General features: G+C 30.8%; 5 protein-coding genes across 8 annotated transcripts; 1 reads left to right on the top strand and 4 right to left on the bottom strand.

Moving 5' to 3' along the window:
- Window positions 1–3,661: 3,661 nt before the first annotated feature.
- On the bottom strand, window positions 3,662–20,563 carry LOC137828984 (CLIP-associated protein). Of its 2 annotated transcripts, none has more exons than XM_068635773.2 (21): window positions 19,926–20,563; window positions 18,391–18,546; window positions 18,226–18,288; window positions 17,655–17,723; window positions 17,336–17,501; window positions 16,094–16,255; window positions 15,156–15,253; window positions 13,974–14,048; window positions 13,831–13,899; window positions 13,667–13,752; window positions 13,477–13,594; window positions 12,819–12,917; window positions 12,383–12,737; window positions 10,451–12,231; window positions 9,691–9,792; window positions 9,205–9,309; window positions 8,949–9,023; window positions 8,804–8,872; window positions 8,609–8,677; window positions 7,888–7,989; window positions 3,662–4,067 (listed from the first exon to the last, which is right to left on the bottom strand). In XM_068635773.2, exons 1-21 carry the CDS (start codon window positions 20,256–20,258, stop codon window positions 3,906–3,908), a joined length of 4,314 nt encoding a protein of 1,437 aa, XP_068491874.2. In that variant the 5' UTR covers window positions 20,259–20,563; the 3' UTR covers window positions 3,662–3,905. The 2 variants fall into 2 exon arrangements, with proteins under 2 accessions (XP_068491874.2, XP_068491876.2); XM_068635775.2 differs by lacking the exon at window positions 19,926–20,563 and adding an exon at window positions 19,564–19,691.
- An 8,916-nt stretch (window positions 20,564–29,479) lies between these two features.
- Window positions 29,480–33,379, bottom strand: LOC137828982 (GDSL esterase/lipase At4g28780). The gene is made up of 5 exons (XM_068635771.2): window positions 33,104–33,379; window positions 32,883–33,010; window positions 32,488–32,730; window positions 31,344–31,596; window positions 29,480–29,949 (listed from the first exon to the last, which is right to left on the bottom strand). Exons 1-5 carry the CDS (start codon window positions 33,339–33,341, stop codon window positions 29,711–29,713), a joined length of 1,101 nt encoding a protein of 366 aa, XP_068491872.2. The 5' UTR covers window positions 33,342–33,379; the 3' UTR covers window positions 29,480–29,710.
- Window positions 33,380–53,495: 20,116 nt separating this feature from the next.
- On the top strand, window positions 53,496–58,103 carry LOC137828981 (Tetraspanin family protein). Its single transcript, XM_068635770.2, has 6 exons — window positions 53,496–53,997; window positions 54,289–54,388; window positions 54,703–54,783; window positions 54,886–54,990; window positions 56,869–57,072; window positions 57,864–58,103. The coding sequence occupies exons 1-6, from the start codon at window positions 53,798–53,800 to the stop codon at window positions 57,903–57,905; spliced, it is 732 nt and encodes a 243-aa protein (XP_068491871.2). The 5' UTR covers window positions 53,496–53,797; the 3' UTR covers window positions 57,906–58,103.
- Window positions 58,104–60,109: 2,006 nt separating this feature from the next.
- Window positions 60,110–65,312, bottom strand: LOC137828979 (uncharacterized). Of its 3 annotated transcripts, none has more exons than XM_090304457.1 (4): window positions 65,067–65,312; window positions 62,054–63,925; window positions 61,229–61,385; window positions 60,110–60,977 (listed from the first exon to the last, which is right to left on the bottom strand). In XM_090304457.1, the coding sequence occupies exons 2-4, from the start codon at window positions 63,836–63,838 to the stop codon at window positions 60,256–60,258; spliced, it is 2,664 nt and encodes an 887-aa protein (XP_090160583.1). In that variant the 5' UTR covers window positions 63,839–63,925; window positions 65,067–65,312; the 3' UTR covers window positions 60,110–60,255. The 3 variants fall into 3 exon arrangements, with proteins under 3 accessions (XP_090160583.1, XP_068491868.2, XP_068491869.2); XM_068635767.2 differs by lacking the exon at window positions 65,067–65,312 and adding an exon at window positions 64,161–64,807; XM_068635768.2 differs by lacking the exon at window positions 65,067–65,312 and adding an exon at window positions 64,047–64,170.
- Window positions 65,313–65,606: 294 nt separating this feature from the next.
- On the bottom strand, window positions 65,607–69,878 carry LOC137828980 (uncharacterized). The gene is made up of 7 exons (XM_090304458.1): window positions 69,740–69,878; window positions 69,339–69,476; window positions 68,218–68,337; window positions 67,775–67,858; window positions 67,397–67,499; window positions 67,268–67,325; window positions 65,607–67,185 (listed from the first exon to the last, which is right to left on the bottom strand). The coding sequence occupies exons 1-7, from the start codon at window positions 69,768–69,770 to the stop codon at window positions 65,725–65,727; spliced, it is 1,995 nt and encodes a 664-aa protein (XP_090160584.1). The 5' UTR covers window positions 69,771–69,878; the 3' UTR covers window positions 65,607–65,724.
- Window positions 69,879–71,501: the final 1,623 nt, after the last annotated feature.

Genomic DNA, 71,501 nt, shown 5'->3' with positions numbered 1-71,501 from the left:
AGTGAGAAGGTGGAAAAAGTAAGAGCGTGCAATGTTGGGAGTAGAGGGACAATAAGGGCTTAAGTTCCATGCTGATAAAGTCATATCAGATTCCATTCTATCTTCTTCCATTCTCATACCACCCAACTTCTCCTTTCTTTAATACTCTCACCTAAGCTACCCAATCCTTTCATTTATTGCTTCCTACTTCTAAGGGCATGCTTTTGGAAGAGTTTTCTCCTCAAAACATTTTGAGAACAAATTTGAAATTATGCTATCATCCTTATTATCTTACATAGTACTTTCCCTTAGACTGTTTTTTGCCTTTATATGTCTTTCATGCTTTCTTGTAATTTCAAACTTTATAAAAAAAATGAAAGTTTATGCTAAGCTATAGTCCATACAAGATACAACAACTTCATTTTTATAAATAACATTTTACTTTTAGGTTGAATAGTTTATTTCAAAAAATTGTACTAAGGTATGATCCTGCAAATAGTATTTCAAGATCTTGTCCCTTTCATGTTCTTTCATATGGTTGAAAACCTGTATAATTGTTCACAGCTCATCAAATTGAATAAAACTTGGGCTGAGGATCAAATAATCACATGTGAAAAAAAAAACAAAAACTTAACTAATGCTAATATTTTAACATTGTATGCATAGTGACTACAGGACTCTGAATTTTGATATGGATTTTGAAATTTAAAAGTAATAGAGCCCAATGCATGATACATATCATATGTCTTTGCTGAATTTTTTTTTAATAACCTATGGTTTAAAGTAATGTCCAATGATTAATCTCTATAAAATAATTTAATGGATTATTTGAGTACAATATCTCCAACTCATTTAAGGAAATTCAGATGAATGATTTGATAACTCTATTATAGCATTTTTGTCATGTGCATAGATAAAATGTAACTCTTTTCTATTATAAGATAAAAAAAACTAAAATATATCACTTTTAAATACAATGCTCTATTAACTTACATTTTTTTAATATATTAAATAAAATTTAATGGTCAGTGTTGGAGATCCCACATCGACTAGAGATTAGAGCCTTTCATTGTATATAAGTGGGTGCAAACCTCAACCCTATGAGCTGGTTTTATGGGGTTGAGTTAGGCTTAAAGTCCACTTTTGTAATATTGGAGAAGAATATGGTCCGTGAGTTCCTTTTATTGGAACTTTGTTTCTATCTATTTTTGTTTTGTAATTGGTCAGGGGCTCTTTTTCCTTGGAAAATCTACTCATCAGTAAATATGCTTTCAATTGGTTTTCAGTAAGAGAGGGAAGTCCACCTGAAAAAGACTCTATGATGCTTAAGCAGCCCTCAAAGAGGGTGATAAGTGCATAATAGTATGAGACCTAAGAGTATAGAATATGATATATTGTACTTCATAGATAGATATTACTTATAAATCTTTTCTGTGACAGCATCAAGATTAACCATTAATGATCATTTATTGCTTTATAAATAGTCGCTTATCAGTAAAAAGTTCATCGAATACGTCATTTTATTCATATTATCATTGATGACAATGTGAGTTTAATTATGAGATGTATGTCCGAACTATTTGTCATTCTTACCTTTATCACGGGTAGCCACATTATTGGTAAGAGTTTCAAGATAACAATAGTTTTATATGGTTAATGTGTAGTTTTTTCTAATATATATTTTTTGTCTATGTACACATGCCAATGATAGTTAAATTTTGTGTAAGATGTAATGCATAGTTGTTTAAAAAAAAATTATCATCTAAATCATATATTGCTTCAAACCCTGTGAAATGCTACCCATGTCACGGTTTGATATAATGATATTCTACAAGAATTGCAGCTTGTTGTGAAAACTTTGGAAGACAGCCATCGTTATTAATCTCAGGGGAGACTTGTCCACGACTCTACCAACATACTTAAACATGGACTCGTGGACTTGTAGTGAATGTGGATGACAAACATTTTCACACTTTGGACAAACATGCAATTTGAGGGAAGATTACGAAGAGCAACACTACGTAATAGGGGTACCAACTACTAAAGGCACAAATATTGGATTACATAGGTCCAGCATATTTTTGTCTTCTTTTCTGGAAAAAGAGTGTACAACATTTTTTGTTTTGGTCCACAGTTCAACACTTCGAATGTGTCTTTTCGTTCCTTTTGTGTTTTAGTTATTTAATATCAATTAAGATGAAAACAGTTTCATTATTCCAGTGCACCTTGGTTGTCTCTGAGTTTTATTCATGATTTTTAAGTTGGCATGGTGCAGTGGGCATTAGAAATTCGATGAATCGCTGCATTACTAGACTCGTTTAGAAAGGAATTTAGATCGGATCTAGTAACAAACCTGCGAATCTGGCTTCCAAAATTTGAATACATTTATCAACTAAATTAATATATCACGCTACAGGGTGGCATGTATTAAAAAGGGATATCTATATTCATTCTTATATGGTTTTATAACATGATTTCCATTAATATAATTTGAATTATATATAATATTAAACTTTAACACCGTTTCCTTTTGAAAATTACAGCATGTTTATTAAATGTTTACAGAAGGAAAAAAAAAAGCAAAAAGAAACTAGGTAAAATTATAGTATATGAATGAAGTCAAATGAGCCTGTTTCATAGAGTTAGTCAATTAGACTTAAATTTCACTAAATAGTTAGTGAACTAGACTTAAATTTCACTAAATATAATGTTAGAGTCATTAAATGTCTATCTTCATCAAGATTTAGGTACATTATGTCACCTGAGATATCGAGTTTCTCTTGATTTTCAGACTATGTGAGAAGGTTCGTTGAAGATAACACATCACTAAAAATAAGACCAATTTATTGTAGATAATTAATTAGAAATAAAAGCTTAGTTAAACTTAAACTTTGTTTCCTTAATACTTTGAAAATCACAGTACGTTTTAATTAAATGCAGACACACGTAAAAAAGCAAAAAGAAAGTCCTATTGTCACAATACATAAATGCTCACAAGACCCTAAAGAATTTATGACATGGAATCTGAACTGCTTAAGCAATCAAATTGCAATGTTTATAAATGAACATTGATTGAACCTGCAAGCTTATAAAACAAAATTAACTTTCAAGATTGAACTTGAAATATTTGAGCAAATTTCAAGAAGTACAGAAGTTCGAATTACAAATACATTTACATTTAAGCTGAAACCTTAAAAGCCGAAGGCAGAAACCCGTCAGATTTCAATAGGTGTATAGATTGGTCATAATATTGGACTTAGTGAATTCATTTCGGAAATCCATGGTTCGATTGATGTATTTACTTCATCAGTTTAGATATCCACTCCTCCAAAATTTGAGTGAACCATGAAGCTCAAAATGGGTATAGGCCTTTCTCTTTTCCTTAGTACAACAGAATAGAATCCATAACCTTAGCAAGACCCTTACACCCTCAAGATATTTTTTAGATAACGTGCAACTCAAAAATAGTTCTTAAATTGCAGAAGTGCAGCTTTCAACGACATGTTTGATGGTACTAGATTTTGTAAAGTAATGCACTGCATCATTTTTATTAAGATAAAAATAAAAAAAATAAAAAAAAATAAAAACTTTAATTAAAGTGACAAAAATCTCAAAAAGCTGCGTACCAAAAAAATCGCATAAAATATAAAACTTATGCAAATGAACCAAAGACAATGAGTCCTTCTGGAAAACCATTTAATATAATCAAATAATGTAAATTACAATCGCACTGTATTCCACCACCAGCACTCACCAAAACTAAGATTCATTGGCAGGGGAAAAAGAAGACAAAAAATATAGGACAAAGGCGGGGAAAGAAACACAATGAAAACCCACCGAAAAAATTTAATGCACGCAATATACAAAATACACAGCAATGAATAGAAAGGCACTCAAAACCAACGAATTTTCATCTGAATGAACCGCTAGACTTGAGTTGTATCAATTGTTTTTCCTGTCCTTGCCTGTGAGATTCGATTTGCATAAATGGTGACCAACTTCAACTGTGTGCTATTAAGCCCTTCCAAATATGGCAAAAATGCTTTCCCAAGCATGATATAAATATCCACTAGACAGAAAACAACGGTCTGTACCATCCACCATTAACATTAAATGAGAATAATGAAAGAGACCAGTATGAAAATGGAGAAACAAGAGAGCAAAAGCATTCGGACAACTTCTAGTAATCCTCCAATTCAAACAAACTTATCTTGCAGACAAAGTCATATTAATCTAATTTGTTCCTCTCAGGTAGAAGTGTACTTTGGAGAATAAAATACATGTATAGCCATAGATTAGAAAATAGTTGCTGCGATTTTAAAAACTTAATAATTAATCACATGCTCAATTGTTGATTTTAAAAACTTCATACATTTGCATATATTTTATCACATACTCAACTGTTGATTTTCGAATCAATGGAATATAATATAACTGCACTTTATCGTCTAAAGTACATCCCTTCAAGGGAGAAGAGTTATTAAAACCATGTTAATCACCTCTTTTGTACAGTATTACTGTTAGAATAATTTATCTTGGTTATATAACTTGTTTACATAGGTTAAGAAGTCTGCCCTAAAAGGCTGTTTTGCTTATTAGCATTAATTACCTAGATATAATTTTTCCTTGTACCGCTTGGTATTCCTAATGTAATTTTCTTTTATAAATAACAAAGATCAACCAAAAGATAACCAATCTCTTAAGCTCTTTTTATCATATTTTCAATCTTAAGTTGACATCAAAGTGGTTCAATCCCCTCTGCCAATTTTGTGGTTGTCCACTGCGGTCCGCCGTCCACCATCATCCTCTGAAGTTGTTGTCTCTCCCTAGTCATTGTTTTGTTACAAAGAACATCTAGTCTTACATGTTCCCTTCGTTGATTCATTGATTTCCTCTCCTAAAATTCCCAACCTAAAAGCAGGTTTTAGCCATTCTCCTCCTACCAACTCCACACCCTTTACCACCTTCACCACCTCTCATTACTTACCAATGGCAAATACAAGGAGTTGATCAGTGTACACGGTGATTCTACCTCGTGCCCTTCTCCATCACCTACCCAAACCATAGCTCCAAGTAATGAAGATTTCCACTGGATTGTTTTTCGAAAAATTACTTGATCTACATGAAATCCTCATTATATTTACAATTTTTTGAGCCATCATCAATTGTCCCCTTGATATGTATCTTTTCTCTATCTTTTGTTCACAATCCAAGAAACAAATGAAACACTTGTTCATCCTAAACGGCGACAAACCATGATTATTGAAATGCAAGCTCTTGTAAATAGTGGCATGTGAGAGTTAGTTCCTCTTCCACCCAAAAAGGCAATTCGACAGGTCTAGACCGTCAAAGTAGGGCCCAATGGTCAAATAGATCGTCTTAGGTCTAAACAGCTAGGAAAGGAGTATACTCAAAAATACGAACTTCATTATGGTAATACCTTTTTCTCTTTGGTCAAGAATACTATTTTTTTACTCTTCCTAGCTATGCCAACCATTTACCATAGGCCTCCCATCAATCAAATATAAAAAATGTTTATCTCCATGGTGACTTAAAGGAAATCTATATGGAGCAACCTTTTGGCTTTGTTAGTCAAGGGAGGGAGTTAGTTTGTAAAGTGCACCAATTTCTCTATGGGATCAAACAATCCAACAAACTTGGTTTAGGAAATTTAGTCACATTGTGAAAATTCTCAGAATAAAGTGTAGTGAGGCAAATCATTCAATTTCTTGTCACATTTCCCCTAGTAAATGTGTATGTGTTTGCTTCATCATGTATGTTAATGACATAGTTATTACAAGAAATGATAGTGCCAAAATCTCCCAGCTGGAAAGACATTTATGCAGCTATTTTCAAACTGAAGACCTCATATGGCTAAAATAATTTTTGGGTACTAAAGTAGCTTGATCAAAGGAAGGTATCGTCTAGATATCTTGAACGATACATGACTAATTGAGTGTAGGTCAATTAATAGCCCTGTGGACCCTAATCAAAAGTTAATGACAACATAAGAAGTTACTTTTAGATCCATAGATACATAGAAGACTTGTTGAGAAGCTCATTTACCCATGATTACTAGACCTGGCATATTTTTTTTGTTGGGGTTGTTTGTCAATTTATGCAAGCCCCTCATGTAGATCACTAGAATATTGTAATTCATATTCTCAAGTACTTGAGAAGGCTCCAAGACAAGGATTGTTGTATGAAAATATAGGAAATACCCAAATTTCCAAGTAACATGATGTTGATTGGGCAGGGTCCTCTATAGATAAGAGTTTCCACTATTGGGTATTTGTATCTATAGAAGGCAAAAAAATATTTGCTAAAAGAGCAAGAAACAAAAATGTGGTTGCTCAATTTAGGCTTGAAGCTCAGTATAAGGCAATGCCTTCACTCACATACAAACTTGTGTTGATCAAACAAGTTCTCCAAGAATTGAAATTTTGTGAGATTCATCAAATGAAGTTGTTTAGTGATAATCAAATAGCACATCACGTTATCTCTAATTTTGTGTCCCAAGAAAAAATCAAACATAGAGAAATTGACTGCCATTTTGTTTGAGAGAAATTATTGCCGAAAGAAATTAGTGAATTTATCAGCTCCAGTGATGAAGTTGTAGATTTTCGGCAAAGTATTTTAGGGGACCACAAATTGAGTTCATATGTTCCAAACTTACTGAATACAATCTATATGCTCCAACTCAAGGAGTAGAGTTAGAAGAAGTTAGTTATTTTCTTCTACAATACTCTGTAAAGCTGTTTGTTTTTGCTACAGCTTATCTATCATATAGGGTCCAAGGGTGTAGGTTTTCTTATCAACCTTTTGTATTTCAGACTTGGATGGTTTTTTATATTTAATAGATCAGGTGAGAAGACATCTCAAGCTTGATTCATCTCTTAATTCATTATTCTAGAATGTTTTTATGTTTGCTATAGGTAGCCTTTCTGTAATTTTGTGATTATTCTCTCCTAGTAATAGGTTATTCACACTCTTCATTTATCCACCATTGCAGGGATATTTGGATTTTGGATTAGGTAAGGGGCACAGCCGATTTGAGTGTCAATGCATGAGAAGTAAAATGGATTACGGCATTCTGCCACTTGAATGTGGGCAAATAGATTACAATAACAAAATAGGAGAACCTTTATTAGTTCAAGCCAAGGATATATTAATAACACCTTTTAGTGCTAACAAATATGCATACCCAAGATAATTGGGTACATAATTTAACTATTTTTGTTACCACAATATACTTGGTTAAGCTCCACCACTGGCCACGCTCAAGTATAATAGGGAAGATGATTGTGTTTAGTGTGATGAGCACACCAAAACTTAGCATGGCCACACAAAGTGATAAGTAATCAATATTAAGGTGTTTAAGCTTGCATATTGCCAAGCCAGATATAAGCATGGCCATGGCAACAAATATTTAAAAATTATAAATAGCTAGATTCAATCAAAACAATAAATTTTTACTCCTGTGAAGATAGGGTTTAGAGAATTGAAACTTGAGAAATCAAGTCTTGATTCTCAATCTCTAATGAAGTTCATTTCACCATCTCCTCTCAATTTCACCTCTTTCTTCATGTGTAATTAGTTCTAAAGGTCAGGGGCTGATGACTCTGAATCTATATTTCTTGTAATTTGGATTCTTTTGCATCTTGATTCCAGTTCTTTTCTTTCAATTCATGTGATTGCTTCCACTCTAATTCTTCTATTCTATGGCTTTTGATCACCTATATAGATACATTCTATATTCACTCAATTTTGAAATTGGTTAGCGGATTGGAACTGGGAGTAAATCATCAGTTATTTATATACTAGTAATTTTTTCAACACCAAATATTCATTAAATATATTGAAAAGAAGGACCATTAATTCATGATGCAAACAGAATATCTTAAGCACCTTGCGAACATCAGCACTCTGGTTTCCAAAAGCTTCAAACAAAGCAGGCAGAAAAGAGGGTAACTGGGCCATCAGTTCCTCTTGAGAAAGACGCCCCACAAGCTGAAAAAGGCATAATATGAAGTTAAGTATGATTATGTTCATGAAAAAAATTTAATTCTTGCACAAAAATGGAAACTTCGTAAGTAGTACACCTACAAAATGATACAAAATTAAATTCAATATGTGCTGGTGATATGATATATTCATTTTCTACCATCACTAACTAATATCATATTATGCTTTTCCTGAGAATGAAAATGACAGACTAGGATATAGTCAATATAAAGTATGACATCACAACTGCCATTCATCAAGGAAAGAATTGGGGTATTGTGTATTCGGGACAATGTCAATTTAAGTTCATAATTAAAAGAAATGACTTGTTTGCTGGAGTAAACAAGAGGTACCTAAGCTATATACATAATTTAAAGTAATCAAACAAGTAGGATACTTCCAGGATATGGCTTTAAAAGCAATAGCATAATGATATTGGATGAGCACAAAGGGGATTATTTCCCTCTTCTGAAGAACCGTTGCGTCACAGAACACTACCAGAACAGAACAAGGCTTTCTAAAAAATGTGTATATTAGAAAGTAGAGTTCATTAAAAATGAGGTTTTCCAAAAAAAAAAAACCATCACTTCAAGCAAAACTGAAAATTGATTCTTCAAGACAATACCTTCGTTAAGCAATTTATGCTAGTGACAAGAGTTTTCTCATCCTCAGTAACCAGTAGAGGAACAATAACCTGAAACATTTTCAATTGTCACATCAGCTTTAACTTTTATGTTAATAACAAATCCTTGATCCCTCCTCCAACTAAACATTTTACAAGCAGTAAGGATGAACAAAGAGTAGAAAAATCAATACATACACTTAAACATCTAAACGGATCATTCTGAGATAAAACACTGGTGAGGCATTGCTCTGCTTTGTTTGAGACCTGAAGAAGGGATGAAATTGCAGAGATTGAAAAGAAAGGAATTATATAAAAACACAAAAAGGACAAAGTTGCCTACCTTGGGAACAATATCCTTTGCAACATTAAGCAGTTTTTCAACAACCAGCTCAACAGAAGTCTCCATGGCATCTTTCTGGAAACGGTATACACAGCAATAAAACAATCTCTTATTATCCAATGAAAAGAATATGAAGAGACATACATGCAGTTGCAAGTACTCGTATACACACACACAGAGATATATGTATATATGTATATATATATATAAGTGAGGGCATAATCCAACAAAAGATGGCACACAATGGAGTAAGAACCTGGTTTTTAAGCATTTCAACTATCAGAGACAGAGCAATCTCTCTGATTGAGGAATCTGAATCATCCAGCACTTCAAGCACAACTGTCAAAATCTGATTGAAGTACTGCAATTACACCATTTAACTATATAAATATACAGACTCTCAGTAATGTTCAATAAATTAGTGATTTCCTTTTTTCATAATCACAACTTCTCTAACTATTGATCTAATAGCCAATAGCAATTAAAGAATCAGAAGAACTCACTATTATACAACTGATTTTTTTCAGAGAAAAATGTCACATAATATTTTAGAATATATAGAAAAATAGCATTGTAGAATACTAATATTTGTCACCAAATAAATAAAATGGTATGAAAACTGTAAGAAACAATATTAATTTTTTTATGAAGTTCAACAATTAAATCTTTCAAATCAAGTACAATTGACAATCATATAATTTAGGGATAGGAAGGAGACAGATACTCCTCGAATTAAAAGTACCAGAGTCCAAACGGAATGATCATTAGCTATAGACACTTCAACTAGCTGTTGAAGTGCAGTCTGCTTGCTCAAAATAGGGCTTCCATCACCCTCACTGCATATCTACACAAAATCAATACTATATTTTAGTGAAGAGAAATCTAAGATATAACACCTTAATAAATTTAAAGAATGATTATTATAACATTAACCAAATAGTGATGTCTCTCTAAATAGGCTGACTGAACCAGAAAAATTTAAACAAGGGTGCAAATACTAAGATATAACTCTCTTAATAAATTTAAAGAATGATTATTATAACATTAAAATAGGCTAGCTGAACCAGAAAATTTTAAACGGGTGCTAAATACACTGGCCACCACTTGTTCTTACACCATGACATAGCTTGACAGCTTGACACGAGCTCTTGCCTGTTATCTGTTAGTTTTGGATTTGCTCCACCACCTTAGACAGCTTTTAACCCATTACCAAAGAGATTGTTTTCTCAAAATATATGGTACTGTGCACACTTACCTGGAGTGTGATATCATTAACTCAGTGGTGGCCAGATTTTAGGGTTTGCATCTTTTTCTGTTTTGCAAGAGATTTTGTTGACTTTTAGGCTGATAAAGTTTTGCTTTATATATTTTTCTGATGTATCTCGCAGCTCTTAGATCATAATTTATCCTCCCCCATAATTAACTACGCTTTTCATTCTAATGAATTACTTTTTTCGAAAAACAATTTCAGTACCAATCCATTTACAAGTTGCATAACTCACCATATGAAGAATCTGAGGAATACTGGGTCCAGTGTCAGTCATGTAGTTTACTTTCACACCTTCAACTGACTGATGATTATGGTTCAATTCAGAGGGATATTCTTTGTCAAGTCCAAAGTCTTCAGCAATATTTAAATATTCTGATGACATCAGACCATTAATATCCAGATCAGATGATAGACCTTCAAAATTCATGCTACTGTCTACATGTCCAACTTGGCTAGTTTGAAAGCCAAAGTTTTGACTCATTGAATTGACTGTATAAGCAAGATCTTTAGTTTTTAAACCAATAATACCACTATTAGAATCAGTATGTTCCTCAGATTCATCAGAAGCTGCATGGCCAAGATTGGCTTTAATCAGAGAGGAATCTTGGGAACTCCACTTCCTGCCACCATCACTATCCAGTGAACCAGCTGAATACCTTCCAATGTAATGAGCTTTCCTAGACAAACCAGTATATCCCTCTTCAGAGGATGCTCCCACTACATCAGATGAATCATAGGAAGACTTGGAACGTCGCTCTTTCTTGTTCTGCAGATAATTCATTAAGTCTACTTCAATCCGAGGGGTGCGCTGTTTAAGGGCTCGTCTCAAAGAATTTTGTTCGTCAACTGACAAACTAAGAATAAAATTCAAAACTGCGGATGAATCAAAGTGAGAGTACACCGATATAATGCATGTAATAGCTGCTTCTTTAAGTTTTGTATTTTTATCGTGAACCAACGGAACTAACTTGGAAAGCCATAATTTTAGAATGCCAGTATTTGCAGCACCTTCTGGATTCATTGAATGCTTGTTAAAGGAACTTACTGCAAACTCAATAACAGCCAATTTTGCCTTTGGAGACCTTTGCTCATCTAGTGCACGTAGCAATGCAGGCAAGAGAGAGTCTATGCTGTATGTTTTGCTAACAACTTCCAAATTCATTGAGCAGGCTTGCCTAACTAGCTCTTTGGGGTCAATTAACCGAGAAAACACATGGGGTAACATCCGTTCCATGTAGCCCTCGAAGGGCTTTCGACATGCCAGAATAATATCTGCAAGTGTGGAGAGAGCAGCCTGTGCAACTTTATGATGGGGATCATCCAAGTGCTGAAAAAACAACTTCATTACCTTCTCAAAATTCTGGACTACCTCTTGAATTCCCTTTTGACCTTGCTGCAACAAGGAGTGAAGATAATTAAAGGCAGCAACCCTAGCAGACCAGTCAGAACCTGAACTAAGCCCTTCACTCAGAGCTTCATGAAGAGATGCTGGTCCATCTGCATAAATTGACATCTCTCCAAGAGATAATTGGCTATCATCCAAACTCCTCCTGCTGCCAGCAGAGACACGTCCAGCTACATTCTTTCTCAATAGTGGCCTCTGGAAATTAGGCACATAACTATTCTGTGAGTCCCTAAAGTTGGCATCCCTGTAATGGGTATCCATATACTGCCTATCTACGTTGGGGTTCATATATCGTCTAGTGTCCCTGATGTCACTATTTTCATCAACAGAACTTCTTTCTTGTAATTTATCAGAAGCTCTTTTACTTGAGTATGATGAATATGCTGATAAAGGCTCAATACCAACATTAGTACTATATGATAACCTGCCAGAGTCTTTGGAAGCTTGAATTTGGGTAATTATGTCAGACAAACCCAAACCACCATTGCGGTTGCTACCTTTATTGGCACCAGAAGCAGTTGACTCCGTCATTAAAGAGTTAGTCAGATGATTAGATGCCGAGACAGCAGCGGGGAATGGTGGATCACGAGATGAGGGAGGGTCAACTCCTGCACTAGGGGCAATAAGAGATAAATTTAGCTGCTCACAAAGTTTAAAAACCATACCATACTATACCATACCACTAACTATCATCAATTGTTGAATGGCAACTCCATACAAATGAAGTGTATTTATTAAACAAGTAAACTTATTTCGTACCTAGATCCAAACTCGAAGACCGGAGAACAGATGAACCATGCTTATCAGACAAATCCAAACCCCTAAGCATGCTTTCAATAGCAGTGACCTTCTGTTTGCTTGCATGCAGCACACTTTCCAAACTGCGTTCAGTACCTTTACCAAGTGACTTGGCTTGTGAAAGAACGCCAGAGGCAATAGAAGTCCCTGATGATAAACTTGAACTTCTATCCATTGCAACAATAGCAGAAGTTCCATAACCAGTTAGACTAGAGGGAGCTGAAGCTTGACTAGCCATTGATACCAATGCACCTCTATCACGAACAGAAGGTGATGCATGTCTCCTATGCATTCCTCCATCTTCTTCATTTATTAACTGCAAGTTATGTCCACTTTAATAAAACAAAAATTTATCAACAAAATAAAGGACAGATAACACCTTTGAATAAACATATACCCTTTGAATAGCAGGGTCAAAGGATGAAAACAGGCGGCGGGAACGTTCTGGCCAAGTCTTTGCAAACATTCTGTAACACATCCTTGCAGTTGACCGCACCTGTCAAGTTTAATACTGTAATTATTTTTATGCACACACAACTTGGCACCAAAATGAAATATGTTAAGTCAACAAATGTGCTGACAACAGTGTAATGTAGTAATCATGTCATTTTGGACACCTTTCCTTCCAAAGTTAAAATTATTAGAATTTGCATAGAAAATGATAAATAAATAGATATAGGCAAACCAGGTCCAAGTCACTGATTCCAAGTCCATAAGAAACAAGACAACTGAAGATGGTGTATCAATTCAACTCAATCCCTCTTGAGAATACATCTTTGTACAGATATGTTGGTCAATTGATTATTTAACATTACATTTGCAAGAAACAAAATATAAAGAACTTGCATTGCAACAATTAACAGCAAATCATAATAGGTTTTCTTCTCCATATGTTTTATTGTGCAAAGTTTCAGAATTTTTATAGGGCAAAGCCAACCAACAAATTCTTAATAGCCAAGGAAAAAAGAGCACCAGTGAAAAGCTAGTCCAAGTAGAAATATGTACAGTTAATATTGATCAAAAACATCAAAAAAACCCTAGAATTATGGGGTTACCTCACTCATTGCATCTGAAACACAACACCTTATCATATCCTCATATAAATCAGCCGATCGTTGTATTTCTGCTGCATCAGGCCAATGTTCTAGAATCAAAAGAGCATAATCACAACACCTACAATACAAATGATATTAATTAAAAACCAAAATGTTCACACATCTATCCCAGATAGTAGATAATCCATACCTTGCACGAAGTACAGCATTGCGATCATTTTTTGCACAATCAGATATCCGAGGAAGCACACGAGCAACTTTGCAGTTGCGCAACATCTGGAAAGTAGAGGATAAAAGTCACAACAGCATACACAAAGTCATATGTGCAGAAAATTAATGAGCATACCAAATTACCGTTTTTATGCAGTTATCTGCAGATTCTGCAATTACAAGCACAGTAATCACAACTAGCTTCAAAAGGACCTGTTATCAGATAAAGTATTAAGATTTTAGAAATATGTAAAACATGATCATCATAGACATAATATTGAACTTACTGGTATGAATAGTTCAGCACATGCTTCAAAATCACCCAAGAGGTCCTTTGACAAAAAGCATAATAGATGGCAAACCTAGAACAAAGTAAATAGCAAACAGAAGGTATCCATGTGTTAGTAATAAAATTATAAAAGAGATTGAGCATCAATAATCATGCTTACTTCCAACAAAGCATTTTTATCTAAACTACACTACCCATTCAAACATAAGGAGTGGAAAACTAAGAACTTTCAAGCCAATATTCTGGGTTAAGTGTGGACAATGCAGAATCCCAACTACCTTGTCCGTAACTTAAATTTTTTTATCAGTACAAGAATCAAATTTTTTGACACCTTGCCCACAAAAGATCTGACACCATATGCAAACTAAAAACATATTATGCCCAACTCAGAGTAGGGTAGCTCAAGCATCATAAGGGATAGGAGTGTTCAAATGACTTTAATAGAATTAAATTTTATAAAAACTGAACTAAAAAATAATTCAAACAAACTAAACTGTTTTTTGGCTAGCTTAACTACATTCTACATTTTTTTAACTGAACTATTTTTTTTTCTTAAGAAATTGAAGTAATTTAATCATCTGAATTGCACTTATATTACACACAAGAGAAGACAGAATTTATCACTCCATTTCCTACGAGTCAAATCCATACATGAATTAATTTACTAATGATGTATATAAATATATGGAAGGAAACAAATCATTACTGAAAGGTAAAGTTTTCACCATATGAGCATAGAAGATACTGCCATTTTTTCCTGACAGTGCAATGTAGTTATTAATCTATTGGAATGCATTCTTAATGTTGAAACAACTATTAACAAACAATTTATTACTTCAAGAAAAGGTAGTGAATGATTACATGAATATTTTTTCACCTTTCGTGGTAATTTAAGTAGCGCACTGAACTATTCTTTTAGCAGTTTATTTTAGCAATTAAGTTTCTAGAAATTGAACTGAAAAAGTTCAGTTTAGTTTATAATAAACATAGACCCGTTTTTTTATAGTTTAGTTCAATTCAATTAAATTTTCTTTAGTTCAATTTAGTTCTTTTGAACATCCTAAGGGGTCTTTGAATATGTACCAGCAGATATGAAATCTTAACATCCTTCCTGAAAATAAAAACTGCATTTCACTTTAAGAAAGATGGATAACAATAACCAATGAAAATGTCAGTGAACCTGCTTCACAATGCTAGACCTTCGATCTGACAATTGTGTGCTTAAAGGCCCAACAAGCTGCTTCAGGAGTCCAAAGAAACATGGATAATCAGTAGCACCTGGTATGCAAAATATTCAAGAGATATGATCACACGTGCCACAGACAAACAAAATAAGTTGCATTGCATTTTAACATCTCAGTGAAAATTACAATACAACAACGGCCTAGGTAATAGTAAAAAAACATTTTAAACAATAAAGCAAAGCAGAGACTTCAAATAAATAATTAAAATTTAACAATGCCAACTCTAAACTCTTACTAATTTAAAGTGCAACAACCGTTTAAGCCCCCCTTTCTTTGTGTAAATAAATATAATCTCAAAAATTTACACCTCTAAGCCATTCATAATTCTATACTTTATGGCTCCCATTCATAGAGCTATACTTTATGTCCCCAAACCACAACTTTCCGTCCATATTTAAATTAGAATTGGCATGTAGAGTCTAGCTTAGCACCATAAAACTCATTCGGAAAGTGAGGATGTCCAAAGCTTCATAAACTTTATTTACGTAATAATAGTATCCATTGTGGGATCTAAATTAGCTGAGAGTCAATGTCCCAACGGCTGCACACTACAAGTGTTTCACTAAATTTTTCCGATCAACACTTTAATTTCCATTATTTGATGCAATAGTTCAGTTTATCACAAACTCATTGAATCCACCGCTACAAGTAAAATCTATGACCAATTCCCGAAAGATCACCATAAACACCCTTCACAATGACATCATGGTAAAGATATACCTACAACAAATGTGATTTCCCTTTGAAACAAAAATAGCAAAAAGGTTTTAAGATTAGATTGAGTATATAAAATTAAGTGTGTGTGTGACATATATATATATATATATATATATATATATTGTTTACTCCTGAAAAAAAACTGGAATACACCAACCTCCCAAAACAAGACCTTCAATTCTTTGCATGGCAGCAATACGAATTGACCAGTCCTTTTCTGGTACAAGGGTAGCTGCAATCTTATCAATTTCTCTTAGTAACTCCTTCTCTGAATACACCTTGATCGGGTCTATGACTTTCTCTGTAACATCACCTTCTCCTGTCATATTTAATATTTAATACAAAAAAAGTGAGCATTATGTTAGAATATATGAAAAATATCCAATAGTATGTTGATTATAAGAATAATTTAGAGTATATTAGACTATCTCTTAGGATTAGTTTTAATAGTTCCTCAATATCTTATGATATGTTTTCCTATTTAACTAATTTAGCTAGTACTGTAATCTAGTATTAGTGTGAGGGTTAGTACTTTATGCTCCGATCGTGTTCAAGAGTATTTTTCAAAGTTGTTTCCCTGTTTCCTCTCTCAATAACTATAATTTCCACACATTTAATAAAGTACAGAAAAATATAAAATATATGACTAATAAGAAAATTGTACGTGTAGATAGCATACTTGACTGATTAGACACAGAACAATAACAATATATATTGTTGAAAAAATTTCAACATTCAAACAAATGAATTCGTATGTTGCTTATCTCTTTGAATCATATAAATCAATTTTCCTGGATCAATTTTATTTCCACTACCAAACTCAAAGAACTTTTCATTTGCATTTCAATATCATGTAAATCTTCCATTGAAGAAGTTGAAAAATAAAAGCCCTTTGATTATCAAAAGCAGTCAGATCCGAGAATCACCATGTAATCTAAGGTGGAATCCCATTGAGCATGCAGGCTAAACTTGTGAAATACCCCAAAAACATGCAACCTAAAATATCCTAAATTTGGACCATAATCACCACAAATTGTTGATTCGAATAGCATCTTTATAATCAAAATTTGAAACTTTAGCAATTCCAGCATGATAGAAATGTTCTGTTTGAAAATATCACAAAGTATATCAAATTTCGTATGCAAAACATAAATCTGTTAGTCTTTCTTGATCTCAAACGACAAAGTTTAAACATATGATCAAGTACTAAGCTGATCATAACAAACGGGAAATAAAGAACAATTGAAGAGCAAATTATAAGGCATATAGGCTATAACAAAGCAATTATGCAGGAGAGAAGAAAAATTCATAGATAAGGTATGAGCCATACTACAAAATATACATTGATTTTAAATTAGAAAAGAAAGATTTTGCAATCTAAAAATTATAATATGCTAACCTCCAAAAAGAGAGCTCTCCCTTGATGAACTTTTAGCCTTTGGACTACTTTTTTTGGGATTAACACCCACCGGCTTAATTTCCCCAGCAGTATAACCACTAGAAATACCATCTGAAGATTGAACTTTTGGTTGAATTCCCTCTAGTCTAGCATTAATAGCTTTCACCTGATATCATTGTAAGTCCAAGGAAGAAGAAAATTAAAATCTCATGCCAATTGATATGAAAATGTTAAAAAAAAGGTCCTTCAATATCAAAATTATAGATGTAAAACAGATATTCATGAGTGCAACATATTAAATAATGCAACTTAATGTTACCAGAGATGAAGGAAGATTGTGACGCTGAAGTTCATCACGAAATTGGGACCCAGCTTGTGCATACATCTCCTGTAAGAAAAGAGAGAGAGAATATTAAAGGAATGTACTGAGATTCTTCTTAAACTTTAAAGCCCTAACCACTATGCTTAAGTATACTATATTATTATTCAAGCAGCCTTTGCCTAATTTATAATGACATCAATATCAATCAAGTATTCAATTAAACATTAGAAAAAACTAATCCAGTTATACATAATTGGAATAAAACAGAACTCCAAACTCTTGAAGAACAAGGTTGCATCTATTCTTAAATTTAGAGCCATGTCAAGTTGGCAAGATGCAGGAGTTGAAAAGTATGAAAGGCATCCAAGCACTTGGAAAACCCCCCTTCCTAAAAAGCTAGTTATCATGATGAAGAATCAGGCCACTTAAGCACTCCACCAAACATTCAATATTACTTGTAGGACCTAGACACTCAATAATATCCAAGTCCCTGTTGTAGTAGCACACTGAGAGCCGACACTAATATATAACATGTAAGCAATATAAAATGACAACAAGACATATTTACCTCAATGCACAAAATAGCAGCTTCCCTGACAGCAGCATTCAGATCATTAAGCAACTGAAGAATCTGACATTGGTCAGTTTTGAAAAGGAGTTAGTATCACATTCAAGAAATATCGAATGACTAAAGGACATATACTGTTTTGTTAGTGAAATTCAATGAACATACAGGAGGAAGAATAGCACGTTGAAGAGGAAGCTCAGTCGCTGAAAATAGACCAATAGCAGAAGTGACAGTTCGCGCAAATTCCTCTCGGATTCTCCAGCTTTTGCACGTCCAAGCAAAGGACCCTGCTCTTTCAACAATTATTGTGGGAGATGAAACCTGAAAATAATAATAAAAAAAAATCTCAAAATAAAAGGAAATTTAACCAAACACAGAATTTAAATCTGCAACAAAATCAGCCCATGGGAACAGTAAAATTTCTTCACATTTGGATGGAAATAAATAAATACCAAAAATTCACATCGAATCATTGTAAATGCACTGAAGCTTTTTCTCCTAGGGTAAACACAGAATTGTATTTCAATTTCCAAAACAAACACTCAAGGCACAATAAGGGCACACAGATAAATAGATTCCAACATGAAATTTACATGGATTAGCCATGCAAGACTCCACTTGTTTGGCAATATATCACAATAACGAAATTGCAACACTGACATTTTGCAATGAGCCGAGCACTATGTTCAATGCATAGCAATCATCTACTCTAATAGCTTCCAGCTTAACTTGTTAATTATTATAGACCTGTCCTAATTCATAGGTTATTTTAAAAAGTAGGTTTGTCTATAGCATTTAATATTGTTGAGTGTTAAATTAATATTGTGCCCAACGAATTTCAATGTTTATAAACATTTTAAGCTCATTTTAAGCTGATTCATTTTAAGCTCATTTCAACACGCTATTTTAATCTTATCAAAATAAACTCTTTCTAGTTTATATAGATAAGCTTTAGAGGACTCAAAATTATGATATAAACTCTCATGTGATAATTGAATAAACTTACAGCCTGTCTACTCAAGCATGGCCTATATCAATGTTTACTGACAATGGCTACTATCATATAATTGAAATTCACTCACATGTAACTGTTAGCACCACAACATAACCTATGTTATAAATCTCATGTTCAGGATCTTTCATTCATCGAACAACCTACTAGGATAACATAAGGAAGCTATGACACTGTGGCATTGGACTCCAATGACACTAAAACAAAACGCTATGACCGCAACAAAAACTTGAGAGATCCTCCAGTTAAGCGCAAAATTCTGATCAAAGTCTAGTGATATATTTAAAAATAGGAAGTCAAGTAAGAGTCAATAAACTAGTACTAACCTCAAATCCAAGCAATCAATGATCCCCATTTCATTTCTTTTGCCAGAAATGAAGAAGAGTGAAACGTTCATGCACAATTGATAAGATTTAAATACCACGAGCTTCCTCTGCGTACACTCAAAGTCTTATTCCCCGATCTCACTTTTTCAACCGACAACCAACTTTATTGATTAATTATTATTCACACTCATCTCTACTCACTCATAGCACTCACTTTTCACTTTCCATATAACAGATTCGGAGATTCTCTACTTTGCAAAAACCTCAGTTACCTAAATCTCTTCCTTCCAAGGTTTCGCAATCACGAATCACTAACAGATACACATACATAAATAACAATTCCAGGAATAGAAGGTATTTACCTCCATGAGAGTGAGCAATAGGCGTCTGGCGGCGTCGCGGACAGGCTGTTTGGCGTCGCCTAACCGTTCGACGACGGCGGGAACGAGCGCATTGAAGTGGAGCTTGAAGTGGTCGCCAGCGCGAACGGCAGCGGAGTCGAGCGCCTGAAGCGCGCCCTGCGACACCTTGAAGCTGCTGTCCTTCAAGAGATCCAGGCAGCATTCGACGAGCGAGGCGACTTCGGCGGAACTGAGGCTCCTCCTAGAAGCTTCGAGAACCTCGTGGAGGCGCTCCACGCCGGCCATCCTCTCCTTGGCGTCCTTGGCGCGTGCGAGCTCAAGCGCTTCCTCCATCGCGCAGCGTTCGGATCTTTCGCGGCCGCGTTCAGATCTGGAACAACCGTTCCCGGATTCAGCACCGCATGGAGAGCAGTAACGGCGCCGAGAAGCTGCGAAATGCAAATGAATGAAAATGCAGTGTAAATAAAGCGAATGTGTGATTTAATAGTGAGAGTGTGATGGTGGATTTGGCGGAGGAGTGGAATTGAGGGAAGAGCTTGCGGTAGGAGAGAGAAAGAGGGTGAAGGGGAGGAGTGGGGACTTGAATTGACGGAGAAGGAGGAGGTGGTGGAAGATGATGAAAATGATTTGAAAACTATGTTTATGGGTTTCTTCTCCTTCCAAAATTAACCATTCCATTTCTTCTAATTTACCATCTATACCACTGTTCACTGCTTTTTCCTTTTTTTACTATTTTTATATTAAGGTAAATCTAAAATTTAAAACAAAAACCAACTAAATCGTGTTTTACTAATCTCGTCTATATTAATTATGTTTTTTTATTTTTTTATCATGTATTTTATATTTATATATGTGTGTGTTTTTATAAAGATAGTTAAATATATTATTACATTAAAATTAAGTTGTAATAAAGTGAGATTTTTTCTTTTTTTTCATTTTTTACATTTTTTATTATAAATGGGAAGTTTTTTTAAGTTTACTAAGGAGAATAAATTTTTTTAATAAAAGAACAGCTTTTATATAAGAAAAAAAGTGTATACAATTAAAAGAAATAATAATTAAAAAATAATAACATATAAATTTAAAAATTCTTAACAATAATGTATTTGAGAAAAATTACTATAATTGAGGAGGTGTATTTTTTTATTTGATTCATGAAGTTAATTTTGCTCTCATTTATAAAATTAGACTTGGTGTATTTAAAAGATAGATTCATATTACGTTTAATTAAGTTTTTATCCATATGATTTATATTTTTTTATTCTTTAATTTTATTTTCAAAATGGTCTCTCTTAATTTTTAAATTTTTTCTTTCATTTTAGTCTTTATTATTATGACATCAAAGTGATGTTAACATGTGTCACGGTATCACAATGTCTTGTTGTTAAATGTTATATCAAGACCGCTATATTATTGCAACAGTAGAGGAACTAAAAATGAATAAAAAAATTACATTAATAATTACATTAAAAAATTATATATTCACACACATATATATAATAATTAAATATTATATATAAATATATATATAATAATTAAATTTTACATATAATATATAAGTTTAATTAAAGTACAAATATTAAATTTAATAACCATAGTTTTTTCAATAACCATAGAAAAAAAAATAGATCCGAATTTGATAATTTAAATAAGTAGAAAGTGTTATTCAATTAAACATTAAACATAAATAAATGTTTAAATATATATCATTTGTGTCAACTTAAAATTATTACTCGAGTTGGATACTTAAACTAACCAAAATCTAAGTTGTTGCGATTAATTTAGTTGATAACACTATATTGAGCAAAAAGACATTGTTTTCAACTTATAGTGCTTGAAGTACCTAGTTATGTGCAAAAAAAATATCTCAAGGCAAAAAAGTGTATGGAGAAGTGCATAGTACAATACAATATTTTCAACTATATTTGTTATAGAGTTCTTCATTTTCTCTATTCTGATACTACAGATATATAGCATCAATCAAGAAAAAATTTAGTTGGTTGTTCTAAACATGTTTTTAAAGAGTTTCGTAAGAAAGTATTTTTACCAAACATTATTATTGGCCAAAACACTAATGAAGTAAGGATTTTTATTTTTTTTTAAGATTATAAGGAATACATGAATTTGACATTATGAAGATGGGTTTTGAAAGTGTAAAGTTATCTTTTAGTTTTTCTAATATGAAAATTTTAAGATTGTGTTAATAATAATTAGTATTATGGTGCACTAGAAATTTTGATCTTGAAAATTAAATTATTAATTTTTAAAATAATAAAATTAGTCATTAATTTAATTAAAGATTAATTTAAAATATAATAATAGTAAGTATTTAAAATTTTGGTAGTAAAACTAATCTAAATTCTAATTCACAAACAAATTTAATTCTCATTATATAAAAATTAATATTAACAATCAATTATATAGAAACTAATTCATTAATCATATAATATAGAAATCAATTTAATAACTAAATATGTAAAGACTAAAAATTGGTCCTTAAGCAATGATAATTTATTTTAAATATTTTCTTATTTGTCCACTTAATTTATTATATTTTATATTTATTTGTAAATTTAAGTTGTTAATCTTAAAATAAATTATTAATAACTAGTGGGAATTTGAGTTAATGATTGAAAAACTCTCTTTTATTTATCTTAATTTGTGTATAAATTAAAAAAATTTAAAATCAGACGTCAAAGAGTTGTTTATTCACATTTTTTATTTTTATTATTATTATATTCATATTTTTTTATAAAGAATAAATAAAAATCTAAATGATAAGAATGGATAACAACTAAATTAAATGATAAGAAGAGAAGAGATAAAAATTATAATTTTTAAAAAATACGAAGATATGAAAAAAAAAATTGTTTCACATAAATTTTTCCACTTTTAATAAAATATTTTGTCCACGTTGAATAAACTACTCTACATTTTAAAATTTAAAATTGATAACGATATTTTACAAAATGACAGTATAATAATATTAAAAAAATCAATTAATTATAAAAATAATTAATTATTTAGTAAATACTTAAAAAATAAAAAATATTGAAATATTTAAAATAAAATAAAATTAAAAAAAATTGTATACACCAAAATAATAGAAATCTCCTTTCTATATAAATATAAATATAAATTAATATTTATTTTTTATTATAATTTAAATTATTCATTACAAATATAAAATATAAGTATTAAAATTTACTTATTTATTATCAATTTTAATTATAACTTAATTTTTATATAATTTAAAAATATTTCATTTGTTGGGTTTAAGAATGTTGAAATCATGAATCTTTTACAACAATAAAGTTGGCTTTAGATTATTAAAGGTTACTGTCATGTTACATGCCAACTGTGATGTTGGTCATGTTACCATTCACCATGCATCATGTGTTATGATCCAATCGAGACCAAAATAAAAGTAAAGTTTAGTTAACAGATACCATAATCTTGAAACAGTTTTATAATACTAGCCATATTATTAAAAGCTTAAATATTGAACAACAATCTTATGCTAATTACAATTTCCTTCCACAATAATTTATAATCATTAAAAATATATGATTAGTGTGTTATCGGTGTATGCACCATTCAAATCATCCATTGACGTGAACACTGAGACTTTCACACTGAAATGAAACTTTTATTTATGACATTCATCACATTATCATCCAACAACAAAAATAGTTTCATGATCAATATAAGCATTATATATAACTCATTTCATCATCACCAACGCTATTAGTTTTGATCAAATTACACAAAACAGATAAAAACAACTTGTGAGCAAAAATTCTTACTTCCTCGTCATGGTTCCTTTCAAAACATCTTCAACATTTGCTTCAATCACACATTTATTATCTACATGCTATAAAACATAAAATAAAAAATATCAAAAAGATTTTTATATATTTATATACTAAATGGTGGATTGGGCGTGTTTCATTCAGTTTTGTCAAAATTTGATGGTATGAATTTAAGTATTGTATTCTTTTTCATAAAAAGAAAATCTTAATATGTCTAATTTTGAATCAAAATTCATTTTTTTATTTCTTAACTACTTACAAATCTTTTCTATGTTTATCAAGCTTTGAATTTTGTATCCCCCACAAGACCTATATACAATTAGACTACATTTCACTCCAATACCCCCTCTTAGTTCCAATTACATCACACCAAACATCTAATCTATCTGGTGAAAGAATTTCCTATACAAGTGTACTTTATGTTAATTCTTCAAATTTACGTGTAAGTTTTGTTAAGATCAATATTTATACAAATAAAAATCATCATTGTCAACAAATAGTAGTTCTAGTGTAAGACCAAGATTTAATGAACAAAAAAAAAATGGTGGAACCAAAAGAAAGATAAGGTGTATAATAAACACATTTAACCGCCCCCAAAAAAAAAGTCAATTACTAAACCATCTATTACCTCTCCAAATATTGAATTGAAGAGAATAGTGAGACATTACCTTCTTCCTAAACATATTTATCTGATTTACATAGACATGCCATAGTTTGATGGAATGGTTTAAAGAGTAGAGGCAACATCACTCTCTCAAACTTAAAAAAACTAGTCTAAGCTAATTACTTTAAAAACTTTTCAATATCATTTAGAGATGGGAAAAAACATGTAATATGGTTTAGAGGTGACAAATTTACTTTTGATTAACTTGTATCTCACTCTATTATGTAATTATTCCTCTATAAATCCCTTTATTAGTTATATTTTTAACCTTCAAAACACACTTATTGTTATTGGCATTATACATGTGTAATTTAACTCCTCCCAACAAGTATAGAGAATTCACTATGCAGCAACCACATTTTACATAACAATATTAAGAATGATACTAATTAATTACATACTCTTAAATTTGTTATGTGTTTCATGTGTCTAATAATATTGAAATACTCTTAAAGACATTTGCAACTCCCCTTGGAAGTCTGAGATAAATATTTGTAGACCCTAAAAAAGAGGAAAATAACCTAAAGAAGAAGAAGAAAAATCCATAAGGACAGATTTGAGAAGTGGGAGTCTCTCAATGTGTTTGTAATTATTTTTTAATTCTCTTAAACGATCCTTATTTATTTAGAGAAAGTTGACAAACTTAAATAAAATTATGATTTCACAAAAACTAATGGAAAAAGAAGAAACAATAGTGGCATTTTTGTAATGATCATGAAATTTATTACGACGGTTAAAATTAGAACTGATATAGTAAGTATTTATTATATCTGTTAAGTGTAAAATCGTCATAATAAGTGTTTACTATGTCATTTTTATTTTAACTAACATAATAAGTGTTTTAACCTAACTATTCACTTTCTCTTCTCAAACAGAAAAAACATTTGAAACACACGCGCTGGGTAGTTATGAAGTTTCTCCTTCCATTGGGGTAGTTCTGAAACTTCTTATTCCATTCCTGCAACTTGAATCCTTTCGTGAGGTAATTTCGAAGCTTCTCCTTCCATTGAGGTAGTTCCGAAACTTTTTCTTCCATTCGTGCAGTTTCTCCTTTGATACCACCAAAACTTGTTTATTTCATTGAGAACTTTCCCATTTTTCCCTTTTTCTTTTAATCCCTAAATCTTTATCTATTGTGCGACTACTTCTTCTCCTCCATGCAGTGTTCTCTGTGGATCTCTTTGGCTTTCCGACAGCTCCTTGTTGTGTAGTGAGTAATTTTTTTACTCTTCCATTAGTTTCTCGTGGTTCTCAATTTTTTGGCCCTTTCGTTTAATTTCTTCCTTGTTTCTTTCATATGAAACAAAATGTTAAAAGTTTAAACAAAACAATAATAGTTTTTGGTAAACTTGAAAAAGAGTATGTAAGAGTTAAGCAAAACGTTCTAGATTCTAGAGTTAAGTAAACTTTGAAATACTTTGTTTGTTTTAAAAATAGTACAAACAATACCTTGATCTACTATAACCAAGTTTGATAGGAGTTCATTTTTTAATTCATCCATTGTATCGGCATGATTTTAAGGTTAATATTTTAAATTGTAGGATCTATTTGTATAGGATTATATAATTATTTAATTAACATATATTTAGACACGTTACAAAAAAGGTTTTAATTGCTTTTAGTTTCCCTGAGGCCTTGCCACCACTCAGAATGAAAGGGGAGAAAAATACTCCATTTTTTTTTGTTTTTATCAGCACAAAAAAATTATTTAACTTGAGTGAGTATAAGAGTCCTGAAATTCATCACAATATTCTTTTGTTTTGTCATCTTAAGTTTACAGAAATTCAATCTCCAAGTTTGCATAATGTAATCCAATTCCATACCTGACTTTTTGCAATATTTATCAGCCTATTTAGATCCACAACTTCTTGCCCGTAGGGTATTGTTTTCTTCACAACATGAATGTAGCATGCATAAACAATTAAGAGAAATGATAAAGTTGTTGCATGTTGTAGATTACTTCCTCCAGATTTGAATAGAAGACCACCTAATCAAATATAGTGTGAATTTAACAATATTATACTACAACATTATAAACATTTGTACTCCTTCAGTAATTCTTAATGTTGTTATTTGATACCTCTAGAGAGGGACACTGATTTGGTAGGTGAATTCGACAAAAAAAAACACATAAGTTTATATGCATTAGGAATGAAAATGTTTGCACTGCCTGAATCACCCATCGCCAACTGCCAATATTCTAAGGATTGAATTTTATATAAATCAAAATAAAAAACTTCTAAAAACCTGAAACAAAAGTTACCAAACAAATTATGAAAGATAATTAATCATGTTCTTGAGAACAGTCAATGCATTCTCTCTCAAATGACATAATCTATTGTCAAATCCTAGTAGCTTACAAATTATGTTACTATGCTAAATACAATAACAGAGAATAGTAAGCCCATAATGAAGAGCATAACATTGAGAGTATTCCTTTCACTTGCTATTTTTTTGTTTGGTTTTGACTCCTAAATCAGAATTATGAAGAACAAAGCAGGTGTTTGTTTGGTATCTAAATCATATTTATGAAACATTGGTTCTTGTAGGTAGAGATTGTGTATGCCCATATGAAAAACACATTAAGACCAGTCTTTTCACATGCTATTTTTTTTTTGTCTGGTTTTAACTCCTAAATCTTCATGTATGCAAATTAAATCAAAACATTGAGATTTTAGAATGTGGGATCTCAACCTTTGACCATATATTTCACTGTCAAAAACAAAAAAAAAAGTTATATATTAATAGTTAGCCTTTAGATTTGTGAAAGTTAATGTCTAACACATTTTTTTGTCTTTGTTTAAAAAGCTTCACTGTCAATACCCAAAAGACTTAAACCATAATGTTTTTGGTTTTCATTTTACTATATCCAAAATAATAAAAAATACGGATAAGTAAATCGAACATTAAATAAATTTATAAATAATTAAACATTAAATGAACATAATTTTATAAATAAAAATTCAGGATCAAAATTATTAATATTTAAAAATTAAGAAACTTTGGAAATTTGAATGAAAAAAAACAAACTTATGATGGTTATTGCAATATATATATATATATATATATATATATATATATAACATAAAAATTTTGATTTACTATGACCGGTAGTAGGAATATTTGTCATAGAAAATCACTTACTATAACGGTTATTGCAATATATGACATAAAAAATCTGATTTACTATGACGGGTGGTAAGAATATCTATCATAGAATATCACTTACTATGACGGTTCTAATGAGAACCATTATAGTAAGTCATATTTCTATGACTATTATAGAAATATCAGTTATAAAAAGTTCCATCTGAACATATTACGACATATATTTTGTTATAAAAATTTATATATAACAGTCATAGTAAGTGCCAATTTTTCAACTGACATAAAAAGTGTAGAGTTTTTATATCGTCCGAATCTATATCGCTAACAGAACCATCATAAAAAGTCATGTAAAACTGTTATAAAATATATTTTTTTTTGCACTACTGAATATTTGTAGACCCTAATAGAAGATGAAAATGGTAAGAAGAAGACAGATTTGAAAAGTGGGAATCTCTCCTTGTATTGGAAACTTATGATTTCATAAAATAAATTTATGATTTCACAAAAAACTATTATTTTAATAAAGATGTAAATAGGAAGAATAATATTTTAAGCAAATTAGAATATGCTGTAACTTGCGGTAAAAACGATTGAGATTAATAAGTTACGCTATATATGTTTTAATTCGTTTGATAAAAAAAAATTGACTTGCATTTTTTTTAATTGATAATTATATAATACATAATAGTAAACTGAATAAGTACTTTTGTTCTCACCTCAAATCCTTTAATTAAGAAGAGTGAACCATTATATCTAAGTTTTGTGACTTTGCCACAATTTTATAAATTAAGGGAAGAGAATGTCAATAAATTATTCTTAATTTATACTTCTAAACAATATGACTTGTATAAACCATAACAGTTTTATTGTTTATAATAATAACTAATTATCATTTGCTCTTTACGAAAGCAAATTAAGAAAAAAAAATATTAGGAATTTATACTTATTATTAAAACTTGAGTAAATTAAATTATAAAATTTTAAACACTTTTTAGCAAATTTATAATTCCAATTTTAAACAAAAAAATTATAAATTTTATATTTTATTTCATTTTCATCATCAATTACGAGGATTATGCTAAAGTTCATCATAATTATTAATCCTATTCACAATATGACTCCCTCTTATTATCAAGTATCTCAGTAATTGTTTTTCATAATACATTAATTATCATTATTTTCCCTTTTACAAAAATGCATGCAATGTTTTTGTTTCATCATAAACCAATATACATTCTCTATCTTTTAAGGTCAATTAGTATAATATTTAAAATTGGACTCACAAATAAAATAAACCTACTTTAAATAACTTACAAACATTTCTTCAATAAATTAAATATGATAAAAATAAGAAAAATACAAGTTCAAATGTAAATTAAGAAATAAAATACTCAAAGAAAAATTGTTGGAGATGCATAATCCATTAAGGAAACAACCATCATTGATTATGTATTTACAAAATATCTATAAGAGACTTAATATAATGTACAATCACACTTGAATCTTAGAGAAAGCACAAGTATGGTCTTACTTCTAAGTCACACTTGAATCTTAGAGAAAGCACAAGTATGGTGTTACTTCTAAGTATTGTAGCACCACTTCTACACCAATTTATGTTCATAAAATTCTTTAAAGTACAAGGATAAAGGGTAAAACTACCCTTGCAACTTGTATTTCTCCTATTTTCTTCACAGAGCAAGGGGCACCACTCCTCTCTCTTTTTGTTTCACTAATTCTTCTTAAATAAGCAAATCCAAAGGTAAACACAATTAGACACTTTTTCCGCTTCTTCTTTTTAGAGAGTGAAACTATGCTAAATTTATTATGTGCTCTTTTTAAATTTATGCTCTTGTTTATTTTTCTATCTTGTTATAAGAGCCTCTATGAATTTTTAATTATAAAAGACAAGTTTATCCTTAATTTGTCCCATCGATTTGACGGAATAAACTTTATAAAATTTGCAATTCATCAAAGCATAAATTATTATTGAAAATTTACTCAAAGATTTTAAACTTAACTTACATTGAAACCCTCAATCACTCCATTATAACTACACTGCCTGTGGAAGTGATGTTGCAGTGGCACACAGAGTACATTGGGAAGCATAGTAAATAGAAGACTTAATGGGAGACACAGTAGAATTAGAATGATAATGAAGTTTTTGGCTCAGTAGCTCACACTGAATGAAATAATTAAATTTGTTAATAAGGGATGTTGGAGTCGATGGCCATGACGGTGCTAAGGTTCATTGGGGTCATAATGTCAGAAGTTCCGCTGAAGATGTCTTGGACAATAAAGCCTAGAGCACGTTGAGATGGGTGATAAGGGTCCCAAAATGCATATGTATCACGATTTGGACACAAGTTTGACGCTGCAGTGCACAGTCCTATCCCATTGAAACGACCTTGACCACAACATGCTATCTTCGATGTAACAAAACCTGCTCTCAAACCCACAATTCAAAATCAGATACATAGATTACATGTCATTAAAAATAAACACATTAAAAATAAAATATTTTATAATATATAAATAAGTGTAAATTTTATTTTATAAAATAAGTTACGTTAACTTATTAAATTTTTTAGAATATTATATAAGATAAGTTATAATTAAAATCAACTTCTTGATATTAGATTCTTTTAAAACAAATGTCAATTAGAGTTTGTTAATGAGATAATCAATATATAAGTTTTCTTCCTAAAATTATCTAAATCCTTTATTTATTTTCACCCACGTCAAATGAGACCAGGCTCTTGATTAATGTAAATTTTTTTATTCTAATTAAGTTTTAAAACTATCTAAAACTTATTACATTGAAGACAATTTTTAAAGAAAAATGTAAATACAATTTTATGTGTTTTTGCATTTTCTTAAAATTAGAGTTTAAGAGTAACCTAAATAAACCTTTTTATAAATGATTGAATTTAAACTCCAAACTAATAATATATAATCTATTATGTATTATATATAATCAATTATGTATATGATTTTATAATATAATAATAAAATAAATAATAATATAAAAGTATTATTAATACTAATAATATAAATATTAAAATAATAATAATATTTAAAAGTAATTTATAAAATAATAATAAAATTATAAATAATAATATTAACTAAAATAAAATTTTAAAATAATGATAATAAATGTAAATCAAATAATTTATTATTAATTTTTTTAATTTATATTAAATATTAATAATGTTATTAATAATAAAAATAAATATAATTATTTATATAAAAATAAATTTATATAATAATAAATAATATTAATTATATAAAATACTTAATTAATTTTGTTTATATATTAAATGAATTTGTAAATTTTAATATTTTTTCAATCACACTTATTATATTATTTATAATTTTTTTATGAAAAACTTTTATGTTCTAAAAATGATAAAGAACTTGAGTTTTTTTATATAAAATTTTAGTTAATTTAAATTTTACAAAATATTTCATATTTTATTATTTAAATATTTTAAAGATAAAATTAAATTTAAAACTTACATTTTACATATTTAAAAAAATTAAAATTTTTTTTACAATCATCACATCACTCACAAACTTCAATAAACTATCTCACACATTCACTCTAACACTCTAAATTTTTTTCACACTTTCTTTTCAAATACTCACAGTTTTTCACACCTACAATTTTCCACTCTCTAATCCAAACAAAGCATTAATAATTTTATTGTTTTTAATTTTAAGTGCAAGCAATGTGACTTAAAAAGTGGGTGAAAAAGTTAGAAAAGTAATATGACTATTTACTGATAAAAAAAATCAAAATAAAAAAGTGAAATTAATGAGTTGATGTTGAGAGACCAAATCTTTGAGGGTCGGTGATGAAGTTCATGTTCATTTGGAAGGCATTGACAGCAACAAAAACTTCAGAGCCCACTTGAGAGTTGATGTCTCTGGTCATTTCAACCAAAAGTGGGTTGAATATTTGTGCAGCTTCTTGTAACTCAGCTACACACTCTCCATTCCTACTCCTCGTAGCAAGCTGGGCAGGAACACAACCCAATGGACCAGTTCCAGTCACAAGCACCCTTCTACCTCCCAACTCATACAACCTCTGCATTATCATTTATACATCTACCATATCAATCATTTTGCTTCGTTGCAAAAATTTCATTAAACTAATAAACGAAACTTTACCAATTGGACGAGTCTTAATCAATAAGTTGTGCCCATAAAAAATAAAGGAAAAATTAAAATGAAATAAAATAAATAGAAGACTACCATTCATTTCTTATGAAACACCCCAACAACACTAAGCTATATGACTTTATTTATTCTGTTTTTAGTCACTTATAATAAGAGTACTACTGGATAAGTGTTGAAATAATGTGGGGTTAACTGAGTTACAATACATACCTAACAAAATTTCAAACACTAATTAACACTTTTATAAGCGCGTAAAAGAAGAATAAATATATAATAAACAAATATAGGTTATTACAGGGATGTTTGACAAAAAATACTTTTTTTTATCGGCACAAAAAATATTGGTCTATATTGTTTGGGAAAATTTTAGAAGCATTAGGATCATGTACAATTTGATGATCGTGATATATATATAATAACTGAATAAATCTAAACTATCAATTATTATTATTCTTTAAATTTACTTTTAAACATCAAAATTGTTCAGAATGAAATTTGGTAATGCCTAACTCTCATAGTTACTTGATAATCCATCTCCTAGAAAATCTTAGGTCCAAACTTCTTATGGTACATATGTAACATCTGAGTTAATATTATATGATTATCATCTAAATTTAAAAATTGACTCTCTCTCTATATATATATACACACGTGTGTGTATTTCTTTGTTTCCCACCAAAAACTCACGCAGCTATTATCCCCATCACATGAATTGGCAGTTGAATTAATACAGTAACCGAAATATAGCAGACTTTAGGTAGAAAGTGAGAGAAAAGAAGAAAGTGGATTGTTTTCGTACCAAAAGAATTTTTCGATACTCAGAGATTAGGTATCGGCAGTACTGAGGGACAGTGAATTGGCGAGACCTGGCAGACACAGGAGTCAGAAAATAGTTGTTAACGAAGTCGTTGCCACCAAGCGTCATCAGCATCAGTGCCCCATTCACCACGCTCTTCGCCTGCGCCGCACCCACCTCCGCACTCAACCGACTCTGGTACTGCTCGAACAGCGCAAACTGTTGAAACATTCTCAATATCCCCACCTGCACCGTGTCACGCACCTCAATTACTTCTCAATTATGCTTTTAAACGGTTACAATCAACAAGATGTAATTCAAACTCATTTCAAATTTAACTGCATTGATCAATTAACTACTGCAATGTATGTACAGAGAAAAAGAAGAGGTGAATTTACGAATTGAAAGCCGGTGTCGTTAAGGATTCCTAACCCTGCTGAAGCGAAATTTGCCCCAATGAGGAGCTTTTGTCCGGTTAATTGAGGGCTCAAGTATGGTAACGTGGGTTCAGATCCTATATGCTTGCCTGTATGCAACAATGTTCTAATTATTAATAATTCCATATACAATAGTTAATATGCATGAAGACGGTGGAAGTGTTATGGATAGTGAATAATACTGATTAGGTCAGGGAGGTTGAAGCCGTTGGAGAAGCGACCGGTGGGAGTGTGGGTGGGGTAGTCGATGCCGTAGGGAGGAGAGTCGGCGCGTGCGGTGGTTGGGAGGTAATTGTTGTTGCCACTGTCAACTAGTGAATCTCCGAACACCAAGAAAGTGCGAGCAGCTTCTGCTCTCTTTGTGGTCGTGAGCACCAGGAGGAATAGGGTGATGAAGATGATTCTGGAACTTGACATCATTTTGAAAGGGTTGTGGGTGATGGTGCTTTCTACAACTGGGGTGATCTGCTCTTATATAAGCTTCTCGTGCCATAGTCTTACTTCCGTTATTGCAGAGACTGTTCAAACAACTACATGTTTAATTATTTCTATTTTTAGATCAAGATTACTTTAAAATAATGTTTAATTAAAGATAATATATGTTTTCCCACCTCCATGTTCACTAAACACACACATGTGTCTATCTATCTATATATCTATAAAGTTTGTTTTATTAATTATAATCCCTACGAAATCATCCTTATAAAAAATCATAAAAATAAACTATTTTTATGTACATGTTTTTATAACTTTAATATAATTAATTTTAATATTTTTGTATCTTTAGTATTATTATAATAATTAATTTTAATATTGTATTTGTATTTTATATTATCATATGAAAAAAAAAATAGAGAAGAGAAAAAAGAGGTGTAAACATATGTGGTCTCACTACTACTAATAAATAGTAGATGTGATTTTAACTAACGTTGTATCTCACTACAGTGCCACTCCATCCTTATTTAAAATAATATTAAAAGTTTATCTTTAAAATTTCTTGCTTAAAAAATATGTTGTTTAGTTCATTTATAAATTTAATTTCGGTAATATGAATAAAAAATAATATTTTAATAATTTTTAGATTAAATTATTTTTATATTTGAAATCTTCAAACTGAATTTGTTTATGTAAATTAATTTTATAAAATAAGTATTTTTTTTTCTTTTTTTAATTCTTTTGGTCAAACGGATCAAATTTTTATCTCAATTTTTATTGGTGAGTCATTCTAGTATTACTCTTTTTATCTAAATTAAAGAGAAGTGAATACCATATTTTTACAACAAAAGGACTGAATTCAATTTTATGAATTTTTATTTTGGTGAATTTTAGGGTTGATAAAGTTATAATTTTTCCTATAAAAGGATCTCTTGCATTTTATGTCTAAGGTTGGATTCAAAACTTCCTCCTTATTTTTATTATATTTTTTATCTCTTTCAAAATCAGATCATATCATACAATAGTTTAAAAAATTCAATGACATTTTTCTTTATCAAATTTCAATTTGAAATCTCTAAAATTTTGGCAAATAAATCTGATCTTTCTAAATTAAATTTAAAAAAGTTGTACTAGTTTTAAAAAATTAATCTTTTTTTAAAGTAATTTCAATTTCACATTTATAAATAAAAAAACAGAAATATATATAATTAAATTATATACAATTCTTAAAAATTACTATTTTTTTGATCCATGGATTACTTTCTTACTTGTTTTTTTCAAAAAAAAATATACGGGTCAGGAATATTTTTTTTTCCATCCCTACACGTAACCCAACTTACGTAACTTCCATATATTATAAATTTAATTTAATAAATTTAATATATTTTGTGAAAATAAAAAATATTAAAAAAATTAATTTGCTACTTATATATATTTGTAGTAAAAATTGGAAAATAGTTTGTTATAGAGTTTATGAGAATCTCGGCTTGTTATTGAAATTTTGATAGATTTAGATGAACCAAATGGATATATTAAAATATCAAACCCATTAAATATTTTTTTAAAGTACAAAATTGAAAAAGTAATTTTTCATTCAGTAGCTATATTTGCGTGAAATTTGTTTTTGATTTCTATGATTTTGATTATTCATTAATCTCGAAAAATAATATTTTCATATATATATATATATATATATATATAAATTATTTCCGGTTATATAAAAGTAAAAAAGATTAAAAAAACATAAAGTTTATTCAACTATACCAATATGTAACTTGAAAAAAAAATAGTTTATGTTTGGACGGTGTTTCAAATTACTGCAACGCGCATTCTAAACTATATCTTGAACATGTATAAACAAAGCATGAGGTGCTTTATTAGTTACAACAAATATGTTTAGTTTTTTTAAAAAAAAATTAGAAAAAAAAAGAATAAAAAAAATTGAATTATTTATAAAAGAATTGCTAGTATGCCCCCAAAAAGAATTGAAGTAATTGCATTGACAAATGGGAAGCACACTTATTGCAGTGCAGTGCTCCATGGGACACTTAGTCAACCAAATATAAATGGATTAAATTTAATGCACCAAACACTGTCCCTTTTCTTATTCTAGTGCCTTTTTACTCTGTTTTTTTTCTTTCAACCAGAAATATCTATAAATTTGTTGATATTATATCTTTAATAGAATCTCATTCTAATCATTTTATTATTTATTTTGACTTAAAATTTAATTTCACTCAAACAAAATTTCCTTTAAACATAAATTCACCTTACTAAAAATAATTAATAAAATCAAAATTGTAATGAACCACATAAAAATGTATTTCATTTTTAAAAGTCCAATCAATAATTTATTTTTAAAAAGTTTTTTAAAATAAATTATTTGAATACCTGTGTTTTGCCATGGTCAATAATACGTTGAAAAATATATTTTAGCATTATTAAGGGAGACTTTTCCATCCCTTCTGATTTGTCTGTCTTCTATATAGGCATATAGCTGAGCATAAGCTGGATCCATATATATATATATATATATATATATATATATATATAGATATATATATAGATACATGTCATGTGAAATTTAATTCATAAGGTTTAACATTCCATCTTCTACTGACAAGGTGTTTTTTATATCCATAGCAATTAAAAACATGGCAAAGAATTCACATTAACTAATTGAGTTCTGACACTTTATTGAATGAAAGTTTGATTTTCTGAATAACGAGTTCATTGAAAAATAGCAGAGGGAACACGATTGTTGAAAGCACAATGGTAGCCACTACAAACAGACATATTTCACCGAATCCATGTTCATCCTTAAATATGCTAAGTAACATGATTATAGCTTGAAGAAGAAAAATGCACTCTTAAACACATGGTATCACGTTCCCAACACAAACCCTTGTTGAGATATATTCGCAATACTGAAATGATTCTGATACCATATTAAAAAATAGACTTTAAGCCAAATTCATTTCCATAAAACCGACTCATAAAATAAAGTTTGCACTCACTTATATATTATGAAAGACTTTAATTTCTAGTTGACGTGAGATTTTCAACACGTTGATTATTGAAGGGCAAGACTGCAGCAACGTAACAGAGCATTTCCATTACGTTAATTAATGGCACCAGATTTTCTGGGCATTAAATTTTTACGTATGTGATACTCCTGAGAGCAGGAAGTTTGGGTCACTTTCTAAATTAATGATGAAAATGCAATGGTTGATGAGCGGCACCAGCAGAATCCAAAAGGGTATTACTACGTATCTGCTTTTATTTATTGGGTCGGTAGAAAAGAGCAGCAGAAGGAGTTGATCATGCATGTGAGCTGCATAAATGGCTAAGGTTTCAACAAAGGAAACGAATGATTGAGGTTAAGCCGCGAAGGTAGTTCGTCTCACTTTTAATTTTGTATCAAATCACGCAAAAACAATATCTCTGTTTTCCTTTTTCCCTCCCAATGATGGATCACAATTGAATGCTACCTCGCGGGACAAGCACAACAGGATGCTGATCACGTTTTTCCCTCACAAAATTTCAAACATTTCAGAAAAGTATTACACATTTCATAAGCTAATCATTTACACTGAAAAAAACACTGATTATTTAAACTCCATGAATGACCTTAGATTCTAAATGTGAGTTTGTTCCACATTGAATAGAAATGAATATGAAGAATAATATATAATAAAAAAAAACTCCTATAACAACTGTCCTCAGGTTGTGGATAAATTCACCCATAACTCCATTATTTTCAGATATTTTATAAACATTTATCTAAATTATCTAAAAGAAAGAAATCTAACATATTAAAATATTTACTATCTTAAATGTCAAAATATTTACATGTAATATATGATCACACAATTATCAATATAATTGCGAAAAGGTTGTCTTTAATATTCTACAAGTCCATTTATCACCAAATATTCCACTTTTAATTAGAAATAAAGTCTTGATTATAAGAAAGAGGATCCACATATTTATACATTCAATTAAAAAATTGTTGATGGAGATATAGTCAAGTCACTTATAAGTTAAAAAATAGCTAAAATATTTTATAACGTATATGCTAAAAACTTTTAAAATAAATTATTTTGATATATTTCACTACATATTTTAATATTAATTAAACGAATTTATAAATTAGTCAAATAAATTATCTCTTGCCATATTTACTTTACTAACTATATATTAAACGTAAAACTACTAATTGCATGTAATTATTATGATCACATTGTTAATGTATGGCTTTAATATTTTCTACTTGTGTTCTACTTTACCTTTTAACACTTTTTTTTTGTTAAATACTAAATTAACTAACAAAAGTACATTCAATTTAAATCTATCTATAGCCTAAGAAAAATATTTTCCTTTTCCATTTAATTCAATGTTTTTCTCATAAATTAACAAACTTGGTCTTATAATAAAAAAAATTAAGAAAATGATATGAAAAAAAAAATCCTATTTTACTTATTTTATTTTTGAAGTTATGAACTAATAATATTTCTTATTTACAATAAAATGAACTTAATTTTTTCATTTTATTGGTATTAATCCCAATGTTAATCAATATTAAAGAAATAGTAGCGTTTTTTTATTGAAAGAATAAAATAATTTATATCTTTAATATACCAAATATATTCTTTCTAACTTTTTTTCATTTTCATTTTCAAACAATTAAAAGTGAAAAAATTTGAAGTGTAATACATTTAAATTTTTCAAAAAATTGGATATTTTATTTTTTATCATTAAAAATAACCTATAACTTAATATTAACAAAATCTATTTTTATTTACATCACGAAACTATTGAACCAACCAAATATAGAATAAATGAACCGACATAATGTTCTAATGCACATCTACCATGGCAGTGCCAATTAATGGTGAAATCAATAACTAAACCGGCTTCATTTAATCAACTATGTCGGGCATTACGTTACTTTTTATATCAGTTGAAAACTCTTAATTTATATTAATGTAAAAAAACATTTCGATAAACATTTTCTATTTTTAATTATATTTTAAAATAAAAATATTAAAATACTAAAAAATAATTGCACCCATATTTCAATAACATACTAAACTACAAATCCCTCGGATCACATTTCTCAAAAGCCACCTATTACTTTTTATGTAATTAACATTATTATTTTTATTTTCTTAAAAATTATAAAGGCACAAAATATCTCTTTCTTGTAGTATATTTTATTTTTCTTTCTCAACATTAAAGTTTGTCAGCAAATTTATTAAATATATATAAATTGGTAAACACAAAAGTTAAAAACAATGAAACATTGATAATTAATAGATAATTTAAAATAAAATGTAACATTAAAAATTAATAAAAAATATTTATTATTATTATTACGCAATGAAAATAAAAATTTGAAGTTTTGAATTTTCATTCTAAATTTAAAATTGATCTGACATAAAAAAAAGGGAAACACGAATATTAATCGTTTTTAAATTCAATTTTTTTAATATTTTTTTATTTTATATCATTTAAAGATTTAAATGATAATATACAAAGTTATTGAACATTAAAACTATAAAATGATAATTACTCTTCCTCTTATTCTTGTACTTTTATAAAAAAAAAGTCAATTTTTTCATGGTACAGTAATTTTTTTTATTGTTGTTATATATATATATATATATATATATATAAAAAAGTGGTAGTAGAATTTATTTCATTGGTTTTGTGGAATTACCCTTATTAATTATTTTATACTAAATAATAAGCAAATTTGAGAATTCATATTAAAATAGAAAATTTTAGAAGTTCAATTGATGTTTATAGAGGATATAAAATACTCTATGATAAAATATGTCATGGTAATTTTAAAAAAAAAGTATATGTATTATATAAAATTAGATAAATTCAAATTTTATTAAAATGTATAAATTTAAAAAAATTTACACTCTTAAAATTTGTGTTTATTTTTTTTCACATCTTCTTGTCAAGTCGATTTTAACTATGATAGTTAGCTTACGTAAGATTGAAATATCTTTAGTTTGACTAAGATAAGACAGGGATATCTTTAGTTTAACTATGACAGAGACATAATTAGTCTGCTAAGATCGAGACATTGTTGGCTTAATCAAGGTAAATGTGTCATTATCTCAAACAACATTCGAATTATTTTTTCAACTGCCATCGTGAGGGTTATTATTGATATAAGTTAGTGTTATTTTCCCATCATTGTTTATTTATTAGTCAGCATCAATGACCTAGTGGTATATACGATCACATCACAAAGATCATAAGAGTGACTTAATATAAGAAATAACATCTTACGACATGTGTATAATTTAAGCACTTTACTATTTTGCTACATGACCACAAATAGTGTTCTCATGCCCATTTGGTCACTTGGAACTTTTAAACATTAAAATTGATAACATTTTTGCACTTATTATCACTTGCTCTATTTATCCTCCACTTGAAAGATTTCTTTAAATACTGAGTTGAGAAAAGAGTTGTTGCTCATCTTTTTCTACGCTTTGAGATCTTCAATGATGTCTTCTTCTTGTTCTTGTGTTTGTTCACATTGATATGAAAATATGTGTTAAATGTGTTGCATAAAACATTAAATGCTTGTCTTTTCTTTAAACAATATTTTGAATGGTAGTGCGACTAATTGGACCTAGGTTAGAGATCGTACACAATAGTGATTTTAGGATTGACAAAAGGTGTGTCAATGAGCAACTTTAAGGGTCTTATTAAATGATATGGATACCAGAGTTATAGAATGATCTTAATATTAATTGTGTCTTTTCTAATTATTAGTTGTTTCTCTTTATAGAGGTGAATAACCTTTATTTTGTTTTTTCCTGCTATGATTATAGTATTTATTTGATTGATTATTTCTCTCTTTAGCTAGAACTAGAATGAGTGTACTGCTTGTATACATTCAGATTATTTGTTTTTATCTCAACAGAATAATATAAGAGATATTCATTCTCATATCATTTGTCTTCCTTTTACTCTTTTGTTCATCTCTGTTCTATTTTATAATATGATATCCGAGATCTGATTAGAGCTCTGATTGCTACATTTATCCATGGGTGAAGTTGTTGATCCCTTACAAGATCTTTTGTTTGTGATGTTTGTCATTTTGCAAAGCAAAAGATACTTTCATTTCCTATTAGTACATCTAAATCAAAAAAATGTTTTGATTTTATTCATGTAGATATTTGGGGACCATACTCAATACCATCAATTCATGATCATAAATATTTTTTGACCATAGTTGATGACTATTCGAGGTACACATGAATTTTTCTTTTAAAACATAAATTTGAAGTTGTCAAGGCTTTGGAAAATTTTGTTGTTTTTGTTCAAACACAATTTGAGACCGCGATAAAAATAATAAGAAGTGATAATGAGACTGAATTTTTCATGACTCATTTTTTGTCAATAAAGGAATAGTACATCAAACATCATGTGTCAATACTCCACAACAAAATAGTATAGTTGAAAGGAAACATGGTCATTTATTATATTTAGCAAGAGCTCTTATGATACAATCTCATTTACCCAAAATTTATTGGTCATATTCTGTGATACATGTTGCGCATATTATAAACATGCTTCCCACACCTGTTTTAAACTATTCTTCTCCTCATGAAATGCTTTACAAAACTGATGCAAATTTTAATGGATTAAAGGTGTTTGGTTCTTTATGTTATGCTAGCACTTTGTCAACAAATAGAAGAAAATTTGATCCAAGGGCATCAAAATGTGTTTTTATTGGTTTTAAAAAAGGGACAAAAGGATATATTTTATTGAATATTCAATCAAGAGAAATTTTTGTTTCTAGGGACGTTGTCTTTTATGAAATGTTTTTCCATATCAAAGGGTTCAAGATACTAGCAATGAAACTAACAGTCCTGACATTTATGATCAAATTTTGTTTGCTGAAGATCAACCTGTCTTGAGTCAGCCATCACAAGCCATTCTTACACCTTGTGGTAATAATTGTGAGTCACACATTGAGGTTCCAGAAGAAGTTTGTTCCCATATAGACCAAAACCTCAATGAAGATCATGACATAGAACAAAATTTTGAATCAGATCAATCTGTTTGAATGAGTACAAGAATAAAAAGACCACCTGAGTATTTAAAGGATTATCATTGTAATCTTAATGTTTCCAATACATCTTCAAGAGTTAAATATCCTTTGAATTCTATTTTTTCTTATAACAATTTATCACCTTCTTACAAATATTTTGTTATGTCTCTTTCTTCACATGTTGAGCCAAATACTTATTCTGAAGCTGTGAAACATGACTGTTGGAGAAAAGCTATGCAATGTGAGATATCTGCTTTAGAGTCAAATCAAACTTGGGAGACTACTCTTCTGCCTAAGGACAAAGCTGCCATAGGTTGCAAATGGGTATTCAAAATGAAATATAAGGCTGATGGGACATTTGAAAGGTATAAAGCAAGGTTAGTGGAAAAGGGATACACACAAACAAAAAACGTTTACTACCTTGATACTTTCTCTCCAGTAGCAAAGATGACCATCATAAGGTTGCTTCTTTCTCTAGCTCCTATCTATAATTGGGAATTGAAATAATTAGACATAAATAATGCCTTTTTACATGGAGATTTGAAAGAGAATGTATACATGGTTGCTCCTCCTGGATTGACTTCTATTCCACCAGGAAAAGTTTGTAAACTAAAAAAGGCTTTATATGGCCTTAAGCAAGTCAGTAGAGAGTGGTTTGCCAAACTGTCATCATTTTTGCTTTCTATGGGATATACTCAATGTATGAATTATCATTCATTGTTCATTAGTTCTTCTGAAGGACCTTTTACAACATTATTGGTATATGTGGATGATATAATATTGGTAGGAAATGATAAAGAAGAGATTGCTCGAATTAAACAAGCCTTGAATCAGACATTCAAGATTAAGGACCTTGGGGATTTAAGATATTTTCTTGGTCTAGAAGTAGCAAGAAGTAAAAAATGAATAATGGTGAATCAAAGGAAATATGCATTGGAATTGTTAACAGATGCAGGTCTTTTAGCCTACAAACCTGCACTCACTCCTATTAATAATCATGAAAAATTCTCTTCTACTGGAAGTGTCCCTTTCACAGATATTCAAGCCTACAAAAGATTCTTGTTTAGAATATTCACTGACATAACATTTTATGTGCAACAACTTTCTCAGTTTCTTGTTAAGCTTACAATTGCTCAATATACTGCAACGATTAGAATTCTCAGATATATTAAAGGAGCTCCAAGTCTTGGTTTATTTTTCTCTTCCAACACTTCTGCTCATCTCAAAGCCTTTTGTGATAGTGATTGGGGCACCTATAGTGATTCAAGACAATCAGTAACTGGTTTTAGTGTGTATCTTGGGAATTCTCTCATATCCTAGAAATCAAAGAAGCAAAGCATGATATCAAAGAGTTCTTGTGAAGCTGAATACAGGGTTATGGCCATTGTTACATGTGAAATTCAATGACTAACTTATCTTCTTCAAGATTTCAAAATTTCTTTTGAGCAACCATCTCTTTTATACTATGACAATGACTCAGCAAGATACATTGCAACAAATCTAGTGTTTCACGAGCGTATAAAACATATAGAAATAGATTGTCATGTTGTTAGAGAAAAATTAAAGAAGGGTCTCATCCATTTGCTTCCCATTTCCACCACAAAACAACTGGCTGACATTTATATCAAAGCTTTAAGTCCTCAATCTTTTAAGAGTATTTGTTCCAAGCTGGGTCTCATCAATATTTGCTCCCCAACTTGTGGGGGGATATTAAAGGATATGAATACCAGAGTTATAAAAGAATCTTAATATTAATTGTGTTTTTTCTAATTATTAGTTGTTTCTCTTTATAGAGGTGAATAACCTTTATTTTGTTTTTCCTGTTATGATTATAGTATTTATTTGATTGATTATTTCTCTCTTTAACTATACCTATAATGAATGTATTGCTTATATATATTCAGACTATTTGTTTTGATCTCAACAAAATAATATACGAGATATTCATTCTCATCTCATTTGTCTTCCTTTTACTCTTTTGTTCATCTCTGTTATATTTTATAATAGGTCTGTTTGTTTCTTTAGATGTATTGTTAACAGACAAAAAAGTGAGAAAATATCAGTTATTTGGATTCAGGGTTTTGTAAGGAAGAGAATGAAAAGATATACCTGTGAACAGTAACTATCCCCTCCCTCAAAATGAAGAGATGTAGATGAAAAATCATGTCAACATCTCTTATTTTTGAATTTACCCTCATTTAGTCTAGTTTTTCACATGGTCACAGTGCTCCATTTGGTTTCACATGGGCACAATGCTTTTGAGATAAATGCATGCAGAGATAGATTCCTTGAAAAGGCATGCAGAGATAGATTCCTTGAAAAGGCATACAAAGATTTTGATGTTTTCCTTGACCAAGAGCTTGGTTCGTGATGGTGATTTACAAGGCATTGGGTCCATGAATATCAACACAAGCAACGGTCATATGTGCCATGTTTATATAAAGTGTGAAAAGCAAAGAAGAAGGTTGGATATTTTTTGTGTGAATGACGTTGTTTATAAACATTCTTCTCAACAAAGTTCTTCCTTCTTAAGTCCAGGTTCTTGTGCCTCCATTCCAGTTTAGATATACTTGTTTTCAGTCCAGGTTTGGGCACACTCATTTGTGTTCTACATTGCCTTGTATTGTATTGGCAGTAGAGTAGAGTTGTTTTGTTTCGTTCTTTGTATTTTTTTTATTATTTAATTCATAAAAAAATGTATGTTGTGCTTGTGCATCGGTGGTTTTAATATGCATTTGTGCTTTCTTTGTAGGTTGTGGTGTGTTTTAGTACTACAAAGTTTTATTAATTGTAGGTGGAGTTTAGGGACTGTGGTTGTTGGGTGCTAATCTTCTTCTTTCAGGTTAGTCCTTAATCTTTTTGAGCTTTCAAGTTTGTTGGATTTGTTTAAACATGGAGAAATAAAAGTTAAATTTGTTTGTTTAACTTGTATGGATGTAAAATAATCAAATGTTTAATTGAATTGTAGTATTAATGGTTTGTTTATGTTATATTCAGGTTTTTGTTAGTTAATATATATTTTTAATGTTATATTCAATTTTATGTTAGTTAATATATCTGTTTAATGTTATATATTCAATTTTGTGTTAGTCAATAAGGCACTGAAGGTGTATTTAAATCATTTGTGGTATGCAATTTTTTTAAATAAATATATAGTTTATTTGAATTGATTTTTCCTATTTTTCCGCAATTTTAAAATCTAAATTTTCAAAAAATCAACAATTTTTGTTCCATCCTCAATTTGTATTTTTCCCTTTTTCTAATATTTTAATTAATTAAATTATTTCTTAATGGTATCTTAAATGCCTTTGTTACGTTTAAAGTTCAACTAGATCAAAATAAAAGATAAAATGTGTAAAAAAAGGAGACTTTCGCATGTATGTTATTTATTTTAAATAAATTATATGTACTTAAAAAAGTTACCTCCTTATAAAATTAGTTCTAATAAAAAATTATTTGTGGTCTAAAACAAATTGTCGACTATTCCGTTAATTATAAAACTAGTAAAGAAATCATTAATTGATATAAAACTTTATTATACATTAACAAAAATTATATGTTTAATTATTGCTTATTTCAATTAATATTCGGTTGATATAATTTACATGAGAATATGATTCTAAATTTTACACTTTTATAGTAACAATAATAATAATCAAATAATGGAAAATGTTTAACAAATTATAATTTAAAAATGGAGAGATATTTTTGTCTTTAAGAATGTCTTCATAAGATTTGTTATTCTTTTAAAGAGACGGCATTTTTTCAAGAAATTAGTTACCTCTTCGAAAAGGTGATGTCCTTAATTAATAAAAACTAAGGGAAAAAGTCTTTACCCACTTGAAATATTTTTGTAAATTATGTACTGTATGTTATTTCTGTTTATGATCTATTTTAAAAAATAATTGAAACAACTTTAAGGTATTTATTATGAGAAAAATAATTAATTACATTATATTGTTTTTTGGGTTGTAGAAAATACAATTTTATTGTAATTAGTAAAATAAATAATATTATTTATTTTAATAAATAATATTATTTATTTTAATAAATAAAATTAATTCACATTTTTTTTATATTTATTGTGTAATCTCTTACATAATAGTAACCCTAACCATAATACTAACATTATCCATTGATCTAATAGTAGAAGTCTAACCCTAACTCTAAAATTGTGAATAGTATGGTAACTCAAGAATGACTAATGTGTAAGATTTGTAATCTTATATACAACCATTTGAATAAAATTTTCTTACATGACTGTTTATTATGGAGGTCAACATTATTGGGATGGATAACGACAACAATTCGCCGCCACATTTTTAGGATGACAAGAATGAAAATTTTGAAGAAACAATTGCAATTTATAACGATATTGCGAGTGCAAACATGAAATTAATTTCACAACTATAAGAACAAATACAAAAGAACACAAAAGTTGCATCAATGATGATCCTTTGCATTGTTGCTTTTGGATATTTGTTGCGTATGTTAAGTGATACAACAGACTCTATTACCGAGTTTGAACCACGAAAAGAGCGACGCAGACAAGAGCTGATGGAGTACTTGGTGCACACTAAACGTTCTCATGACATTATTCGCATGGGACCACAAGCATTCATTCAATTATGTCAATGAATTAGGCAAACCGAATTTGTTCAGGATGCATATCGATCAACCGTGGAAGAACAACTTGCTAAATTTCTCCACATTATTGGACATAATGTAAAGAATCGGAGTGTTTCCTTCTTCTTTCATCGGTATGGAGAAATAGTTTCCCATCACTTTTATAACATATTGAATGCGAATTCGGTGTTGGAGGGAGAATTCTTAAATCAACTAGATGACAGTGTTATGCAACCTCAGATCTTACACAACAATCGATTATATTCGTATTTTAAGGTTCATTTATGACAAATTTCAATTATATTTCTCGGAATGTTTGTTCTTAATTGTTTTTTTAAATATAATTTTTTTCCCATTAGGATTGTTTAGGTGTCATAGATGACACTCATGTATGCGTGAAGGTCCCACATGGTGATGCACTGCGTTTTTTAGGAAGAAAAGATTGACCAACTCAAAACATTTTCGCAGCGTGTGATTTTGACATGAAATTCACATACGTTTTGGCCGGGTGGGAAGGAACAACCTCGGGTTCAAGAATACTAAAATATGCATTGATACAAGAGGATCCTCTTATGGTATTTGGGTATGTATAACAATTTTTATTGAAGACATTTCAGGACTAATTATGGTTTGCACAATGTTTGTAGGGAAATACTATCTTGACGATCCAGGTTTTATGTTAAAAGGACAAATATTAACACCTTATCAAGGGTTTAAATACCATTTGAAAGAGTACTCTTGAAGAGGTCCACAAAAGGTTCGAGAGTTGTTTAATCATCGACATTCGTGTTGTGAAATGTAGTTGTTTTCAGTGTTTTGAAAAAGTGTTTCCCAATTATAGCTAGTGGGACCGAGCCACATTACTCTTTGAACATTATGACAAAATATAGTTTGTGTTTGTTGTATTATCCATAACTTTCTCCACGTGGTGGACAACGAAGATTCTTTCATTGAAGAAGTTGATCGTGAATTGCTAGAACAAGATTTACAAGTTTCAGCTGCTCAACCTCGTGGGGATGATTATAGAATATGTTCACAATTAATTTGGCAATATTATGTAAACGATTAATTTTATGCAATAAATTGTATTTTGAAATTTTCTTACTCTATTTGGCCCTAACTTTCATTACAATTTTTAGATGGATCGCAGTAAAAATGTTGGTCCAGTTTCATTAGGCAATTTGAGAAAGTTTACTAAGTGGACCGCGAATATGGATTTAGCACTTTTAAGTGCAATGGTGGAAGAGGCACGACGAGGTTCAAGAGTTTATGGTAGTTTGACCACACAAGGCTATAACAACATTGTTATGGCATTACACGAGGTTTGACTACCTACCATAACAAAAAATCATGTAAAAATTTGTCAAAAAAGTTTGAAGGACACACAATTTATTTTCTAGTCTTAGTGGTTTTGCATGGAACCAGAGCAGTAAACAATTTGAGGCAGAGGATGAAGTCTGGGATAGATTGATTTAGGTACCATAATTAATAATGTTGACAACATTTCTTTAAACCCTAAACAAAGGACAATTACTAATATTTTTACTAACATTATTGGTTATAGGTAAAGTCTTTTGTCGGTAAATGGCGTGTCAATTCCATCCATAATTATGACTTTATGGAAGAGTTGTGGTCGAATGACAAAGCCACCGTAAATGCATGGAGGACACATCAACATGCAACCACACATAGCCCAACAAAAAAGATACGTGTGAATCTAAGTGATAATATCATAAATTACATACTAGAGCCGCCAGAGTTTGATGCTCCTGATGAGGATCTTCCCCGCTCACCTGAACCACATGTCGAATCAACTAATAGTCCAAGCAATACTCAATCTACGCCCTCTTAGGAAACGGGAAACGGGTGGGACCTCCTCAACAAAGGGATCAAAGAGAAAAACACCCATGGTGGATGTCATTGAAAATCAAATTTCCATGTTAAACAATAACCTTGAGGTTTTTGGGTCCTACTTGAAGCATGGTAATGAAGTGGCCACTAATTTGGTTGACGTTGCTCGTATACAAGCGACCACAACACAAGATGTAGCTACAAACATAAGATGACGCACCGACTATTATAGTGAGCATGTACACCATCAACGTTGCATAACGTCCTACCAGTACTCTAAGTCTGATATTTGGTCTTCGTTGGTTGACATAAACATTAGTGATGAAAATCTCTTGGACCAATGCTACGATTTCTTATGGGAAAACCCAACTAGGGTTAAACAACTATTTGGATTACCTGCTCAACGAAGAATCACAAAGTTGTTTAATATGATGACTTAGCGTAATTGAATGGTGTTTAAGTTGTATTTTAAGGTTGCATTTCATTTTAGTTTGGTTGTGTTATTTATTTGAGTCTTTAAATCATTTTGTTGTTGATCGAACTCTGTTGTTTTGATTGTGTGGTTTAGTGAACTCTGTTGTTTATCATTGTGTTGTTTATCGAAGTTTGTTGTTTAATTGTGTTATTTTTCAAAGTTTTTAAATCATTGTGTTGTTTATCAAAATATTTAAATAATTCACATTTTTCTTCTATTTACTCGTATTTAAATTTTATTAATTTGGTCACCATGCTATAAAATTGTTTATAATAAATTATAACTTTATAATCCATGACATCCTCATCCACAAATAGACAAAAAATCCATAAGTATAAAACTCCAACACATAATTTTTATTTTTCTTTTCATATATTTTTCACGTATTTTTACATTATTTATTGATAAAAACTACACTTCATTACAAATATTAGTTATTAAATAAATTTAACTAACACAAATATTTAATAAAATAAAATAATAATAATTAATTATTGAACTATTATTTATAAAATAAAATATAATAATAAGATAAATAGTTGATTGAATATAATAAATATTAACATATTTTACTTTTTAGTATAATAAGAAAATTATAATAATTTTAATTTTATTTGTTTTTGATTAAATTTCGTTAACAGTTAATATAATGAACATATATTTTATTCATCTGTCTAAAAATTACCCAACTTAGACCTACAGAATATTTGGCGTGACTAATCCATAGGTAATTTTGTTATTATCTTCAAATTTTGGCAGTTACTTATAGATTTTAGATGTGCCTAAATTTAATTTGTAGTGTATTTACCATTTGCCAAACGAAATATCAACAATATGTTAAACCTGCAGAATAAATTTTAAGAGAAAATCTATATCTCTATATAAATTTTTACCTATAAATCTATACCTATATATAAAGGAGATTTTCTATTATAACCGTTTTTTGGTATACATAATTTTTTTTCGATTCTACCCTTATTTAATATATTTTATTTTATTAATACAATGAAGTATTTTGTCATAATTTATAATTTTTTAAATTAATATTAATGTACAATTTTTATATGACTCCCCGCTCTTCTTTTATAATTCTTTATTTTAAGCTAACAACAGGAAGAAATATAGAGCATATTTTCACACGTTTCCACACAAAATCTCACGTATCAAAATAAAATAACCTTCATTTCCAATCACTCTCTTCATTCCACTTCAAACAACTATATTCTCTGGTAAAACCCCTATTTTTTTTGTATCTACCATCAAGTCAATCTCAACCTTAATGTGAACATCATCACACTCTGCGATTCCAAAACTATTAATGGAAGAAGAGAAAAAACTTCAAGAAGAAAAAAAACAACTTGAAGAAGAAAAAAGACTCAAACTGGAGAAGAAAAAAAAAAGGTTGTTTAATCAATTCATCATTTTTTTTTACGTGTTATTTTTTGCTTTTCAATTTCGACTCATCCAAAATTATTTTTATATGTATGTTAAATTTCTATCATTGTAAAATTTGAGTAAAAGAAAAAAATACGAATATACAAACACTGCCTGTGTTCCACTAGCATTGATAAAAATTATTAATAACTTTGTTAATGACTTGACCGCACTTGATGTATCAACAAACAAATTATTAAAGTAAAAACACTTTTATTTTAAAGTAGCATATTAATTATATGGAGCAATGTACCTTATTTGGATATGTAAATAAATTTTATGCATTCTTATGTAAAAGTAATCAAATATTGTTGTCAATTTTTCAAAGTCGAATGTTTATATTGAGTTTCAATAAAAATTTCATCAACTCAATTTTATATAATAAGTGTATTATATTTTTAAAAAAATGATTGTGTGTTGCTAAAGTATAGATACGGTAGATATATACACTAAGAAAATAGAAACATCTCACTAGTTCTAATCAACTCCAACTCTTTTAGTGGTTTATGTGCTTACCTACCTAGTATGGTCATAAACAAAATGTGAGATAATTATTTTAAAAATATATCAACCACATCACACTCTCATAAAACACAAATAAAAATTACAATTAAATCACTCATATTCAAGAATACAAAATTTTCAATTGCATCTCGATGAAATAACATAATTTGTCTCATTCGACGCCTTCAAAAAGATTTACATAAGTATGTTCCAATAAAAACTAACACATAACTCGTTGGAAACACTATTAATAAAAAATACCTCAATTTCTTATGTGAGAGTGATTCCTTTGCATATGTTATAACAGCCTTGATACAAGAACTTCTTTCAGCTTTCTAACCAATTAATGTTTGTTTATATGATAAAATCATCAATGAAATGTTGAATATCTCATTTCGTAATGAGTTTAACACTAAGTGATGCATGTAATGATGACTCACCGCTTAGACATTACTTAAGCAATAATCCATTGGTTGAATGATATTAATATAAAAAATAATCTCACAAAAAATCATATAACATTTCCCTTACAACTACTACAAACCACCAAAATTCTGCATATACAATAATCTATATAACCATCAATAATACCTCACATTCACATACTTACTTTTTCAATAATCATATACCAATGTGTACAATTTATTTATCATACATATAATGTACTTATATTACCAACACATTCTTCTCTCATCTAATTAATATCTTACTGCATAGAGTATAATTAACTCTCCCTAAGTGAGATTAATACTCCTACTAGAAACATTTTTTATATACATAAAAAATCTAATCAAGCCTTTGGTATCAAAGTTGCAAACCTTACATCAAACCTTACACATAAAACATCTATTTTTAACCAATAACTTAAAGAAAAAAAATAAAAAAAATAAAATCTTTAGTAGAGATTCAATTAGATCAATAAATTATTCAGCTTATCTTAATCTTCACCTTATTATCTCCTTGATGTTTTATTTTATCATCATAATAACACTGTAGTATCTTTATATTTCATAAATAGTTTAAATGGAATAAGATTTAAAGAGATGAGATTTTTAATAAAATAAAAAATAATTATTTATAAAATTTCTATATTTTATCTATTCATATCTTATCTATACTAAATTCTAAATAAATCTATTTTAATAACTCTAATTACAACTCTCACAACATTTTAACATTTTAATAATTTTTTTTTATCAAAACCGTTGTGTCAACTCTTATGTTTATTTTTTATAACTATTTTTAAAAATCGTACACACACAATGCCTGTAATTATACTACTATATATTAATTTCTTTTTATTTATTTTTTTTATAAAAAAGTTTTAATAAAATAATCACTTATTTAGAAAATATAAATACTTTTTTAGAAGTAACTTTCTCCTCACTTTTTTTTGAAAACCACAAAGATGTGATTAAGACTGACATAATTTTAAAAGTATTTTTATACTTGAAGCATGTAAAACTTGTTTTTGACTCTTGTATGCAATCTACCAACACTTAGTTTTTTAGGTTTGTCAAACAAACAAGATTTAACAAATATTTAACAGATCCTGTTTAGCATGTTCATAGATGATTAAATTTGTTTAGTTCCTCAATTCCAAGCTCAATGGTAATTGTATTACGTACCAAATCTGTGTTCCTTATTTATGAAGGAATCGTGCTATGCGGTAAATGCACGCCTCCTATGAAATTCAAACACGTTTAACTCCTACTTAATAAATTATTGCCATTCTTTTGTTTTGTTGCACATTCAAAACTTTTGTTCTAACTTAAAACACAAATGTACTCTTATTTTTCACTTCCATCACACTTTCATCTAAACTACCCAACATCTCTCATTACACTTTTTCTTAGAATAGTTAATAGCACATGTTTTCGGGGTCCTTTTTCTCAATAATTCTAGGGTCCTTTTTCTCAATAATTCTGATTGGTCATCACAGTTTTATTTAAGTTTAACAATCTTATAAATTTATATTTTAATTAAATTTTAATTATTTTTTTCTATTGTGATTAAAATACCTTTTATTTCCGTGTAAGTACCCTATCATTTTGAATATATAATCAATGGAATGATGTGACCATTATTTATGTCTAATTAATTAACTTTTTTTTTCTAATTTTCTTCAATTCATCTGTCAGGTGGAGATCTCAGATTAACTAGAGATTAGAGCATTTCATAGTATATAAGTGAATGCAAATTTCACCTATAAGTCGGTTTTATGAGGTTGAGTTAGATTTAAAGTCTACTTTTTAATATGGTATCAAAGTCATTCTCGAGCCTATTCTAGCGAGAGTTTGTTAGATTTATCAGGTTACTCCCTATCAGACTGTTATCGAACCACCCATAATATGTTGTCCCACGCACGAGCGATCACTCTCGACGTGAGGATGCTATGTTGGAGATTGTGGGATGCAAATATCACCTTATAAGCCAATTTTATGAGGTTGAGTTAAAGTTAAAGTTTACTTCATAACATATTATCAGAACATTTTCAATATTTTGTCATCGTCCTCGTAACTATCATGTTCTTAAATTATTAAAATACTTTTAATTTATCATATGATATAAAAATTTTATTTTCTTTCATCTTTACTTCCTAATTTATCTTTAGGACACACATTGGTTATTTGTATTATTTTTTATAATTATTTAATGATTGTTATTTAACATTCTAATTTTGAAATTTATATAATTATAATTTTTTTTTATATTTGATATTGAAGAAAATAAAATATGTATTTTTAAAATTAAATCTTTGATAATATTTTTTTTTAATTGTTGTGATTTTTTTAAAATAATTTAATTCATATTTAAAACCAGATGAGTATAAATATATCATTTAAATGAGATGAGGATGATAAAAAATTTCATGACTTTGTCCATCCTATTTTATTGCCACCCATAGCTCTTGAAAAAAAGAGTAAGTTGACCAAAACAAATTAAAAAGAAGATGAATGAGTTGATGTAAACAAAAAATAAATAAAAATAAGAACAAGAGTAACACTACTTTGTTTAGGGCAAAAATCAATCAAATGAAAAATATACTCAAACAAAATATAAACAATTTAAATACTAAATAAAAGAGAAAACTTGTAATGAAAAATTAATTAAAAGTATCTAAATTTACAAGATGTAAACATAAAAAACTTAGATTTTAGAAAAAACTTCTACACATCTATGAGAAAAAGATGTACGAAGAGGGGCATGGTATTGTATTTGGGTTTGAAAATTTGAGAAATAAATAAATAAAATTTATAAAAGTCCATCTTTTATTATTTATTTATATATATTATTTATAGATAAAAAATAAAAAGTGAGAGAAAAGAGTAGGAAATAGTGGAAGGCAAAGTGTGGAGGAGGAGATCTGAGACTGTGGTGTGGTCGTCGGAATTCCCGATAAAGAAATTCAGTGAAAATCTTGAAATCAGCTTACGCAGGGAAAGAAGGAACCCTAAGAATACGATGCGTCTCAATATCTGTCACGTTTCGCTCGCTTTCGTTCTCAAATTCCTCAATTTCCTTCAATCCTTCGTTGCCATTTCCATTTTGCTCTATTCCATATGGATGTTCAACGAATGGGAGCATCGTCTTCCTCCTCCTCCTCTCCCTCACGCTTTTGATTTCTATCTCAAGCTCAATTCCATCGTTCTACCCGCTCCATGGTACCACTATTCTTCTTCATTCTCACTGTTTCTGCTAATTAATCAACTCCTTCTCATTCGGCTGCTGTCAACTCTATTATTAAATTAAATGCTATCAACTACTCGTGCGTCGGGAATTAATACTTAATACTTCTTAAAGGAAAATTCATCTTTACGTTATTATTTTACTGTCAGTATTTTTTTTTTTAAACTATGATGAGATTGCAACAAGTGCGGTGAAATGCTTAGGTTTGGATTTAAACGGTTATTCGCTTCTGTTTCTTTCTAATGCTGAACTTTTTTTTTTTGCAGGTTTATCTACGCTTTCTTGGGAGTGGGAATTTTGGTGTTATGCATTTCTTTCTTGGGTTGCATTGCAGCTGAAATGATTAATGGTTGCTGCTTGTGTTTTGTATCCCACTGATATTTTGAATGTTTATTTAAATATAGAAGGTTCGCAGCTCAAGTTTTTAAATTGCGATCGCATTTTTGGGTCACTGTTTTGTCGTGCTTTTTCATGTTGTGGGAAATTACAGACTAGGTGGCCGAAACCACGGTTGGGAACTGTTTTTAAAAACTTTTTAGCTGAAACTCTATTAAGCTTTATGAGAGTAGAGTAAACTTGTGTTGAATGCTTTGAAGTAGTAGCTTTTACTCTACTTTTTTGATTTTAATTTTTTAAAGTTATTTTTGCTTGTCACTCCTTGACCGTTTGAAAAATGCTAGTACACTCTACTCATCGCGGTGCTTCTTATGCTGGAAGCTTCTCTGGTGGGATTCATTGCACTTGATAGTGATTGGGAAAAGGTTCTTACTTTCTTGTTCCCCTACGTTATTTACGGACATAGTTGCACTAGCTCGCATTTGTGTCCCTCTTTTGAGGCCTATAGTTTATTATTATCTTTGCAGGATATCCCACTTGATCCAACCGGTAAACTTGACGAGCTTCGAATTTTCATCGAAGATAATATAGATATCTGTACTTGGGTTGGCATTACTGTGCTCGTGGTTCAGGTATTTTCTTTACATGTTGCTGTTTTGGTGTTAGTATCTGTTTTTTTTCCTGACCTCTCATTGGTAAATGAATTATAGTCTACTATAGTCCATTTTTTAGAGTTCAAGCTTGTTGATGTTGGTGTTCAACATGCATTATTATATATTTTCTGAAGTTGATGTTTCTTCATGAGCACTTCTAACTTTTGGAATCCTCTATAACTTGTATCATTTAGATGTCTGTCTTCTTTTGTTCAAGCATCTAAATAATTATTCAAGCATCTTAAGTTGTTATTTTTTGTTCATTAACTTCAATTGTATAAGGAATTGGACCGGTATGTTAATTCAGCTCTGACTTAAGGTATCATTCACTCTGTTCACTAGATTCATGGAGTCAGAGGTGTTATTAACTGTGTAGAACACTACACTCTATAGAATGCAGTTACTGTAGCCTCTGGGTAATTTGGTTTCAGTAATTATATGTAACAAAAAGATCATAATAGGAAAGAGAAGTTACGTGTTGAATTTGGTTTTGGAATTTGAATTATTACTATTTTTCCAGACTATATGTTAGTATTATGATCTCCAAACTATTGCTTTGGTTATTACTTTGGTTGCATTCTAAAGTTCTGTTGGTTAATTTTACGTGGTAACCCAACATGTCCTTTGAAATTCTTGAATTACTCCTAATGCATTTATTGTGAAGATTCCAAATAAAGTAATGAATTCCCATCTCCATAACATTCTTATTAAAAGAATCATTGGTAGTATTGGTGAGTATGAGAGGCGGTGATGGAGTTTATGAGTTCTTTCTAAGTAACATTATTAGTTTAGGTACACGTTCTAATCCATCATTTAATTTTCTGAACGATACTAGCATTCACAACAGAACATTAATTGCTTCCTTTATCTCATACCATTATTTGCTTTTTTAAGTTAATACACACATTTTAACAAAATTATTCATTGCACTGAATACCGCGAATTGCTGTTATAGATAACCTTTTTTGGACAAAATAAATCCTTATTAAATGTAGTTGTCAATTTACTTAGGTATTTAGGTGAGGTGAGATACTAGTATAAGAGGGTGTTGTTGAAAAACAATTAATGTTTTCTTAGGTTTTAAAATGACAAATAATTTCAGACATTAAAAAACTCTTATATGACAGAGGGAGTTATAAACAAAATAATTGTGTTATTATTTTATTTCAATTATTTATATTTTTAACTAAGCAACTGCAATTTACAAACAAAATAAACATGATTTGTTGCTATGATGATCATTTTACCCTAAATAACAAATACTAGTTATTTAAAAAAGAGAGTAATAAAGCATCCAATGAACCATCTTAGTGATCTTCCTTACATGCTCGAGGTATAGGTAAATGGGCTATTAATATGTGCTGATTCTTATACCTACAAAATTTGTTTAACTTTACCTCTTGTTGTCTCTTCCTTCATTTGAGAGGCTGTTGTTTGTGCTTTGCAGTCTGTACACACATTAGTTGGGCTTGAGACAGTAGCTTCTTTTTTTATTGTAGATTTTAATGCTCAGTTGACAGATACTGCAAGTATCGGAGGCAGAGCCTGGTATAAATATGCTGGTCTTTTTACTTCATTAAGGTTGAAACAGGAAAACAGGACAAAATTCTACCCCAAACTGTGTCTAGAATATTTCATGTCTGTGACTTGCATGTTATAAAGACAACCTAGGATTTGTATAATCATTGGTTTTAAATTTCCAGCATTTTTCTTGTATCCTCATGAAAATAGTATCAATAAAAAATCTAACAAACCATATAACAACCATGCTGGATAAATGTAAAGCATTTTCTGGATTTTCTTTTATTCCATTCCTCCTCTAGTGCTTTTGCTCATTTTTCTTGTTGCCAACCTCAGGCACTGTCTCTACTACTGGCATTAATTCTGCGAGCCACAGTTTCTACCAGGGAGGCTGATTTTGATTTTGAGAATGAAGGTGATGCTAGGCGTAGAAGTTGGGAACCCCTACTAAATCCTCAATCTGGCCAACCATCTGGGTCTGGCAAAGGTGATAATAGAGGAAATCACTCTGATATTTGGAGCTCACGGATGAGAGAAAAGGTATGCTGGTCTTGAAGTCTTAACCGTAATTTCTTTGATAACCTTTGAGGGAATTGAGTCTTTGAATGATAGGAAAAATAATGTGATTTTGTAAGAGTTTGTCAAAAAAGAGGTTGAGCTTTTGTTATCAACTATCAACTATCAACTATCAACTATTAACTATCAACTAAAAGTTCCATTTTTATTTTCTGTTTGTATTTTTTCCATTTGTACATATTATTTGTGACATGTTCTTTAATTTCGATATTAGCTTATAGTAATTTGGTTTTAGATTTATAGTTTTATTATTCTATTATTCTATTTTGCTTGGATGCTAAATTCTGGTGTGTCATAGTTAGGCACGTAGTCATGATACCTGCTTAGAAAAATTACGTTTTCAGTATAGTCTATTATCATTGCCTTAAACTATTTTAAACTACACTGTTTGAAACCGAAAGGTTATGTAAATGTCTTGCACAGATCACTAAATTTTCCTTTTTTATTTTGGTTTGGGTTTAGAATCTTGAGGCCTTTGTGTTAATTACAAGAGCTCAATATCAACGGTTTCTTCATTTTAAGCATGTGGTTCTCAGGATAAAGTTCGATAAATTTATGGTTTTCCAAATTGTTTTTGAGACTTTCAAAGTGCTTATATGTCGATCATTTAGTACAGTCTCTTTTCTTCTCTCCTTCCTATTTAGTTTGATACATAGCTGTGTCTGCTATTCATGTAAACAGATTACCGTTGTGCAGGCCTGTTATATAAGTCTTTTAACATTAGTAATGTAGGAATTGCTATTTCATGTTTGCAGTACGGATTGACCCATGGAGATAAGAGCAGCCACCAACCATGAATTTCAGGCAATGACCGCTACTAGCCATCAAGCAATTCAATGATGTGTTGACATTTGCGTACATACATGTATATCTTTGTTTCTAATGTTTTACTTTATGTGTTGTAAAACCAAACCAGGTATTGATTGAAGTTTAAGAGTCTTGTACTTAAATAGCGTAGCATAAGAGAAAAATTAATAACAAAGTTACATAACAAAGGACCCGATGAAGTACCTTCCTCAAGGCTCTACTGATAGTCCAGTCTGCATGACAGAAAATTAATTGACATTGCTCAACGGCTAAGCATACAGCTATATATACGTAGGATATGGGGTACGTGAAACATACGTCTCGCATGTGTCGGCATTCATTTTTTTTTTTATAAAAAAAGATCATACTTTTGTATAAAATTTGAAAAAGCATAATTGGTGGGTTAAAATATTACAGTGTGGAAAGCGAGTATCTTTGAGAACATACTCATCAAGTGAAATCCGAGGGCAAGTTTTCAGTATGTTATGGTACTTATCGCTTGATCGAACACTTAGATATTTTTTTCTCTCTTAGTTTTATTTTGGAAGTTAATTATAGAATTGGCAAAATGTTAGTTGTTTAGGTATATGATGATTTTAATAAAAGGGGTATAAATTTTCAGTGTGAAGATTTCAGTGAACCGGGGGCAGTTTGAATTTTTACAGATGACAAATGGTGGTTACATGTTTCTGGATAGTAAAATGTTTTGCCATTACTATTATAGCACTTGATTTTTACTAATTTTGTTATTAAATAGTTTTTATTTATTTATTTATTAATTTCCAGACACGAGGAGTGTAGCTAATATTATATTCCTCACTTGTTTGTATTAGAAATTATGCATGTGACCGTTTCTGACTACTGCAGGACGATGTTGGGTTTTGGATTGGGTGAAATCGTATGTTATTTTGGCTGAATCAACCATCACAACCTTTGTTGAATATGTTCCTGGAGAGAACTGCAGATTTTATTTATTTTAAAAAAAGGAAGAATACACAAAAGCATGCACTTCTACTCTACAACTCTACATAGTACGTATCGCAACACTCTTTTTCTCCTCTGTTTCTGTTTTTATAGAAAAATGACAAGTGATGAGAAATTGTACCCTCCCAAACTGGAGTTACTGATCTATTCTTAATAATTTTGGACACTTGCCTCGTGGAATGTGGTCCACGGTGCTGTCACGGGAATTGAGTAGTGATTCAATTTTGAAGTTGTAGATACCATACTTTGTTTTCTAGTTTGGTTAGAAATTTCACATCGAATGGTCATTGGGGAATATTCTCAACCTTTTATCCATTTGGAAAAAAAATGTGTCTTTGTCCCCTTGTTCTACTTTATGGCTTCAGCACTATCACATTGCAAATATTTGTACCTCTTATGGCTCTTGAGTCATAATGTAAGAATCTTTCCACGATTTACGTAGACAAATAAACCCATTTGGCCACATCTTTTCGGTAGATGAAAAATTTAGGAGGGAATGATGATCCAGTCCAGAGAGGAAAATTTTCTGAGCTCAGAGTAACAAAAGGTTACAATGACCCCCTCTATCTTTGGAAATGATTATTTTAAAGGTTTTTTTTTTATCGATTATGGCTGAGTTTGCACTTGCTTCATCGCTTAAAAAAATTGTAATAATTTTATCCATAACAGAAACTTTTGCAAGCATCTGAAGAGTTTATTTCTTGGACCGCAGACTTAGTCGACACTCCATGTGTGGTAAGAGAATCTGAGTCGTGGCTGAAAAAAAAAAGAGTGAACATGTTATTCTGAATTAAACTAGTTAAAATTCTCTTTATCTTCTACCCCTAAGAGGATTGCATGAACTGGTTTAGAGAAGGGAAATATAATATGCTCTGATCAATGTTTTATTTAATAGTTCTTTATAAGAAGTCATCATGTGCTGTGACTTGTGATTCAAATTAATCCACGCTCAACATGGTTTAATGGGAGCCATCAACATTTTATTAAAGGACTACAGACTGTGATTTCGATGGATGCATCATGCATGAATTGTACCAACTGTACCGATGATACTGTTACAGCATCACAGTTATGGCTAAACTAGTACCAACACACAGATAGTGACTTGTGAGTTGAGTCAATATTATATATTCATATTCTTTGTAACTAGTGTAGTTCTTCACATTCTCTGTTTAGGTAATTAAGCAATTAAATTTCCAAGTCATCAATGTCAAATAACTACAACTTTTTATTGGTACCATAAAATTTAATAAATTAGGTAAGTAGGGCAGTGTGAATAATCGAATGCAATGATAATAAACTTACAATAATATTTATTTAATTTGAAAATTAAAAGCAGAAAGGGTGAAGAGGGACTCAGGCCCTGCCTGTAAAATCAACCACTGCATTCTCCAAAAGCTCTTGAATCAAGTCTCCTTCTATCTCCTTTCCCAAAATGTCTATCTCCAATTCCATAAGTTCAACCCACCCTATCTGCACAATTTCTTTTCTGACAACATTTTCTACCACCAGGCTGTTGCTGTCCTGCTCACACCTCACCCCACTTGCCATTAATTCCTTTATTTTGGCCACAATGTGGTCCACCAACAAGGGAGATGCCGATGCACGCTCTTGGAGTAGGACCCTGCAGTGGCTCCCACTGCCCTTCAAACACTTTCCTGACCCATGACCAACAAGTTCCAATAGTTCAGCATTAATATAATCAAAGAGAAGTTTGTGATCTGATCTCATCTTCCTTCTTCTTCTCTCATGCATTGGCTGAGGCTCCTTCTCATTTAGATTGATGTATAATGTGTCCCTCAATGATGGGTCCAATGGGCTTTCAAGGGAATACCATTTGGTGTAAAACGAGTCATACTGCTGCTGGTCATCAAGTGCAGCTGCTGATAGTAGTTTGTGGACCAAGAGAAGCCACTCTTTTTCCTCTACCTTGGAGTCCAAGGAAGGAATCATTAAGCGTTTTAATAGATGGGGGCTCATAACTTCTGCAGAAGAATCATCCCATGATAGGGTCCTAGCTATTGATTCTATAGGAGGTGTTTTGTCAATTAAATTGGACTTCAGTTGCACCTGTGATCCTATACATGTACAACAAGTGACACTCAGGTAATAATAAAAGTATAGTAATTAAGATTAAGATATGGTTTATAACTACTCTTACATTATAAGTCTGAATCCTTATTTAAATGGAAGTATTTTTAAAAGCTATTCTTCAGGTTCAGGTAATGACTAAACAATTAACAATAATTAAGATAATGTCCACATATTTATTCATATCAAACAAGAACTAGAGCTAATAAATAAAGAAGAAAGGCCTAAACATTTTTACCTAGTTGATCGCTCTTCATACAGTCCAAGGTCTCATGGGACACATAATTGTTATCATCTTCAAATGGAGGTTGTAACACTGAGAATGGACTAGGCTGATCTGGGCTTTCGCTTGAATTAATCTTTAGCATCATGGAGCCTGCTACTGTTAATGCAGGCTGTGAAAACAAACAAATAAAGGATTTCATACGTTTATATACAGCATGGTACTAGGATATGTGCATTCAATTTATTGTATTCAATAATCTCATCTAGATGAGAGGTTGTGGTCAAGGCTTACGAAGAATAGTTATTTCCATTGATTATTCACAAGTACCCAAACCTTTTAATGACAAAAATTTCGGTTTTCCATTTCATTTATTCCATCATTCCAACGCATATAATATCAACAATTTAAGAGGACAATTAGTTTCCGTGCACAGAACTTGCGGCCATACTCGTTCAATTCCCTCATCGTGCTGCAACAGCCTAGTGTCTAAAATATCTGGCAGCCTGAGAAATTTCAAGGATCTAATAATTTCATAAGTTGGGAAGAGAAGGCACAAAATTTCCTGTGGATCATAAAAGGGGTACTAGGACTGCTTTTTTGGTGTTAACCCACAAGGCAGTAATAAATAAAGGTTAAAACAATTAGCATTCGAAGTTCCCAAACAGATATCAATGCTAATTGAGCTTATTTGGTGTATATTTCCTTTCTGTACTCTTTTCTTTTCGTTGCACTATATTAACCTAGAAATTCCTCACATGCAAAATACCCATCTCAAAATAAATTTTGCGAATGAAACAAAAAAATTGACAAAATTAGCAGAATAATAGTAGCCATTACCTCTAGTGTAATCATGTCTTCTTGTCTGTTGGAGACTGAATCTGTGGAAGTTTTCTCTGATGATTCACATAGAGCTACAAGAGAAAACTCTTCAAAACTATCCACGTTATCCCTAAGGACTTCAGGTGCATTTGCTGGAAGAACTAATGATTCAGTGACAATAGGAGAAGGTTGGGATGCATCTTTACATTGAGGTGGACTTGGCTTTTCCTTGGTTGATTTCTTATTCTTTGAGAACAAGAGACTGGCTACTTTTTCTTTCAATGATGATCTCCTCTTCGACTTTGTCTGTGCCCTGGAGGCTTGTGATTTGACAGTATTTTGATTACCAACTTGAACTGTGAGCCCAGTTTCAGTGACAGCAGAAATTGCAGGCACAGAATTTGACCTGGGAAGATTTTTAGGAGAGCCCTCAGTGCTTATTTCTGCATTGAAAGAATGACTGCAAGAAACTGATTTTCGGGGTTCTTGGTCCTCTTTAATACTCTCAACCACAGATGCTTCAGATTTCTTCATGTGGGCAAGAGAAAGCATCTCACCCAAGGTAGAGTTTCTCCTCGCATTCATTTGTTCTTGATGACCCTTATTACCTGATGTCATCATAGTCCATCTTTCAGAAAGTCTTTTCTTTGCCTCTCTGCACACTGATGACTCAGGAGAGCAAGACATGCGACCCAAGGACATTGTAGAATAGGGACTGCTACAGCCATTGATGTAATTGCAATCCCATGAAAGCCTTGGCAGCGGTGACATTGACATGGAATCACTGAAATTTGCTGATGCATACTCATGATATGATTTGTTGAACGAACTCTCATCATCAGAATAGCCAGAAGAATAGTGTGGAGTTTTATCCTTTTGATAGCTCCTCAGGCCTCTATGCATTTGCTGTCTGATCTCTTTTGCCACTTTAAAGGATTCTATTACATCGTCATATTCAGGTCCCTGATGGCAAATTCCACTTTTCAGATTTAGTGGTGTTGTTGTTGTTGGAGAAACCCCGTCTTTTTGCTCGGGTGTCCTCCCAGGGCTAGGTTTTAGTAACACAATTCGAGTGGTTCGAACTGGAGATTCATCAACTTTCTGACTATCTGGAGAGTTTCCAGAATTCTTGTTCTCCCATCCAGCTGCTTGATCAACATTTGCTGATTTCTTAATTAGTCTGTTATTCCTTTTCTCCTTTCTGGCTGGTTTGTCATTGTCAACCATCTTCAAAGGTTTAATAAGAGTAATGCGATTTGTATCAGTACGTGGGGTTGAGTAAAATTCATAAACATTTTGAGAATCCAATAACCTCATTAAGAGATCACTGTTGGAGCTTAGAACTTCCAAGGCATCTTTAAATTGTTTAGATTGACGCAGTCTCTCGTCGGTTGACAGAAGTTTTGCTTCTATGAATTTCTGACGAATGAGAGCCATTCTTTTCCCATCAACATCTTCACTCCATCTTCCTCTATCAGGTACCTTGCCACTTGCATGACTTGTTCTCTGAGATTGCTGCCATATTTCATACATATCTTTGTAAGCAACCTGTTCTGTGCTTGGATGAACTTCATGAAACATTTTCCTATCCATAAACCTATCTTCCTGCTGCCAATGCCTGAATGGTAAGCCTACAGGACCATGCATTTGTTGAGAATAATCACTTCTGTATTTTCTTTCCATAGGTAAATTAGGCTCTCCCCTTGGAAGAGTTTCAAGCCCCATTAGTTTTGCTACTACATTTGGTAGGTAGTGCTTGGAGTCTTTTTGTTTGGACATTTCTTTGTCTATGAGCATCTGCATTTTGATGGGTGCTCCACTTACTTTTGTGACTTATCCTCTACTCTATCCCATCACCACCATCTGATTGACTTGTTGAGAGAGGCCAAACTGCAAGACAAATCGCCAGAATATTTGGTGATGTATGGGAATAATATAATAGCAGAGAAACACTTCAATTACAGAAATCTTAAGTGCAATCATTCCACACAACTTGGAAAGAAACAAAAACCTATAGTCAAATTAGAGAAATGTCCATCTAAATCACCAGGAAAGGGAGATATAAGTGTATGTCAAAGAAGCAAAAGGATGGGCAAGGTGCAGAGATGTGGGTTTGATGTCCTACCTCTTACTCTGTCTCTCCTTTGCGTAGTTCTGTACTATATACTCCATCCACTCCCTTTGCAAAACGCTCTCATCAAACTACTATAGATTTAGTTATCTCCTTTAGTACCAATAAATTTTTTACTTCTTCTCAATGTAATTTGAATCACATGATCAAATGTGCAAGTTTGAGGACAAAATCAACCAGTCTAACAAAACAGGCAAGTAGTTACATTTATATAGGCAAATAACTAAGAAATCCCAATGTAATAAAAATCTTTGATTCTTCCAAATCTTAACCAGTTAAAGTTGGTAAGGAAAGGTAAGATAATTATGAAACGTGTCATCACTTGATATATAGAATAAAAATCACTAGAAAAAAATATTTCATATATGGATCAACTTTACAAGGTCAGGTACTTGACTCAATATCAGGGAAACCATTGAGATGTTATCTTAATATTTTTAAAAAAGAGTGATTATGAAATAGATGTATCACACGGAAAGGAGATCATCTTAAAGGGCGTTGCTTTAAAGGAGTAAAATAAGAGGGATATACAAACAATAGAACGGGAGAAAAAGCCATATCTGTTGAGGCCACAGAATTTTCTACATTCTGTTAGGTTGACTTCATAATAATGATTTATTTGATCTCACCTTTAATGCGACAGAGAATACACAAAACTTGGGGATTTATAGGGGAGTGAAAACAAAACTTTTTTTATCATAGGGTAGACTTTAATCTTGGGTAAAAAAAAAACCGAACGGGTCAGATATCGTTTTCTATTTATGAGTGGCGTACAAGTTGCACATGCAGCTGAAAATGACCCTTTTATTAGAATAGCAAACAAAACAAAACAAAATATAAATCTCACTTATAATGTGGACTTTGTGGAAAATTAGAAAAGCAAATGATAATAGTATCTACCTTTTTCATGTGCCCATACCACCACACGGTGCCGTGGGGCGTGTGGTTCGGAGACGTTGATGTAGGCCTTCACCAGCACCATACATAGGGCAGAAGAGCTTAACCAATTTGAAATCTGGAGTGGCATGAAGACCACTCCAAAGAATACAAGAGAAAGAAGCTAGAGATCTTTTTGCATTCAAGTTTGCGCTTTGCTTAACGTAAGGATTTGTACAAATGGTTAGGAGGGTAACTCGTAATCTTTTTGATAAATTTTAGAGGCAATTAGGTCGGTTATAAATGTGAGCTGCACAAATTTGTTACATTATTTCAATAATTTTAACAGACGTATTCGTGAAATTCAATTCTTGATGTTTAGAATTACAGACATGATAAATGCCAAAAGTCGTACTACTTTTTGTGGGGAATCACGGGAAAGTTCTTTGGATGTGTCACAATTTTACAGTCACTTTAGATGCTTGTACAATTAAAAGTATAGGCCCAGTTCGTTTAATGCTCCGAATTATCAAAAAGATCCAGGAAAGAAACAACACTAATTTCCACCTAAAGGTGACGTTTGATAGACGCCTCTTTTTGTAAACACATGGCATAACAGTCCGAAATTAACCAGAAGCATGTGCAGTGTAACGTTTGATCAAACATTCTGGAGTGTTAGACTCTAAAGGAGCAGCTTCTGCGTTTGCTCTTGCTCGGTGGCATAGTCACTGTCATCCAAAGGAAATGGACATCTATTGTTTCTTTGCATGGACATATGAAGAAAAGAAGAGTTATATATTTCAATCAAGCTTTTCCTAAACTGATAAAGCACTTCCCCGTGATTTTCACCATCCATTTCTGGATCTTCATTATCATTAATTTGAAAAAGAGAAGACGCACTTTCCCTTTGCAGCAATTGTAAAGTTCTTGAACTTGAACTTTGGCAATTTAAATGGGAACTAGTTAGAGATAAGCTCCTCTGACATTCATCTAGTGAAGATGAAAGCCAGGTTTCCGGATTAGGATGATGATGGTAGGCACTGGAAACTGTCTTTCCAACCCAATGCTGGTATGGTGAAAGGAACATGCTGTCTTGATCACATGACGTGTCATTCTTGCAATTTTCAAGAACATTAAAGTTGTGCTTATTGTTTGACAAAGACAATGCTGTGTGGTTAAAACTTGTGTCCATGTCTTCATAGACATATCTTCCAAACTTGAATTCTTGATATCTTAAGAAACCAGAATCCAATATTGAATTGAAGTTCTGTGATTTGTCGAGTAGCGAGAATGAGGGACTAAAGTGGAATCTATCTAATGTCTGCTCTTCAGGGTGGCCTAAAATTGATAATTCAGGGATCATATTTGGCTTTGTATGCTTGCAAGTGATAGGCAAATTTGTCGCATTTGCAGTATAGTCAAAATCTTTTTCCATAAGAGGAATCGGTTCTTTCTCTAGTATCCCCAGCTCTTTGAAATGACTCAGTGTAAAGATTTCATGATCTCGATTATTACTCAGAAATCCTCGGGTTACATCACTCTCGTCAATGAAACTTGGAGCTCCACCAAAATTGCTTCTAGCTTCTGTCATACTGAGCATAGGTTGAACGTTGAGTGGATAAGTTTGAACGTCGGCACGAGGGTTAATCATCTCAACTGATCGCAGAAAAACAGGAGACAGCAAATGATCACTGAAGGATGAACTTGATTCAAGTTCAAGAGGTTTCCTGTCAGGCATTTGATGGTGTTCTGTAAATTGAACATCTAACTCCCAAGTATCATGCAAACCATATCTGGTAGCATTTGCTGCTTCGTTAAGCAAAGATTCAAGAAATACATCACTCTTGGTTGCGACACCGAAACTTGGAGTTGCACTTTGTTTGCACTCAGGTTCCGTAATTCGAGGGGGGAAATTGTGAGAATCATATGTTGGAAACTTCGATTGCAGATTAAATCTCCCATCTAGTCTGAGAAACGAAGGAGACAACACATGATCGCTGAAGTATGGGCTTGATTCAAGTTCTAGAAGTTTCCTTTTAGGTATCTGATATTGCTCCTTACATTGATCATTTAACTCTCGAGAATCAGGAAAATCATATCTTGTACCATTCGCTTCTTTTCCTGGATGAGTATCCTCATATTTCTGGCACAGAAAATAATTTTTGATAAGGGAATGCAGGCCACTGGATGGATTTATAGCGTGAGAAATGGCTTAAAAACCATACATTTTCTTCAGTGCTCATAGGGAACAGCCGACTAAGGAGCACGGAAATAATATCGTGCCTGAAAAATTCCTATTATATTCATGATAAAGGGAAAGGGCAATTAATATCAATATCGAAGCTGTGCCTAACCCTTTTGAACAGAGGTTCTCTGTGTCTGTAAACAAGGCATCTGCAACACACAGTCGTAATTTTTGTCTCTTTCTAGCAAAAACTTCTCCACGCAACTGCTGATCTGAAGTTTTGACACAGTAATTATTTTACACAGGCTGTGTCAGCACATTCACAAATATGAGAAGTAAATTGCGCGTCTTCAGTTAAATTACATACATTTTTTGCAATAATAAATTTGACCATCTGAAGGTTAATTAACAAATCAGTGGCACCGAATAAAGGCATGACTCCATTGGATGATCAGAAATATAAACCATAGATGTTCAAACTGTCCAATACATTATTTCCCCTTGTAAATACCTTGCAACCAAGCAATCCAAATGAAGAAAATCAAACCTTCATGTGAAAATATTCGCTGGGGTTTGAATTTGTCACTACAATCTCGGGAGTCTTTTGGCGTGTTGCTGATGGAGTACAAGCCTGCATTACCACCTGTTAAGAGATCTTTGAAAACAGATTGTAGTTTAGCATGAAATTAAAAAATGAAATTATAACGGGAGAAAAAAAGTATTTCCCAACATTTCAACATTTCGGAATACAGTGGCTAATTAGAAAAATATAAATGCCACATGATACTAACCTAACAAGCGAATACGAGTGAAGAGGAGTAGATAATGATATCATAAGAAGAAAGAAAAAAAGGTTTCCAAAACGAGGAACATTTCTTTACAAAACGCAAGTACCAGCTTTCCTAATTATCGTGATTGTGAACACCATGATCCTAAATATCAGTGTATCGCTGCAGCTAGAATGTTGTGGAATTTTCCTCTAATACGCACCTGATTTATTCCAAGCTTTTACAGGTGAGAAACATGAGTCTGTCCTTACAGTTGATACGTGCTCAATGATCCTTGAAGAATTGTCGCCATTATTTCCAATCCTGTCATCACCTGTCTTTTCTACGTATACATAAAATATTTAAATACACTTTTAATCTCTGCAGATTATTGAAGTTTTGGTTATAGTTCTCTAAAATTTGAGTTTTAGTTTATGTGCCATGTATTTTAAAAGTGAACACTTTTTTATCACTGTTGTTATTATAGACCTATTAACTACAAACATGTAAAACGAATTCCCAACTCACTTTAGCGAAGCACATTGTTTAACAGATCAATGACAATAACAGGGATCGAAGGCACTAATTTCAAAACATTTCAGGGACCCAAACCTAAATCCAAATTTTAGAGAGATTAAAACTAAATTTTAGAATATCAAACGAGGACCAAAATATACTTGAATCTTAAATAATCTTAAATAAAAACGATGTCTATTCCATTGTGACAGAAGATGGCACATGTATAATGTCTCGCCTTCAAGCCATGGGGAAATATTCAACTTTCAGAGTAGGATGGGAAAGGAAATGAATTCAATGTCTTATATCGTATTAAGAAATTCCCCAACCTAATTCAATTAAGATGGCTTTAATATAAGGAACAATTTAACACCGTTAAGAAAAGTTATAGGAGAATAAAATTTTCTCCTGTTTTTATCAAAACAATAAAATACTTTTTGAGAAAAAAAAAATCATAATAATGCTTATTTATAAATCAGCTGGGATAAACCTTTTCAACCTTTACACACCGAGATAAACCTTTTCACATTAATTCTACGCAAAACCATTAACATTCTCATCATAACTGACTGCAAATATATTATTTCTACAAAACTTATAACAATAACAAAATCCATTTTATAATTTTGTCTGAAAATTCTATGAATAAATAATACATCCATGGTCTTGTATACTTATTTTACAGTGTTATCTAAAGTCATGTACAATAATTTTATTGAATTTTACAACAAGTTCATCAAAACTCACATTGAAAACGATTTCTGATTAGTCCACAGATTTTCACAAATAGAGATAAGGCAAATTTATTCTCCTTGAAATTCAACCAACCTCTGGAATAGTTCGTGGATTCTGGCCTCTTAGATGATTGGCGGGATTCCTTTTGCAGTGGACGTGAACGAAATCCCTCGCTTGCGTCCTTCTTCAATTTCTTAAAGAATGCAAACTCAGAAGTTTTTGGATCTGTCCCTGCACTTGAATTCCAAATCCTGTTAAACGCTAAAATAAAACGAACTTATCTAATTCTTAGTACTATTATGACAATGAGCAATGAGATAGCAAACTATACTGTCGTAGACTTTTGTGGAACACAGAACCATGAGAATGTGGAGCAAAACGCGTCGTTCGTAGAGAACAAATCATTAGGTATTGATTGCAATCGTAAAGTTCAAAAAATAATAACGAAATGAGGAGAAGCAAAGCGAAAATGTGAAAAGGGAGAAGAAAGAAACCTCTGGCTTGAGAAATTTTCCTTTTGTTCATTGCAATGCTCGCAAACTACACAGAACACATCGCACGCTCTGCAACACAATTCGCTACTCGCAGTGAGAAGAAGAAACTGGATTTGGCGCCAAACGGCACGTGAGTCACAGATCCGCACGCATGTAACATTTTTTTTATACGTGTATATATATATATATATATATATATATATATATATATAAATTTTGTAATGTGGATTAGTTTACTAATGACATGTCTATTTTGTAATATAATACAATTAGTTTAGTAATAGCAGATTGTATCTACTAATATATATAAATACGATAGATAATGAAAGTGTGAATTTTATTTTTCTCAAATAGTATATAGTTTCTAAGTTATTTTATTTGAATACTTATATATAAATGAAATTTTTCTAGCTTTTTTGTGTTTATCAATTTTACTTTTATATTAATATTTATTTTATTGTTTTATTTTGGACATTTCAGTCATTTTATTATTTTTTAAATATTTAATAAATAACTAATTATTTTTATAATTAATTGGAAACTGTTTATATTTTTTATTTTTAAAACTAATATTTTATCATTTTGTAAAAAACAGTTACGAATTTTAAATGTTGAATGTGGATCGGTTGATTAAACGTTTTGTACGACATGGAGTAGTTATTTTTCCATATCTTCATTTATCTTAAAAATCATAGTTGTTATTCCTTCTTATTTATGGTTTCTTATTATTTCTTTGCAAAAAAAATATGAATGAAGGGCAACAACGATTTTTTCACCTATAACTCAATATGTGACTGTGACCTTCGTCAACAGCATGTGGCAGACAACCATTTTCAAATGCCTCGCGTGGGCGATCAGGATGGAGATGTGAACGAGGATCAAAACAACTTATTCTTCTTCACTCCAATTACATCCTTCTTCACGGATCATCTATTCTTCCTAGTAACTTGGATTTGTAATGGTAACTTGTTGTTTGTCCTGCCTTTCGTAACCAAATCATTAAAGTCATTGTTGGGGGCAATGTTCACACTCTCTTCTTGATAAGTTCACTTTTTATTCCTCTTTGTCAAATTGATCATTCTTTCATCTCCTTTTATTTATTTGTTCCATTAAATTGAGAATTATTAATAAATATAGAGTATTGCATCGTTTTTTTTTTCTTTATTGTTGTAGTAATATTATGACTTTGAAAATGTATAAAAAATGCGGACACAGCGCATACACTTGTGTTTCTGTTTGTATATAATATTGTATATATTTTAATTTAATGTTTCTCATTAATAGGATACAAGATAATTTTATATCATATTATAGGCAATATAACAATAAATTTTGTGCAAAAATAGAATATTTATATTTATTTTATGAGATTTTTATTATTATAGATTATATAAAATTAATATAAATACATTACATTAGTTTTTTATGCATTTTTTAAAAAACTTAATTGTAAAAAAGAATAAACCTTATGGTAGTGTTGCTTTTATATCTTAGAGAATATCACTACTTGTTTCACACTTATGATAGTAGAAGGTTGCATAAATTTACTCAAAGTTTGGACATAAAAACAATAAGTCTTGTAATAGTGAGAGAGAACATTAGTGACATATAGGAGTTTATTATTCTTTTTTACACAAAAGGGTTATAGGCTTGACAACCAAAAAAACCAGAATCAACAATGATATTTAGAGCATATTTGTGATGATAAAGTTTAATTCTTTTGTGAGATCAAGAAATTTTTAGGTTGAGGAAGTGCTTAAGA

This window comes from Phaseolus vulgaris, chromosome 7 (assembly GCF_051622355.1).
Source record: "Phaseolus vulgaris cultivar YP4 chromosome 7, ASM5162235v1, whole genome shotgun sequence".
Classification (NCBI taxonomy): domain Eukaryota; kingdom Viridiplantae; phylum Streptophyta; class Magnoliopsida; order Fabales; family Fabaceae; genus Phaseolus; species Phaseolus vulgaris.
Note: the sequence above shows the minus strand (reverse complement) of the source record. Positions and strands in the feature narration are given on the sequence as shown.

Excerpts from the sequence above, each read along its gene's own strand:
- LOC137828984 (XM_068635773.2), bottom strand. The coding sequence starts at position 20,258 with ATGGAGGAAGCGCTTGAGCTCGCACGCGCCAAGGACGCCAAGGAGAGG. Across the intron at positions 12,918-13,476 it reads TTTCAGATGCAATGAGTGAG|GTGCGGTCAACTGCAAGGAT; the intron begins GTAACCCCATAA and ends TAAACTTGACAG. Across the intron at positions 8,873-8,948 it reads CAAAGGATATTGTTCCCAAG|GTCTCAAACAAAGCAGAGCA; the intron begins GTAGGCAACTTT and ends TCCCTTCTTCAG.
- LOC137828982 (XM_068635771.2), bottom strand. The coding sequence starts at position 33,341 with ATGATGTCAAGTTCCAGAATCATCTTCATCACCCTATTCCTCCTGGTG. Across the intron at positions 32,731-32,882 it reads ACGACACCGGCTTTCAATTC|GTGGGGATATTGAGAATGTT; the intron begins GTAAATTCACCT and ends GACACGGTGCAG. Across the intron at positions 31,597-32,487 it reads AGTATCGAAAAATTCTTTTG|AGGTTGTATGAGTTGGGAGG; the intron begins GTACGAAAACAA and ends ATGATAATGCAG.
- LOC137828981 (XM_068635770.2), top strand. The coding sequence starts at position 53,798 with ATGCGTCTCAATATCTGTCACGTTTCGCTCGCTTTCGTTCTCAAATTC. Across the intron at positions 53,998-54,288 it reads ATCGTTCTACCCGCTCCATG|GTTTATCTACGCTTTCTTGG; the intron begins GTACCACTATTC and ends TTTTTTTTGCAG. Across the intron at positions 54,389-54,702 it reads ATGGTTGCTGCTTGTGTTTT|TACACTCTACTCATCGCGGT; the intron begins GTATCCCACTGA and ends GAAAAATGCTAG.
- LOC137828979 (XM_090304457.1), bottom strand. The coding sequence starts at position 63,838 with ATGCAGATGCTCATAGACAAAGAAATGTCCAAACAAAAAGACTCCAAG. Across the intron at positions 61,386-62,053 it reads AAGACATGATTACACTAGAG|CCTGCATTAACAGTAGCAGG; the intron begins GTAATGGCTACT and ends TTGTTTTCACAG. Across the intron at positions 60,978-61,228 it reads TATGAAGAGCGATCAACTAG|GATCACAGGTGCAACTGAAG; the intron begins GTAAAAATGTTT and ends GTACATGTATAG.
- LOC137828980 (XM_090304458.1), bottom strand. The coding sequence starts at position 69,770 with ATGAACAAAAGGAAAATTTCTCAAGCCAGAG. Across the intron at positions 67,500-67,774 it reads GCGAATATTTTCACATGAAG|ATCAGCAGTTGCGTGGAGAA; the intron begins GTTTGATTTTCT and ends TCAAAACTTCAG. Across the intron at positions 67,326-67,396 it reads GAGAACCTCTGTTCAAAAGG|GCACGATATTATTTCCGTGC; the intron begins GTTAGGCACAGC and ends GGAATTTTTCAG.